Below are 72,089 nucleotides of genomic sequence, written 5' to 3'. Positions count from 1 at the left end.
TCATTTGATCCATGACATTAAGGTAAAGGAACCCTTAGGAGTCCATGATTACTCTGAATTTTAGAGAAGCTAAAGTCAGATGTATTGATATTACAGTGGAGGAAAGGGAAATTCAAAGGCATGAGAGAGGAGCTGGCCAACGTTGATTGGAAAACAGAGAAGCAGGAATGGCAGGAGAACAACAATGGCTGGAGATTCTGGGGCAATTTGGAAGGTGCAGAAAGGATACACCCCAAAGAAGAAATATTTTAAGGAGGATGAGACAACCATGGCTGACAAGGGAAGTCAAAGATAGCGTAAAAACAGAAGTGAGGGCATACAAAATGATAAAAATTAATGGGAAGCTAAAGGATTGGGAAGGTTTTAAAAACCAACAGAACACAAGTAAAAATGCCACAAGGAGAGAAAAAATGAAACGTGAAGGTAAGCTAACCAGGAATAAGCAAACATTTTTCAGATATATAAAGAATAAAAGAGAGGCACATTGCTGGAAAATATTTGGAAAGGTAGTAATGCAGGACAGACATTTTGTGTCAGTATTGTGTCAGTACAGTAGTGACCTTTCAAAAATCACTGAAAAGGGTTCTGAAGGATGGAAAATTGCAAATGTCACTCCACTCTAAAAGAAAGGAGAGGGAAGAGAAACAAAAGACAAAAAATTATAGGCCAGTTAGCCTGACTTCAGTGTTTGGTAAGATGCTGGAGTCCATTATTAAAGATAAGGTTTTGGAGTGCTTACTGGCACATGATAAAATAGACCAAAATAGGCGTGGTTTCCTTAAATGAAAATCTTACCTGATAGATTTGTTAGAATTCTTTCAGGAAATAACAGGCAGGATAGACAGATACTTGGATTTTCAGAAGGCTTGTTCTCTTTAACTGGACAGGAAAGTTCTGGGAGATTTAAAGGGGAAAGGCAGCATCCAGCTCTTGAACTCATCCTGGAAGGCCTATTGTGCATAGTCTTAAGAAATAATTTAGCTTCAAAAGAAAATGAGAGCTTATGCCCTTCCTCAATTTTTTGAGAAGAGTGAACTTAAGGCAGTATTCATCTGTTCTGCTGATATTGATGTTTTGCGAGAGATCATGTAGAGGCTGTGAACTGGAGTTTACCTTTTGTTTAAGGTTGAAATGGCTTGTGCAAGGGCTAAACAGTGAAGACCTCCCATTTTAACCATATAACCATATAACAATTATAGCACGGAAACAGGCCATCTCGTCCCTTCTTGTCCGTGCCGATGCTAACACTCACATAGTCCCACTGGCCCGCACTCAGCCCATAACCCTCCATTCCTGTCCATATACCTATCCAATTTTACTTTAAGTGACAATACCAAACCTGCCTTTACCACTTCTACTGGAAGCTCGTTCCACACTCCCTGAGTAAAGAAATTCCCCCTCGTGTTACCCTTAAACTTTTGCCTCCTAACTCTCAAATCATGTCCTCTTGTTTGAATCTCCCAATTCTCATTGGAAAAAGCCTATCCACATCAACTCGATATATCCCCATTATTTTAAATACCTCTATCAAGTCCCCCCTCAACCTTCTACGCTCCAAAGAATAAAGACCTAACTTGTTCAGCCTTTCCCTGTAACTTAGGTGCTGAAACCCAGATAACATTCTAGTAAAGCTTCTCTGTACTCTCTCTGTTTTGTTGATATCTTTCCTATAATTCAGTGACCAGAACTGTACACAATACTCCAAATTTGGCCTTACCAATGCCTTGTACAATTTTAACATTACATCCCAATTCCTATACTCAATGCTCTGATTTATAAAGGCCAGCATACCAAAAGCTTTCTTCACCACCCTATCCACATGAGATTCCACCTTCAGGGAACTATACACCATTATTCCTAGATCACTCTGTTCTGCTGCATTCTTCAATGCCCTACCATTTACTACTTATGTCCTATTTGGATTATTCCTACCAAAATGTAGCACCTTACACTTATCAGCATTAAACTCCATCAGCCATCATTCAGCCCACTCTTTTAACTGGCCTAAATCTCTCTGCAAGCTTTGAAAACCTACTTCATTATCCACAACGCCACCTACCTTAGTATCATCTGCATATTTACTAATCCAATTTACCACCCCATCATTTTCCAGAATGTTTGTTGTAAAGCTGTGAACAGTAGGCCTGTGTGCGTTCCCTGAACATATATCACCAACAAGGACCCATCCTTGGTTCAGCTTCTGTGCAAAGGGTGCTTTGCCATGACCACTGATATCCTTCCTGACCTTGTGTGCTGTGAGGATATCTCTACCAAGGCAAAGTGGGATTTGGCCTGTATCATCTACAGGTGGGATCTGTTTGGCACAACAATTAAGGTTCTAGAGAGCAGCCTCAGGCATTGGTATTTCTTTCTGACTGTCTGGAATGTCATTACACTCAATTAGTGTTGGAAGTGTAAGAGTAATGTCACCATTCAATGCTTCAATCTGATAATCTCTCTCTCTTCTAGCTGATCTCTCCATTAGGCTACTACAGGTGTTCAAGATGTAGGATGAAGAATCACAATGGATAGCAAACAGATCAGTGAACACTGACCAGGCTAAGGATCTGTTGCTCTGGTCTTTGAGCATAACATACACCTTGAAAGCATTCTCTTGTTGCCCTTTAGGATACTCTTGAACTAGGCGTATCTTCAAACAGGATTTAGTGGCTAGATTGCTGTTACAAACCTTGCGTCCCTCTTAAAAGGGCAAGCAAATCAATCACCTCCTGCTGTGTATGTCTGACCTTAATTTTGAACAGTAGCCAATCATATATACTGTCTCATGGATGTTGGGATATCCTTAGAGGAGGAGGAGCTTAGGAGAACGAAGGTGCCTAATGGTGACTCCTTTGCTGGCATTTTCAGAAACAGCTCTATTTCTATCTTTAATCTCTATTTTTCCCTTTCAGAGTACTTTTGAAGACCCTGAACTGGAGTTACACCCTGACTTTGGTTCTTTGCAGGAATTCAACCAGCTGTCAGTGTCACACAACTATATGATATGCCAAGAACAAGGCTTAGAAGACTACCATGTCTTCAGGGTTCCAGGATTTTGAGGCTCTGGAGGTGGATGGACAATTGTAAGGAACAATGCAATAGGCTGTAAAAAATAATTTTCCTGAACTGTATTGAAGAATCATGTAAAAATTGTAAAAAGTCTATATAGTTCTGTTCGCAGAGGGTAAGAAAAATGATTGCGTTCCAAAGGTGTCAGCTTGGCTTATCCTTGCCACTATGTTAGAGTCTCAATTGCCTCAGCAGACACTTAAGCAATCCTGACATTTCAGAGCGATACGGGGAGAATGCCATAATGCCAGAAGTGCTCTCTTTCAAAACTAAAACTATACTTGCTTTTTCAGGCAAATGTAACAAATGCCATAACCTTTTGTCTAGTGGGAAATCCTTCTCTCTTTCTAAACCAATCTCTGTTCCTCAACCAAAATCACTAACAGATTATCTGCCCTGGTTGTTTTCATTTCCTACGTTACAACTGACTACATTTCAACAGTACAGTGGATTCCAGTTAATCGGGATATATCAGGACCAGTAGATTTTGGCCCAGTTAATGGACTATCCTAATTAGCCAAAGTTTCATGGAAATAGTTAAAAAGGTATAAAGAATGACAAAATGAGTAACAACAGGTATTTAAATAAAATACATAACAGATTAGAACACCACCAATGCTACTACAGCACTATAAAACTGTGCATTAGTTCCTATAATAGTTATCAAAGGAGGAATTTGTTCAGTACACTGCCATGTATAGGGTGTCTAGAGAGGAAAAGCTCCTCTGATGGAGGGGTTTATTGTATCCATTCTGGCAGCTCATTCACCTTTGGTCTCCACCAGACATTTAGCTCTCACTTGGGGCCTCAAGTAGTGTTTGCATGCAACAGCGAGCACACCTAGGTACATTCCTTCGACAGGTGGGCTAAACCACCTAAACAGGTGGGAAGCTGGTGGGTCTAAGACCCTGATGAATTAGAGACATGCCTGCCCTAGCATGTGAAGTCAGCTCTGCTGGAGTGGAAGGATGAGTTCAACAGTGAGATCCAATAGCCAAGAAGGCAGTTCGACTGACGATAAGGCACAGAAGAAATCCTGGATATCCACGGCAACCAAGGAAGACAACTATTCTTATCACTGGAACCAGTCTTTTGAGGTCAGGAGAGTGGAACTGTTTCAGTGCAACAGCTTTTGAACTTTGACACGCTCCTGCACAGATTTCACTATCCTCATCAGATAAGAAGGACAACTAATACATTACAATGTTCTTTTGATTAACTGTAAATGAGGAAGGTTAGCACAGACACCTAGTGCAGATAATGGACAGCCTTCATACAATGCTTTCGACAATTCCATTCTCCAAATTTTCATTTTCATGATAACATTCAAGATGATTGTCGATACCTTCAAATTTTTCACATTTCCTAACTTGTTGAAGTAGTTAAATCATTTCATTTTCACTCCTGGCCATTTCTGGCATCTCCAAGCCTAGATGCTTGAAACCACAGTGATCAAAAAATTTTAAACTGTTTTACTGCTTATTTCTTGCCAACTATCAGTGACAAAAATCACTGCTTCTTGAACACAAGCACACAGAACTGATATTATTTAAAAACCGGTTGCTCTAAGCACAGTGTAGTGTCTAATTGCCACAAAAGTTCACATGACTGATGCTAGTTAAAAACTGTTCAGCAACAGTCTCCTGTTCCAATTAAGTGGCATAGTGTCCCAAAGAAATGAAGGGAATCCCAACTATTTTCTCTGTTACTTTTTGTTCTTTAAGAGTTGTCCCAAATAAGTGGCTGATCTGATTAACCAATAGACCAATTAACTGGCATCCACTGTATTTCATTATCTGTGAAGCATTTTGTGATATACTAAGTTGATGAAGGCCAAACTCTTCCCCCATTATGTATGCCTACAGCACAGCACCATCTATAGACTGTGGTAAACAGCATACTTTAGTTAATAATTGTGTTAATGCAAAACTGATTGCACTGAAGTTTTTTTGCAATGCAGCTTGGTATGTACGTGGGGCGGTGAGGCAAGGGAACTCATCCTTGTTCCCTTGTGCTAACACAATTTAGTGGCATATGCACTTTGTACACAGTTTCCAACACACAGCTCCACTGAAGTTAATGAAACAAAATTCAAGAAGCAAATCATAAGACACATACACTGCCACATGTGTGTTTAACAAATTCCTAACCCAGTGAGTCATAGACTATTATTATGTTTTTCATAATCATACCAGACATTGATATCCAAGAATCTCACAGTATGATCCCTTCTCCTCTTCCACTTTGTAAATTGAAATAAGAAGCTGAATAGAAACCTTTTATATAAAAAGATGATGTTATAATAAACTGGACAGTAAAGGCTTAGAGCGGGGGTTCCCAACCTTTTTTATGCCAACGGCCAATACCATTAAGCAAGGGGTCTTTGGACTCCAGGTTGGGAACCCCTGGTTAGAGGGATATGGGGTAAATGGGGCTAGGTCAAGTAGGCATCTTGGTCAGCATGGACAGGTTGGGCAAAAGGGCTTGTCTCTATGCTATATGACTCAATGATTAGTTTATAAAATCCACTTTTCACAATTTAACGTGCAAAAAGCGCAGGGTGCGCAGCCATCCTAGTAGAGCTCGCAGTGTTTGCCATCGCACTGATTCCTCCCAAACAGAGGGCAGCTTATGCCATGGCTCATCAGTAGTGAATGACAGAGTGTAGACCTGTGCATTTCAATGGGTCCACAGGGCTGGCTCAGCTGACCTCTTTTCTGATGATGCTTCTTGTGGGGACATTTTTCTTTAAAGAGCTGAGAGCTCCTGTGCTGTCCCAGCCACTTCCAGATGAGCTGCTCACGTATCTCTTTACTGGTGACAGACAAAAGGATTCTTGTCTTTGCTTGAATGTCAACAGTTCCTCCAGTCAATTAGTTGCATGTAAAGCATTCTACATACTGAACAGTACTACATCAAATCAAGTGAAATTTATTGTCATTTCACTATACTCATGTATATAATGTATATAACAATAATAACGTGTGCTTGATAAGGTAGATATTGCCTATTAAAAGAACAAGTTAAATTTGACTATTTACTGCCCTATCAATCTACAATCAAAACACATTTTTTGGCTTTATCGGCTCGCTTATATGTGGTTTGGTTTTCCTAGCACCTCTCAACTCCTCATTGCTTCTTGAAGCAAGGTGAGAGTGACTGCTGTTGAGAGCAAGATAACAGACAACCAAGTGTGGGATCAAAGCACCAGCAATTGATAGTTACAGATGTTATAGAGTCATTGAAAGCTGCAGCACAAAAACAGGCCCTTTGGCCCATCTAGTCCATGCCAAACCTTTAAACTGCCTAGTCCAATCAACTTGCACCTATGCATACCCCTCCCATCCATGTACTTATCCAAACTTCTCTTAACTGTCGAAATTGAGCTCTCACACATCACCTCCTCTGGCAGTTTGTTCCACACTCCCATCATCATCTAAGTGAAATGTAATAAATGTAAATAACCATATAATGTATATAGAAATGAGACATTTCTTTGAACCAGGGCGTAAAGCACATAACACAAAATAACATGATGGTAAGGATAAAATCTATAGTTGAATCACATATAAATAACAAATTAAAGTGTATTAATATTAAATATTGTAAGCTACAGAACAGATTAACCAGTGACACATTGATTACGATGCGGCTGGGAGATCAGAAACCTGATGGCCAGGGGGAAGACACTGTTTCTCATACTTACAGTTCTTGTTTTTAAGCATCATGATTTCCTGCCTATGGTAGAAAGTCAAAGAGGATGCTGGATGGATAACTGGGATCCTTAATAATACTAAGCACTTCTGATAAAAGTTCCCAATGACCCCTATATAGACCCCTATATTCCTCTCAGCTCTTCTCATAGTCCTTTGTAGAGACTTTTGGTCCAATGCTTGATTGCTCCCATATCAGATGGAGATGCAAATTGTCAGGGTGCTCTCTATTGTGCTCTTGTAGAACACAGTTACGATGGGAGTGGGAGCCTTGCTTGCCTCAATCTTCCTAGGAAGTGGAGTTGCTGCTGTGCCTTCTTGTTCAGGGAGGTGATATTAAGAGACCAGGTGAGGTCATCCATGTTGTGAACTCCCAGGAATTTGGTCCACTTAACTCTCTCTACGGTAGAGCCATGCATTCACGGAGAAAGATGCTTGTCTACACCTTCCTGAAGTCCACAATGAATCCCTTTGCCCTCACCACCTTCGGGTTTGGGTTGTTCATCACACACCAATCCACCAGCTGCTCCGTTTCCTCGCTACACTCCATCTTGTCATCGATCTTGATGAGGCCAGCCACCGTAATGTCATCCGCAAACTTGATGACGCGGTTTGAGCTGGATCTTGCCACACAGTCATTCGTCAGCAATGTGCTGAGAATACAGCCTTCGGGAGCGCCAGTGCTCAGCGTAGTGGGACAAGAGACATTGCTGCCCACATAGACTGTGGCCTTTCTGTTAAGAGGGAGGTGTTAAGACCCAGAAAGGACAGTTTCCTCATTAGAATGATGATGTTGAACAGCAAACTGAAGTCTATAAACAGCAATCTGGCATATAAGACCCCATTATGCAGGTGGAGGGACAGAGCCTATTGCATCAGCAGTGGATCAATCTGAGCGATACGTGAACTGGAAAGGGTCCAAGGTAGCTGGGAGAAAGGCTTTAATGTGCTCCATGACCAGCTGCTCAAAGTATTTCATAATGGTTGATGTTAGTATCACCAGACAATAGTCATTAGGCAGGTTACAGGCAGCTTATTGTCTTCTTTGGCACTGGAGTGATAGTTGCCACCTTGAAAAACTTGAAGACATAAACACAGTCTCGGCTGATCTGGTCACAGACTCATAGTGGTCATGTATTTTTAAGAAGAGGTTTTTGGAGAGGGATTAGATAGTCATCAGTTATATAACAGAGTCATACTGCTGTACAGCACAGACCTGAGCGAGGGATTAGATAGTCATCAGTTACATAATAGAGTCATACTGCTGTACAGCACAGACCTGAGCGAGGGATTAGATAGTCATCAGTTACATAATAGAGTCATACTGCTGTACAGCACAGACCTGATCGAGGGATTAGATAGTCATCAGTTACATAATAGAGTCATACTGTTGTACAGCACAGACCTGAGCGAGGGATTAGATAGTCATCAGTTACATAACAGAGTCATACTGCTGTACAGCACAGACCTGAGCGAGGGATTAGATAGTCATCAGTTATATAATAGAGTCATACTGCTGTACAGCACAGACCTGAGCGAGGGATTAGATAGTCATCAGTTACATAATAGAGTCATACTGCTGTACAGCACAGACCTGAGCGAGGGATTAGATAGTCATCAGTTACATAACAGAGTCATACTGCTGTACAGCACAGACCTGAGCGAGGGATTAGATAGTCATCAGTTATATAACAGAGTCATACTGCTGTACAGCACAGACCTGAGCGAGGGATTAGATAGTCATCAGTTACATAATAGAGTCATACTGCTGTACAGCACAGACCTGATCGAGGGATTAGATAGTCATCAGTTACATAATAGAGTCATACTGCTGTACAGCACAGACTGAGCTCCTTGGCACAGCCATCCCCGTCTACACTAATCTCATTTCCCCACATTAACACAATATTGTTCTAATATTGCCTCTTAAAGGCTCTCTCGAAACGCTTTTTGAATGTAATAATTGTATCTGATTCCACCACTTCTGTTATAGATATCAATAAGTGTATAAAAGAAATTACCTCCAAGATTCTCTTTAAGTCTCCTACTTTTCATCTGAATATTATGCCTTCTTCTGTTTGATTGAGTTGAATTGACTTTACTTCTTACATCCTTCACGTACATAAGGGAGTAAAAATCTTTATGTTACATCTCCATCTAAATGTGCCATGTGCAATCATAATAATTTATAATTATAATAAATAGAACAGTCAATGTAATATAGAGTACACTCAAGTCAGCGTGAGTTCATCAGTCTGACGGCCTGGTGGAAGAAGCTGTCCCGGATCCTGTTGGTCCTGGCTTTTATGCTGCGATACCGTTTCTCCAGATGATAGGAGCTGGAATAGATTGTGGTTGGGGTGACTAGGGTCCCCAAAGATCCTTCAGACCCTTTTTACACACCTGTCCTTGCAAATGTCCTGAATCATTAATGGAAGTTCACAACTGCAGATGTGCTGGACTGTCTGCACCACTCTCTGCAGAGTCCTGTGATTAAGGAAGGTACAGTTCCCATACCAGGTAGTGATGCAGCCAGTCAGGATGCTCTTAATTATGCCCCAGTAGAAAGTTCTTAGGATTTGGGGGCACCATGCCAAACTTCCTCGACCATCTGAGGTGAAAGAGGTGCTGTTCTGCCTTTTTCACTGCAGAGCTGGTGTGTGCAGGCCACGTGAGGTTGCACTCCACAAATAGTCAGTGAGTGGTTAAACTGACATCCAAATATGTCTGTCAGGTCTGGGACTACGATCAGAGAAGTTCCCTTTGATGTTCTGGCTGAATTAATTCCTGAATCAACACAAAAGACATAAGGGGAGAATGTTGCATTTGGTTTCAAAAACAGAATGGGTGAGGCCAGATGGCAACTCTCAAACACCTCCTTGTACCTACCCCTTGAAGAGGACCCCACTCTGGACCATCTCTGACCTCATCATCTCTGGAGAACTCCCATCATCTATCACCAAACTCATAGTTTCCTTACCCTGCTCTGTTCACTTCTATCTCCTACCCAAGATCTACAAATCTGACTGTTCAGGTAGGCTTATTGTCTCTGCCAGCCCCTGCCCCATTGAAGTCACGTTCTCATACCTCAACTCCAGTCTATTCCCCTTCCCACCTACATTCCTGACTCGTCTCATGCTCTTGATTCCTCAGTGACTTTCAATTCCTTGGCCTGACAGCCTCATCTTCACCATAGATGTCCAGTTCCTATCAACTTTGCTTCCCCATCAAGAACATCACAAAGCTCTCCACTTCTTTCTCAATGAAAGAAACAACCAGTTTCCTTCTGTCACCATCCTTCTCAAACCAGCAGAACTAGTCATCACCCTCAACAACTTTTCCTTCAGCTCCTCCCGTTTTCTCCAGACTCGAGGGGTAGCCACTGGCCCCAGCTATGCCTGCCTCTTTGTCCATGGTCCAAGCTTTCCTCAGTAATACTTCCCAACTCTTCCTCCCTTACAGTGATGACTATATTTGTACTACTTCATGCACCCATGCTGAACTTGTCATTGTCATCAATTTTCCCTTTAACTTCCACCTTACCCTTTATCCATTTGGTCCATTTCTAACACCTCCCTTCCCTTTCTGTCTCTCACTCTCCATCTCTAGAAACAAGCTGACAACCAACACTTGATATAAACCTACTGATTTCCATGATTATCTCGAGCATACATCTTCCCAACCTATCTCCTGTGAAAATGCCATTCATTTTCTCAGTTCCTTCAACTCCACCTCATCTGTTCACAGGATGCTTTCCTTTCCAGGAGATCAAAGATACCCTCCTTCTGCAACGCATCTCCTCTATTTCTCGATAATCCATGCTCACCCCATCTTCCCACTGACTCAACAGCGATAGAGTTCCTCTTGTCTTTACCTACCACCCCTTCAGCCTCAACATCTAGCACATCATCGTCCACAACTTCAGCCATCTCCAAAGGGATCCTATGACTAAACATATCTTTACCTACACTCACTCCCCACTTTGCTTTCTGTAGAGCTTGCTTTCTCCAGATTCTCTTGCCCATTAGTCCCTCCTCAGTAATATCGTTCCTGGAATTTATTCTTGAAATCTCCAAACAGTCCTTCCAGGTGAGGCAACACTTCACCTGTGAATCTGCTGGGATCGTCCATTGAGTCCAGTGCTCCCGATGAAGCCTTCTTTACAATGGTGAGACACATCATAAATAGTGGTTCATCAAGTTCCTCTGCACCATAGGCCAAAGCAGAACTTCCCAGTAGCCGCACATCATAATTCCAATTCCCATTCCCGTTCTGACATGTTGATCATCTTGTGCCAAGATAAGGGCATCCTCGGGATGGAGGAGCAACATGTTATATTCTGTATAGGTAGCCTCCAACCACATGGCATGAATATCAATTTCTCCTTCTGATAAAAATATTCCCTCCCCCTCTTCTTCTATTCCCCACTCTGGCCTTTTACCTCTTCTCACCTGCCTTTAACTTCCCCTGGGACCCCTTCTTCTTCCCTTTCTCCAATGGTCCATTCACCACTCCTATCAGATTCCTTCCTCTCCAGCTCTTTACCTTTTCTGCCCACCTAGCTACACCTATTACTTTCTAGGTAATCTCCTCCCTCCCCCACCTTTTTATTCTGGTATTTCCCCCTTCCTTTTCTCTCCTGAGAAAGGTTTCAGCCTGAAATATCAGCTAATTATTTATTTCCATAGATGCTGCCTGACCTGCAGAGTTCCTCCAGCATTTTGCTTGTGTTGCTGCGGGTGAAAAAAATCTGTGTTTCCTTACAGCATAAAAAGCAGTCATTCACACATTGAGTCCAGAATCTATGCCATTCATTCTTCTATCGTTATCACTAATTTCCATTAAATTTATTTTTTCTCACAAGTTACCAATTCTCCTCCAATTCCCCTGCCTCCTACTCATGCTGTGGGCAATTTACTCTGGTCAATTAACTTATCAATCAACATAACTTTGGGATGTGGGTGAGAACTGGTACACCTGTGGGAAACCAACATAACCAGAGCAAACTCCACATAGACACACCTGAGCTCAGGATTAAACCGAGTTGCTAGTGCAAAACTGGTGTACCACTATGCCACCGGAAGTGTGGTACATATACCCTGGCACTGTTCAATTGTATAGATACCAGGATACAGTGAAAAACTGTCTTACATGCCATCTACACAGGTCATTTCAAAACATGAGCACATTGAGATAGTACACAGGAAAAGGGAAGAATAGACACACTGAAACTAGGAGCTGAGTACAATGAGTGGTCATTCAGTGCTGGTGTCCATATTGGGATAGTATCTGATCAAGGAGTCATAGATGTGTGTAGCACAGAAACAGGTCTGTAGGTGCCATGTGTTCTGTGCTGGTGTTGATTACGTGTATTATATTCACTAGTCACTTTAGTTGGGGGGGGGGGTTAAAAAAGAGGATATAACATATATTCATGCTTATTTCATCTAGCTTGGGACCACAGAGGTCATATCTTTGCTGACCGCTGAGATAATGCTCGATAATCCTTAATTGTATGTTTGTCAATTGCTCAAAAAGAATTGAAACAGGCAATTCCACACTCTAGAGCAATTACTGGAGCTGTGCAGGTCACACATACATAACAACTCTGTGGGGTCATAGGCTGGTGGCAATAGCTTTGTTTTGATTATGGATCAAATCTGCTACAAGGTCCTTTGATCCATCAAATCCACACTATCAACCACCTGAAGGCTATTTTCAAAGTGACACTTGCAAGATAACTAAATTAGTGATGAGAGATACATCTGCATAGCCTGGGCACATCCAGAATTCTTAAGCCTGTCCCCATGACTGATGGGACAACATTATTAAGAAGGAAACAAGCAACAAAAAATAATGCACAATACAATATTCATGAGGAGGGTGTGGATGGAAAACTGACACTTTTTTTGCATGTTGCAAGTGGATTAACTGGTGTGAGCTGCGGAAGTATGAGAAGTTATAGTCATGACCAAGTTTGAACAAGTGGAACAGGAATTGTGTGCCTGTGTGACTAATGAAATACAACAAATTATTTGTTGTGATGATTGACCTAATCAGTGCTGCTGACTGACTGGGCTTTGAATTTAAAATTAAATAGATGTAATTTCCTGATGTGGTACAATTCATTGCAGATTTGCATTTTCGTTAGCATGCTATGCTGATAAACAATAGCTCAGCTAGATAATCAACTCATGTTCCAGGTCAGAATCAAGCCCAGAAACTTCTGGCTATAACTGGAGGTCTCCAAGCTCTTGGGAACACAGGAACCATTTCCTTTCCAGACTCCCTTGTCTTGCTTTTCACTCACACATTCTCTCCCAACTGCACCTCTGTTCAAAACCCCTCTCATTTTGCTCAAACGCCACCTTCAGGAAATTCAGTGAGTCCAGAATGACTTCGAATGTCCATAAAGGCTGCACCAAAGAAAGCATCTTATACAGATTCATCACACTTTTGTATGGCAACTGCTCTGCTCAGAACTACATGAAAGTGCCAAGGGTTGCAGAAACAGTCAAGTCGGCCACATAAATGAGCATCCCCTCCATTGACACACTCCAATATTTTTCTACTTTGGGGAAGTAGCCAGCATAATTCACAGACCCCTTCCAAACCGGGTTATCTCTGCACTCCTTTTTCCTGTTGGACAGAAAAGCCTGAGAGTACAACCACCAGACTCAAGGTCAGCCTCCATTCCATTGTTAACACACCTCTCATTCAATAAAGATGAACTCTCAGTATCCCAATCTACCTCATCATTGACATTGCATTTCACTTGTCTATTTGCACTTTATTCGTCTATTTGCATAGCATTTTCCATATTCTGCATTCTCTAATTTGTACTACCTCAATGTACTTATCCACTCAGTGGCCATTTTATTATGTACACATGTTAACTTGCTTGTTAAAATGCAAATATATGATCAGCCAATCATGCAGCAGCAATTCAATTGATAAAAGCATGCAGGCATGATCAAGAGGTCCAGTTATTGCTCAGACCAAACACCAGAATGGGAAAGAAATGTGATCTAAATGACTTTGACTGTGGAATGATTGTTAGTGCCAGACAGGGTGGTTTAAGTATCTCAGAATCTGCTGATCTCCTGGGATTTTCATGCATAACAGACTTTAGAGCTTGCAGAGAATGGTGCGAGAAACAAAAAAACTCCAATGAGTGGCAGTTCTAAGAGTGAAAATACCATGCTAATGAGAGAGGTTAGAGGAAAGTAGCCAGACTGGTTCAAGCTGACAGGAAAGCTAAAGTAATTTAAATAATTACAAATCACAATAGTTGTGTGTGAATGCACAGCACATTAAACTTTGAAGTGGGTGGGACACAGCAGCAGAAGACCACAAACATATACTCAGTACAGAAGATACCTAATAAATTGGCCAATGAGTGTATATGGTACCTTCTGCCTGGATAGCACACCGAAAGAAAGCTTTTCACTGCATCTTAGTACATGGGACAATAATAATCCAGTACCAATCATGTTTGCAGATCATCCTCGTCAGCAGCGCGTGATAACAATATCATGCCATTCTTTCCTGCAAGCATTGTCTCCTTGCCCAATTCATTATTTCTCATTCAAGTTCCAATTTGAATAATAATGTTCTTTGTGGCTGAGTTAAATAGTGAATTCTCTTCTCATCTAAATCCCATAATTACCTTGGGAAGATTCATTAAGTTAAGGGCACCCTCTAAATATAAATTGTTCTTGGCATTCTTTTTTAAAACTGGGCAAAACAATTAACTAACACTAGAGATAATTGTTATGACTCATCCACATGATAAGACCATGTAGGAGGTCCCGAGTTGAAATAATCCTTCAAAAACATCATCCACGCTCCTTTCAGTGACTTTAATAATTCCATAACCTTTGATTATTTTCTATCATGGAATCAATAAAATAAAAGTGGCAGCTCACCTCTAAGCATCTCAGAATGTTGTCGTCTTTGCCTGCTTCATTGCCAATTAAAGTTACCATGGATAATTAGGTTTTATGACTACTAGTGTAACATCCCTTTAATCATCAATAACTAGCAATCAGCTCTCCAGCCCAGAAAATGAATGATTATTTTAAGTGGGGTTTTATTTTAAAATTTTAGCATGTAAGTCATTCTTACACTCATTTTGTTGTTCTTTCTTTTCTTAATTTGGTAAGAAATTCACACAGTTTACTTCACTCCCATTTTCTGCCTTTCCATATAATTTGCTAAGGAAGTATGAATTTATAGCCTGACTCAGTAGACCACTAAGTAGCCTTTTCCCTTTCTCTTTCCATTATCAGCTCACAATTCCAGCAGGATTTAAACCATATAAACCATATAACAATCACAGCACGGAAACAGGCCATCTCGGCCCTCCTAGTCCGTGCCGAACTCTTAATCTCACCTAGTCCCACCTACCCGCACTCAGCCCATAACCCTCCACTCCTTTCCTGTCCATATACCTATCCAATTTTACCTTAAACGACACAACTGAACTGGCCTCTACTACTTCTATAGGAAGCTCATTCCACACAGCTATCACTCTCCGAGTAAAGAAATACCCTTCGTGTTTCCCTTAAACTTCTGCCCCTTAACTCTCAAATCATGTCCTCTCATTTGAATCTCCCCTACTCTCAATGGAAACAGCCTATTCAGTTCAACTCTATCTATCCCTCTCAAAATTTTAAATACCTCGATCAAATCCCCCCTCAACCTTCTACGCTCCAATGAATAGAGACCTAACTTGTTCAACCTTTCTCTGTAACTTAAGTGCTGAAACCCAGGTAACATCCTAGTAAATCGTCTCTGCACTCTCTCTAATTTATTGATATCTTTCCTATAACTCAATTAAGGATACAAGCGAAAATATGTTTGCACTTTAAACTGAGGAATACTAAGCTAATTATGCATGCCATGAGAAGTCCCATGGCCACTAAGTTCTGGACCTTTACACTTTGACACTATGTGATACTGATATTGTGCTGTGCACCTTGGTCCCTGAGGAACATTGTTTTGTTTAGCTATATAGATGTGTATTGTTGAATGACGATAAACTTGAACTTAAGCTTTCAAATGATGTTAACTCTTCTCTCTATAAATTTCCTTGAGAAGGAAACTAAAATAGGAATAATGTAGTAAAGGCCAGTGCAGTCTCGATGGGCTGAAAGGCCATCTGTGCTGTGTGACTCTACAGTTCTATGAAGTCACTAAGTTACATGTCAAAGCCTGAAACATAATTCAGAATAAAACTTGGAAATATGAAGCTAGGCATGTTGAGGTTCATCATGTGAAACCATATTACTTACTTTTTACTGGTCAAAGTTAAGGAATCGTTTTCAATGCATGTAGAATACAAACTCTGACACCAAAGTCATCATTGTGTCCATCTCCTGGGACTGGTCAATGCCTCACCCCTGAAGGATCTGAAATTCCCCTCACTGTCAAGGCACTACACACCTCTGAAATCCTTCCCCTGTGTTTCCCTTACCTCTGAGTTTCTTACTATTCTCTTCTGCTTCTCTCTGGGCAACACCTCCTCCTAAACTCCCTACAACTCCCTTCTCCTTCTCCACACCAACTTTCAGCAGAGTCCCTATCGAAAACTGCATCCCATGCCCAACGACCTTCCACCCCCCACACTCAGCTGCTCTTTCTAAGTCCCTCACTATATCACCCCATGAAATCGGCTTTACAAACAACTTTTATTTTCTGACTGTTGTTTTAACAACCTGTTTAAATAGTCACACTCTACTCAGCTCCTGCCCTTTCCCACACCTATAAAGACCCCGATCAAGCCCTTCTCCTGGATAAAAGTTCCTCACCAACGTAAGTTATTGTGGTTGGAGGACAGGAATTAATTATGCCATCTTGTGGTGTTTGCAACGAGTCATTGTGTATTCTATATTATTTTTTAAAATATCCAATTGCATTTTGCTGGGTTTCAACAGAAAGAATTAAACGAAATCACCCCCTGGAAATGAATGAGTATTGAGTTTCTTCTTTGAATGAGTAGAAAGGGTGCACTTTAAAGGATTTTTTACAGGCTGCAAGTTTAATCATCCCTGCCTGTCAGCCCAAGACTGTGGGTGGGGTCTTGCAGAGCGTCACCAGGAGGGGCAGAAGGAGGGAGTGCAGAATTATTCTTAAAAAAGTCAGCCTGACGACAGCTGGCAGGAGACGTCTCCACAACTCACAAGAACAAGACGTTTGAGGCCAGAAGGATGCAACTGTCCAACACCCTCACACCTGTGGCTGTTTTGTTTTGCTCCACTGTGCTGATCCCTGGTGGTGGCGAGCCAGTCTTCAACAAAAGGGATCACTCTGACGCAGAGAGGAATAACTGGCATGCTCCCCGCATCTTCACTATCGGAACAGCAGAGGTGAGAGAAGAGAGACCCCTCCCCACCCCCGTTTCATGGGAGATGACTCAACTCACAAAAACGCAATCTCTGACAATTTGTTTAAAATTGTTCTTGAAGCTGAGTTTGGTGTGAGTCTTCTTGACGTGTTTTGTTGTCTTTGCTCTTTGCTTGTTACCCTCGACTGAGTGGTGTTGGTCTGTAAATGCGTTCATCTATTTTGAGTTTGGTGACATCTACAGTGCCTTGAAAAAGTATTTGGTCTCCAGCTCTTTGTTCACATAAGTGAGTATTACTACCAGGGATTTTGATCAATTTAACTGAGAATTTTTATTTGTGGATCACATGAACCTTCTTTTTCACAGTAGAACCCAAAAAACAGAAAATTATAAAGCATGGAAAATTAAAAATTCAAAAACTGAAATGTCAACAGTTCAAAAGTATTCAGTAATGAGTTGAACCATCTCTCACAGCTGTAACAGCCAATAATCTTTTGGGATAAGTCTTTATTAGCTTTGCATAATATGATAGAGCAGGATTTGCCCATTCCGCCTTGCAAAATTGCTCAAGCTGTGTCAGGTTAGTTGGGAAGCACCAGTGGAGAGCAATCTTGAGGTATTGCCAAAGATGTTTGATCAGAATAAGGTCACAACTCTGAATGGGCCACTCAAGAACATTACCTTTCTTCATTTGAAGCCACTCCGTGGTGGTCCTGACTGTGTGCTTTGCGTCATTGTCCTGCTGAAAGGCGAACTTCCTCCCCAGTTTAAGCTTCCTGGCAGAGGCTAGCAGGTTTTTATCCAGGATTTCTCTATATTCAGCAGCTTTTATCTTCCCTTTAATCCTGATCAGATTTCTAGTCCCTACTGCTAAAAAGCATTCCTATAGCAGAATGCTACCTCCACCATACTTTACAGTAGGGATGGTGTTACCTGGCTGGTGTGCTATATTATATTTATGCCACACATACTGCTTAGTGTTGAAACTAGAAAGTTCCACTTTATTCTCATCTGACCACAAGACATTCTTCCACATCTTTACAGTATCTTCTAAGTGATGCTTTGTAAAATCTTTACAACAAGAATATGCTTTTCTCTTTGTAATACCAGATGTGGTTCAACTAAATATTGAGCAAAGGGGTTGAATACTGTTGAATTGCTGACATTTTGGTTTCTGAAATTTTAGGTTTTCTTGCTTTACAATTTACCCTGTGTTTTGGGCATGTGATTCATGAATAAAAATTCTCAGTTAAATTGTTCAGAATCCCTGGTTGTAATACAAGCTTATGAGAACAAAGGGTTGGGAGCTGAACACTTTTTCAAGGCACTGTAGATTCTGATCATACATGGGTGCTGGCCCTCCAGCCCACTGAATCCAGTCTAAACACCGAGCACCCATATTGAGGTCCGGAGGGTCAGGTACAGGGGCCTAGAGTTTTGCTGCGAGTGGTGTAAAATCCAATCATGGTGCCTCTCGGTGTCCATTTGCAATCAATTCATTTAAAATGACAAGTTTCAGGAAATCTCTGACACTTTGTGAACCTTACCTCACAACTTATCTTGATCCCATTCACACTTCTGATGTAAATTTTGGACAGTAATCCTATTTACATTAAAGGATTTTAACTGCAAGTTCCCCACCCACAGGGAGTCTGGAGCTCCTTTCCTTCAAAGCTCCAGGTTCACAGATGTATGTCAAGTTCATTGGCACAATAAACACTGGCAAAAAAAAGACATTTCTATCACCTCCTGTTGTCCAACTTCAGCAGGAGGTTACCAGAAGCCTTACAATTCCCTTTGTCCAAAGGCAGTACATGAAAACTATTTGGTCATGAACAACAAATTAATTAGAGACAGGCAACCTAATCTTCCTAGGATGTAATCACTGTGGGCACCTAGTTGCCCATTATACATCTAATGTTTGCTTGGTCTGCACTAAACAGCATAAGCCCCAACATCAGGAAAAAGCAGATACCCTGTCAAGCGTATCAAGCACCTCAAAGAGATTATCTCCATGTAATAATTGAGGGAATATGAGCCATTTAATGAAACATTATTGATGAGCTAATATGCCTCTTCTAAGGTAAATAAATCCTTCCTGAAATGTAGTGCCCCAAGCTAGGCAGAGTACTTGAGAGTACAGGCTTCTTAAAGCCTTGGCAATCTGGACTTGTATAGGTTAATACCTGCTCAGATGAAAAAATTAACCCAATATACTAGCAGTGCACCCTGAAATAATGATCCCTAAATATCCAGTGACATTGACTCTTAAAGATATTTAAAGGTAAAAGGACTTAGCATTGAAATATGGTTGAAACCAATGGTCTTGGCTCTAGCAATCTCTTCAGCCATATTTTAGTTTCTATATAAGGTAAGGTCACTCACCTCACTGGAGTGTGTCTTTTGTGATAAAGAGTACTCAAGGAGAATGGACATAGTGATTAGCACAACTCTTTACAGTGCATGTGACCTGGGTTCAATTCCTGCCACTGCCCGTGGGGAATTTGTACATTCTCCCCATAACTGCATGGGTTTTCTCCCACAGTCCAACGACCTTCCAGTTGGTAGGTTAATTGGTCATTGTAAATTGTCCCATGATTGGGCTAGGATTAAGTTGGGGATTCCTGGGCAGCACAGCTTGAAGTACTGAAATGACCTATTCCTCGCTGTATATCAATAAATAAATAAATACCAAGAGGAACAACAGTTGCGTCACTTTGATCTGTTTTTCACTTTACCATGTGGTGCTCCACTATCTTTGAGGATGGTGATGTTCATGGAACTGTTGTTTACCTAGCCACTACCTTTCCTGGTGGGACAGCTTGCCCGACTATTTCAGAGGACCATATTTCCATGTCAGAAATAAGCCAGACTGCATAGGAATTATAGAAAGACCAGATTAGATTATAAAGCAATTCTGTTGTTTCATGGTCAATATTGCTAATAGTGACTTTTATACCAGATTATCACACAAAAGTGGGATTTAAACTCAATACATTTGGAAAAATGCCGCTGTTATGCTGGTCTGGTAAAATAACAACTGTGCCACCTTATCCAGGCAGTTGAAATTTTCCAGACTAAAACCGATAGGACTCAATATGAAATTCTACAACTTCAGACTATTTATTCTTTCTCTCTATTTGTACAAGAACTAACAACTTTGCCCTGTCATTGTTTTATTTTAGTTTTTCTTTTATGTATACTGGCCTGCTGGGCATGGTCCATAACCTCACCATCAGCAACACATTACAGACAAGAAGCTTAATCTAACCTTATCTGTCCTTTACTGCTGCTTTAGGCCATCCTGTCTGACTTATTCCCGTCTTTGACTCACCCACACACTGCTTCACCTTCACTGCTAACTTGGTCCACTCTTCGCAAGAGTTAAAGCACTGGAAGAATTCAGCAAGTCAGTCAGCATTTATGGAGGGAAATAGATGCTGATTGACCTGGTGACTTCCTCCGGCTTATTGCTCCAGATTCGGGTATCTCTTGTATCTCCTCATTTCTTTCTTTCTCAGTTTTGATTAAGCTTTTCAGACTCGAAAAGTTGACTTTTTCTCTGTCTAGAGAAACTCTCTGAACTGCTGAGCATGTTCAAAGTTTTCTGACTTAATCTTGGATGGTTGTATGTTACCAAGAGCATGGAACATCGAACACTACCTCTCTTCCGTCACCACGATGTTGCACTGTCCTTTTAACGTACGCTAAGATCATTCTCACCCTTGCCTCCATTTTTATTTCATATCCATGTGCCTATCTAAGAGACTTTAAGAGATTTATGAAGAATGTGGAGCTGAAACAGGCAAATGAGGCTAGCCACAGTATTTAAATAACAGAGTAAATCCAAGGAACTAAATGCCCTTCTCTTGGGAACAAAAGAGATCAATAAATTATTTGGAATGTTATCAGATAACCATTGAAAATTAGGGTCATTACATAGCAATTTGTTCAGGAGACTGAAATAAAGAGACTAATACCACAGACTACTGTTCGTGCATTTATGTGAAAAGGGAGAAGTTTAAAGGAGAATTATACTGGAATATTGTTTTCAATTTTGGTCACCTCATTATAAGAAGGGTGTGGAAGATTTCAAGAAGGTGCAGAGGAGATTTTATGATTTTATTTATTGAGATTCAGCACGGAATAGGCCTGGCTGCTCCTTTGAGCCACACTGCCCAACAATCCCCCAATTTAATCCCAGCCTAATCACAGGGTAGCTTACAACGAGCAATTAACCCACCAGCTGGTCCGTCTTTGGACTGTGGGAAGAAACCGGAACATCCAGAGGAAACCCACGTGGTCACAGGGAGAATGTGCAAATTCCTTACAGACAGTGGCAGGAACTGAACCCGGGTCACCTGTACTGTAAAGTGTTGCACTATCGTGTTGCCATTGCTCTAAAGCTTGCTCCCAGCTCTAAAGACTGATACCACAACGCTGCCAGGACAAGAAAGCATGACTTATGAAGAGTTGCTGAGTGAGCCTTTAGAGTGAAGGAGGATGAGAGATGACTTGATGGAGGTGAACAAGATCCTAAGAGACATAGGTCAAATGGGTAGACAGATACCTTTTCCCAGGGCAGAAATGGCTATTACAAGGAGGCATAATTTGAATGTGATTGGAGGAAAGCATGGAGGGAGGAGGATATCTGAGGTATGTTCTTTACAAAGAGAGTGGCAGATGAATGAAAAGCCCTGCCAGTGGGGGTGGCAAAGGACGATACATTAGGGACATTTAAGAAAGGAATGCAGATGATAGAGAAGTGGAGGGTTTTGTAGGAGGGAAGGGTTAGATTGATATTAGAGTAGTTCAAAGGTTGGCACAACATTGTGAGACAAAAAGCCTGTACCTGTCTGTACTGTCCGGTTTTCTAGGCTCTATGTTCCATGAGAGGTGCAGGGCAAGTGTTTCTACACAGAGAGCGACTGGTGCCTGGAATAGGCTGCTGGAAGCAGATATGATACTGGTGAGGGGCGTAGACCAGAGACACAGGCCGAAAAGGTTGAGCTTAATTTGGCATTGCATCTGGCAAAGGCGTTGTGGCCTGCTCCTGTGTGTACTGAACTAAATTCTGTGTTCTATAGGATCAAGCTGAGAGAAGAGACATTTAGAGGTGATTTGTGAAGCAGGTGTTTTCTTTACAGAGTGGATGCCTGGAATGTGCTGCCAGGGAAAGCAGATAAGACAGTGGAGTTTAAGAAGCATTTAGATCATCACATGACCAGGCAAGGAAAGGAAGGATATGGGCCATGTGTAGAAAGATGAGATTAGTTAAAACTGAAATGGCTGCACAGACATAATGGGTGGAACATAATGTTGCTGTGCTGTGTAATTTGATGACATAGAGGCCAAGTATTGACTTGTAACTGAGTTGTCTAAGGAGAGAGTTTGATAGGATGCTTGATCCAATGTGTAACCTCCTCCAATTCCACCACCTAAACAGGAAAGAAACATTTGTCACTTCTGCCAAAAAGCCCCTTAATGATTACTCAAGTACTGAGTCTAAAGCTTCATGTCAACAGGAAACATGCCCTTAAGGCTCGGTTAACTTTATCTCTGCACAGTGTTCATCACCATTTTGTTTAATCTAACAACAGTCTGGAGAGCTAAGCATTAGTAATTGTAAAAACTTATCCTGCAGGAATATTTGAAAAAGTTTGGCTGGGGTCAACCTGTGGATTGGGAACACCAAGCGAATGGTAAAGACATGGCTCCAAAGGAAGACAACCCTCTTGCTGGAGAAGTGCCTCAAATCATGAGTGAAGGACTTTCTGGAGAGACAGCCACAAGGAGTGCTCCAAAAGCAGCCACAGACCACCCATCTTATCTTCAGAACCTCAAGGAATTCCAAGAAGCTAATGGGCTGAGTCCCACTGGAATCCTTGACAATGCCACACTTGAGATAATGAATCTGCCTCGTTGCGGTGTGCCTGATAAGATGCGCATGGAAAACAGCTCCGAGGTCAATGGAACGTCACACAACAAGTCCAACAACAGTTCCTCAGAGACCACACAGCCAGAAACAGAGCAGAGACCTGCCAGGAATAAGCGTTTCCTTGCCAGACTGGTGGAACATTCCAGAAAGAAGCGAGACAGCCTTGATGCCCTTGGAGGAGCATCCACCAGCATGGGCTTCTCAAAGAGAAAGCTGAAGTGGCGCCTTATGGATGAAGCCTTCACCATCCAAATGAGTGTCGAGCAGCAGAAAAATATCCTGCGATTGGCCTTCCGGATGTGGAGTGAGGTGACCCCACTGGAGTTTGAGGAGGATCTGGTTTCTCTTCCTGCTGAAATTAACATCAAATTGGGCTTTGGAACAGGTAAAGAGAAACTCCCATACAAGGGTGTGCACACTTGTAAACTCTAAACAGTGTCCCAAATTAAAGCGGTGTATGTTTGAGTCTGAACATCCATATGTGAACTGGACAAAGGGTCAGAGTACCTGGGCTAGAAAAAATGAGTGCCAATTACAATCATCCTCCATTATAAAGCTGTGTAGGCCAATTGTCCATACAGTGGTTTCAATGGATTGCAAAAGCGTTGATAAACTCCAACCATACCATTGACTTCTGAGGATGATGGAGGTGGGAGGTCATGAATCGCTTATGCTCCACTTGGGAGCTAAATGCCCAAATAAGGACGCAAGTCCCTCAACAAATGATCATAAATGGACACTTGTTAGAATAGCCTCCGTCTACCAACTGCACACTGGTCCTTAATATGTCACTACTCACCTAGATGCTGAAAGGCCTGGATACAGTGGACATGTAAAGGATATTTCCATTACTAGGAGCATCTAGGGCTGAGGGCACAGCTCCACAAACAAGTTCACTACTTTAAAATAGAGATTCTTTGACAAGAGGGTGGTGAATATTTGGAATTCATTGCTGCACTCCAGTGGAGGTTAAGTCAATGGGTGTATTTCAGACAAAGATTGACAGGTTATTGATAGGTATGTGAATTATGGGTTACAACAAGAAGCTGGGACAATGGTGTTGAAAACATGAGCCTTGATTCAATGGTGGATCAGATTTGATGGTCCCAAATGACCTAATTCTGCTCCTATATCTTGATGTCTGAAGGAATTTGGGCTTCGATGAGAATGTTCAGTGGGCCTGGTGGAGGGGACCGTCACACTTTGTCATGTAATATTTTGATTCCTTCTTGAATTGGGGTCATTAGAGGTGTTTCAGATTACAATAAGATGGAATCCTTGCTATATAATTATTGTAGTCATGAAGTCGCTAATGTGCAACAAATTAATTAAATGGATGTCCTCAGGACTGTGGTAGGAAATTTACAAAAATGGAAGTCCAGTTTTATTCTTGAACTTTATGCATAAAATTCTTCAATACCATCTTCTTTTCTAAGAAAACTGAAATTCTGTGATTTTTTTTTCCCCATGAATGAATGTGGCTGTCTAATGTGAAGGAAAGTCAGGGAGAGTCTGTCAGCTAAATGCAAAAGTACTCCTTTAAGGAAGTAAGATGACAGGAACAAGGACCTGCAGGGTACTTACAGAACAAAGGGAAGTCATTCTCCCCTCTCTGCTCACCTCGTTCATCCTTTTTTGTCATATCCTTCTTCTCTGTTCTCTCTTGAGTGACGTACCAACTAAAGTGTAATTGCACAATTTACTTCAACCTCTCTAGTAGGAGTGAGTTCTATATTCTAGCCACTGTTGGGGTGGCATGGTAGCATAGAGGTTAGCGCAACTCTTTACAGTACTGGTGACCAGGGTTCAATTCCACCGCTGCCTGTAAGGAGTTTGTACTTTCTCTCCATGACCGCATGGGTTTTCTTCGAGTTCTTCAGTTTCCTCCCACCCAAAGACCTACTGGTTGGTAGTTTGAAATTGTCCCATGATTAGGCTAGGATTAAATCAGGGATTGTTCGGAGGTGTGAATTGAAGGGCCTGAAAGGCCTATCTGCACTGTATCTTAATAAACAAATAAATAAATAAAATCGGATTTATTTGAGACTGCCTTATACAGGTCTTTTACTTTGGTCCCACTAACAAATAGAGCCATTATGTTTGTCTACCTTATCTAAGTATTTCTTAATTTTGAAAATCTTTATCTGTAAAGACCAGCAATGAAAGCCCTGATTAAATGAGGGCATATTATTAAAAAGTTATTGAGTATGGAATTTCCTACTGTCTCCCTGCTGCTTTCATTTCATCATGAATACAGCTAGATTGTTTTAATGTTCAGAGACAAGGCAAAGCTCCGTAATTTTTGCTGTAGAGGGTTATGGATAACCCTAGGTGATTTCCAAACTAAGTACATGTTCGGCACAGCATTGTGGGCTGAAAGGCCTGTATTGTGCTGTAGGTTTTCTATGTTTCTACCCACAGAACAGCATTACTGACAGAGACTTCAACACTTCCTGCACCAACTATTCTGTGTCCTTCCTGAAAACTGATGTCCAAGTAAGGCCAACTGCAAAGTTTTCCTGTACTGCTGAACACTGTCTTACTGTGGACTGCTTTTGAAGCTGACTTAAACTATCTTGACCCTTCCCCAATGAAAAAAGAGTGACAACCCATTTGTTTGGGCTTGATTCCAATTTAGTTTTTCAAGGTGTAAAACCAGAGTCTAATCCACTGCCACACCCATTACCTATAATTTGGCACACAATGTGTACTTGTTCTCTGGCAACATCCCAAAATGTAATGGCGGTGTTAAGGTGCTTTGGATGATAGTCAAATAAAGATATAAATAGCTATTGAAACAACCCTTTAATGATGCATAATAATAATTGTGCTTAGATAATAGTCTTGCGACTAACATTTGCCCATCAGACACCAGATATCACATTTGTTACAATCTTTACTAAAAAGAGATACCAAGCCATTTAGCTTGGATTCACCTGACCTGCAGTCTGAAATTTACCAGCTGATTACTGCTCTGAAATAGATCTCAGCTATTTGCTATCGGCTACAATTGGCTGGATTCCCATGGGGAGTATTCAGATGGTGACTTTAAAGTGTCAGTCTTGATTAGCAGTTAAACATGTTTCTTCTGCAACATTACAGGCAATTAACTCTTGCCTCATATTGTGTCTTTTGTGTTAAGCACTAAGATCTACCTAGCAATGAAAGAATAACAACTCTTGTGAAAGGCATGCCTAACATCAGAGGAGCATTGTTATATTTTGTCCCATTGCATGTCACGAAGAATACCTAATAAATGTTTTCCTCTGAAAGAAAACCATTAGGTGACATCAGATTCTTTTAGATTTCCAGTCCACAAGGTTATTTACATGCAAGTTTGATATTTCTATTGACATTACAGAGAGGCACAGTATAGGAGTAGGATTTTCAGCATGTTCACCATCAAGTACCATTTTTACATCAACCCCATCCAAATCCACACTATTGTCTTCACTTTCCCATCAGCTTCCCCCAGATTCTTTTACACATCAGGGGAAAATTACAATGAAGCAACTAGCCCACATGCCTTTGAGACATTGGAGGAAACTGGAGTGCTGGGAGGAAGCCCACAGGGAAAACATGCAAACTCTGCACAGACAGCAACTGAGGTCAGGATGATAGAGAGTGAGCCCTCATCTCTACTATATGTGCCACTGTTAGTTGTAATGTCACACAAATGGCATATTTAAATCAGTATTCCTCACACACATCTTAAAAATGGTTCAAAAATCTGTTATTGTACTGAATTGTATGCAAGAAAGCAAAATTATATAGAGGGGTTACAAAGGAATACCACCTCAGGATGTCCCAAACAGTTCACAGTCAATGAAGTACTTCATTAATGTACCACTGTAGACAGCACTCACAAATGGAACAGAGATAAATGATAGATAATCAGGTTTTAAGCAACACACAAAGCACTGAAGGAACTCTGCAAGTCCGGTGACATCTCTGAAGGGAAATGGACATTTGATGTTTGGGTTGAGACCCTTCATGTGGAAGGCTCTTAACCCAAAACATCAGTCCTCCATTTCCCTCCAGTGCACTGTGTGTTGCTCCAGATTTCCAGCAAGTGCAGTCTCCAATCTAATTTTAAAATTGCTGATGGAGAGGTAAATAAAGCAAGGACACTGGGCTTTCACCTTCTTCAAAGAATGCCTCGAGAATCATAATATCCAGCCCAGAGAAAAGATGGTGCCTGGGATTCATGCAGTGTTTCGGGAAGTGCAGCTCCCTCAGACAGCAGTAGATCGGGCCTAGGTTTCACTGCTGTCGTGCAGCGGGCTCACACTGAAGACAAGGTGGCTTCTTTCACTTGTGCCTGCATCTGAAGATCAGTCTACAGTTTAAGCAACTGGTAGTGATGGAAAAAGGTAAAAGGCAAAAGAAAGTAATAATGAGCAGGGAAATTTGAGAGAGAGAGAGAGAGAGACAGAGAGAGAGAATACATTTAGAATGAGTTGACTCCAACCTCAAATCTTCTGAGGCTTAGAGTTCTCAAAGCATTGCTTATTACATGTCTGATAGCCCCTGACAATCCTTGTAAGCCTATATTATTGAAGAATATGGGGCATGTTAATTCTTTCAATGCCACAGCCTCATTTGCAATGCCTCTTTTATGGTGCTAACACTTCTTAATTTGCATAGCCTCTGAAGTTCACCACTTGCATGCATTTAAGATTTAAACTGCGTCAATGAAAGGCTGAAAATCAGCAGACGGTCTTCAGCAGTGGACTGTTTCTCAGTCAGTCACAGAAGGTCAGCTTATTCTTAAAGGAGAATCTTTAAACTGGCTATTGATTTCTGGGATGAGGAGGGTCTAGTATCCTCCACCTTTGGTGCACTGACTGCCACAACAAGAGAAATGAATGGTTCATTGTTGGATCCTGGCCAACCTGGGGTGGATGCCAGATAAATGTTTGTCAAGTGGCTGCTGGCCAGCAAAGGAGAACAAAAAAATCACCAGAGTGGGTTTTGTTCAAATGGAAAAGTTTCAGGACTACTTCTGAGTGTGTTGAGATAGCTCCAGCTGGACAAGTTATGCTTACAACTGGACTTCAATCAGTCCATAATCTGAGGGGCAGTTCCTAATGGCTACCTTGCTAATTTATTATATAATAGTTAATGTCTACCTTCTTATAACTGGAAGCAGATAATCCTGGGGCATTGTAAACTGACACAACACATATAAAAATCAATCTCAGAAGAGATTTCAATTATCTTATGAACTTACTTTCTTGGCAGTAAAATTATTTTACTTTTGACAGGCAATTTGACCTCTCCCTGTCTAATGTTCCCCAAGCACATTCAGGCACAACAGAGAGGACAATCAATAAGAAGGCACAGAACATTTATCACAACACTTCCATTTTTACAGATGAACATGCTCTCACACACCTAAACTGACTGAGAGATCCTTACTCCTAAGATTTTTACTTAAGGCAGAGTTTGATAGATTCTTGTTTAGTCAGGACATGAAGGGATATGGGGAGAAGTCATGACATCGGGGCTGAGAGAGAAAATGGATCAGCCATGATTAAATAACCGAGCAGACTCGATGGGCCAAAGGCCTAATTCTGCTCCTATATCTTTTGGTCTTATTATGATTATGTGGCCGAGACTTAACAAAAGTTTGGCATTCACAGCGAAACAGGACAAAATTCAAAACACATAACCTTATTCTTCAACTAGTCAGGGAAAGCCTTGAGGGAATCAGTCTTTTCCACAAAAGAGCCATCACCAAAACTTCTATTACTATCACAAGATTTTTAGTTTGATCCATTACAGACAAATGACTGAATGAGGATTGGTTGGTTCTTTAAAAAAAAGATTGGGTATGGACAACTGAGTTTTAATGGAACTGAACTTTACAGATTTAGCAGGATATTCACATCTATGTCCTAGACTGAGCATATTATGAGCTGATGGTTCCTTGGAAAACCATAGGCTCTCTGTAGTCTATTGGTCAGCTCACTTTGGACTCCCATGCACAAGTCCAAGACAAGCTGAAGGCAAGATGCCAGCCGACCGACGTGCTGTGCCCAAGATGAAACTTACATCTTAGTCCCATTATCTCACCAATATATACATGTGGAGAAGGAGAGGTTGAAATAAACAGGATAGTTGAAGAATAGACAAGCTGAGACAAAGAGGGGGTCATTTTGGTTGAATTATATTTTCATTCTATTTTCTATCTGACATTCTCAATCTTCCTGCAGCTCAGGAACTGTAATTTTCTGGAAAATGTCCAAAGTATTTCACATTAATCTTATAATCATTAATCATTTTCCAACTCATCTCCAAGTAACTCTTTCCTTATACATTAAATAGTTTTATCCCCTTCCTCATCATTCTTAACCTGGCCTTATAATATATCAAGTCCCACTTCTGTTGCAATTAAAAGTTTTCTGCAATATTTCAATTATTTCTCTTTGACATTCAGAACCAAGGCTGGAGATTTCTGAGCAATGTGTGAATATTATTTAGAAGAATGAAATATTCATCATGTAAATATTTTAAAACTATTTTTATGCTTGTGTTCTAGGGCAACACTTTGGCTGTTCTCAGGACTTTGATGGAACAGGACAAATCTTTGCCCATGCTTGGTATTTAGCAGATATCCACTTCGATGATGCTGAACATTTTGTTGTCACCAACAACGGCCAAGGCATTAGCCTCCTCATGGTATTTCCTATTTATATGTTTACAATGTGACGATGAACACATGAATCTCTCTCGCTCTCTCTCAATCGATCTCTATCTGTGTATTTCCCTCCTCTCTGTTAGGGAAAATGGCACCTCTTTGAATAATGTCTGTCACAGTTAATCCACAAAGATTTACATCTTTGTAAAATTAGTGCAGCCGCTGACTTTATGATGAGTGGAATCACCAGATTAAGTATCACCTGATCCAAATATAAAGATGGCATTAAAATGGAGAGGGTACAAAAAAAAAGATTTACAAGGATTTTATCAGGGCTAAAGTGATTGAGCTTTAAGGAAAGGCTGAATAGGCAGGGAAGGTTTTTCTTCCTTGGAATGTAAGAGGCTGAGGCTGAGGCTGAGGGTGACCTTGTTAGATGCTTTGAATATTGTATGGTGCATAGATAAAGTGAATAAACAAAGCCCACCGAGGAGGGGCTGGTTTGCATAGTGGACTGAGCAGCGTTGACAACTCTTGTGGATTTAGGCACAGAAGCTGCCATACCAAACTGTGATACATTCGGATAGGATGTTTTCCATGTTAAAGGTAGGGGTGTCCAGAACTAGAGTCCAATTGTTTATGGTGAGAGAAAATATATAATTGGGTCCAAAGGGCAACTGGGTGGTGAGTAGGTAGAAAGAGCTGTCACCGGAAGTGGTAGATCTGGGCACAATGATAACCTTTGAAAAGCATTTGGATAGCAACATGGATAAATTATTTCCCTGCTGCATCAAATAAACAAATATTATCAAATGGTTTTAAAAGACAGATAATTTTTTATCAAAGTCTAAATAACCTGCAGTAGGCTGCATAGTAATCCTTATTTTTTACAGATGTACCAAGTCCATTACAATTTGTTATGGCAATTGTGCCTGAGCCTGCATGAAAATGCACAGAGTTGTCAACACAGCTCAGTCCATCACACAAACCAGCCTCTCCTCCATGTAGTCTTGTCTGTACTTCTCGCTGACTTAGTAAAAGAGACAGCATAATCCAGGACACCTCCCACCCTAGTCATTCCATCATCTACCCGTCTTCCATTAGGCAGAAGATAAAAAGCTGGTGAATAAGCAACATCAAGCTTAAGGAATGTTTCTATCCTCCTGTTATAAGACTCTTGCACAATAAAGGTAAACACTTGATCTCTCAGTCTACTTTGTCATGGTTCTTAAACTTTATTTTTCACCCACACTTCATTTTAGTTGTTTCTCTAACTGCTAGACTATATTCTACATTCTATTATTGCCATTCCCTTTGTCTACTTCAAAAATGCTATGGAATGATCCATGTAGATGGCCTGCACAGCGAAGTTTTTCAGTGTACTCAACACGTGACAAGAATAAACTGATTACTAGTTACCAATTCCACTGATGTTCAAAACTCTGATGGAAGGCCAGTGAAGTGACACAGTGCTTTGCTGGTGATCTCCAACTTAGAGAAATTGGTTCTGGAGTGGCCCAAGCTCGGTTCTTACTTTATTCTCGTGAAGTCACCTCAGGCAGCTTAACGTGTTGTTAGCCAGCAGTTACCTCCCTGGGTCGGGGAGAGACAGAGAAAGAGGGGGTATCAGCCACTTCTCCTGAATGTCATCCACTCAGTTCTGATATCATTTGGGAATGAATAGACTTCTGATTAGTCAGTACGTTCAGCTGGAGTTAGAGGGGAGAAAACTGCAAAACAATAAAAATAACATAGTTTGGTAGAGACAAAATGATCTTTGAAGCTGTAATGGGGTTAGATGACAGCTATAAATAACTTCCACTTTGCTGCCATCACGCTTACTACCTGGACCTACCAATTTTGTGTAATCGCAGTAGTTATTCACATGAATATGATCATCAGTGCTTGTTCAAAACGTGCAGATAGAAATAACAACTTTACTGGAATATTCAGGAGATTAGTTTATTCAACAAATTACAACCAAACAGCTGGTCTGAGATCCATGAAATACAGCATAAACTACGTGCCTTCTCATTGTTAAACATCTTAATGAATCTTCAAAAAAGCCAAAAGAAAAGGGATCTTGCATGTTTAAGTAAACCCCACTGAGTTACCCAATTCATTTTAAGTTACCTAAACACAATGTAACCAAGAAAGTGATCTTGTTCAACTTTGTGCTTATAGACTGCTTCCTTGCACTCTTCCCTATAGGTTGCTGTCCATGAAATTGGCCATGCACTTGGCTTGCCCCATCTCCTTCGAACAGGCTCTGTTATGCACCCAAATTACAACACGCATGGTGAAAACTTTGAACTAGACTGGTTAGACAGGAAGGCTCTACAACGTTTATATGGTAAGTACAGGCTCTGGAAGCAGAGATCCTGTTACAGTGAGAGTGAACTATTCCATTCAACATGAGGGGGAAATGAAAAGGTATCTTTCTTAATAAGATTGTCTACATCCTTTATCAATTAAACTGAGAAACAAATTCTAGACAGATCTGTGTAGTGGATCTTCTTCAGTTTTAGTATAGTACAGAATAGTACTTTTTTACTTCACTCAGATTAGTGGCACTGAAGTCTAAGAGAGACTGATGCAGAGCTGGCCAATTGCTGAAAATCATCTCACCCAAAGCTTTTGGAAAGTGGTCCTCACAATTTAACATACACCTTGAAAATCTCATCTTGGGAGTAGATTTGAAGAAGGAAGTATCTTTGTTGGTAACTAAAGCTATTTGCTTTAGAATTGAAGACTAGACCCAGTTGATCCTTACAAATTAAAATTCTCTATGCAGTCCTCTATCCTGGAGTAATCTTGGAATGAAGGTGAAGTTATTAATTTCTGATTCTTCATCTTGCTTGTCTCCACATCCACAGGCTAGTTAATTTAATTCATTTGTTGCTATAAGCTAAGCCTGCAGATGAGGTGCCCTATCACATTGATAAAGGGAGTTCATTGTCTTTCACCCAGTTGGCATTTGACAATTTAGGTAAGTGCTATTTCCATATTCAGCAAGAACCACACATAACCTCCATTGATAAAATACTTTAATGAAATACTGTAAAAATAATTAATAATGTCAGAATGCCATTCAAAGATGCTTCTCAGGATCAGAATAGCTACTTATAGAAGGAGTTGTTCACTATGACAAAAAGCTTAAATTGTGCCAGGTTTTAGGAAGGGGGAAGGAGATGAACTAACTAAAGGCTCAGCTGTGATTAGTGGGGATGAGGGAGCAAGGGAGGGGAGGGAGCTAGAGGTGACTAAGGCAGTGGTGTTTGGAGATGACTCAAAAGATGATAAAGGAAGATTTAACAATATAACAATCACAGCATGGAAACAGGCCATCTCGGCCCTCCTAGTCCGTGCCGAACTCTTAATCTCACCTAGTCCCACCTACCCGCACTCAGCCCATAACCCTCCACTCCTTTCCTGTCCATATACCTATCCAATTTTACCTTAAATGACACAACTGAACTGGCCTCTACTACTTCTACAGGAAGCTCATTCCACACAGCTATCACTCTCTGAGTAAAGAAATACCCCCTCGTGTTTCCCTTAAACTTCTGCCCCCTAACTCTCAAATCATGTCCTCTCATTTGAATCTCCCCTACTCTCAATGGAAACAGCCTATTCACATCAACTCTATCTATCCCTCTCAAAATTTTAAATACCTCGATCAAGTCCCCCCTCAACCTTCTACGCTCCAATGAATAGAGACCTAACTTGTTCAACCTTTCTCTGTAACTTAAGTGCTGAAACCCAGGTAACATCCTAATAAATCGTCTCTGCACTCTCTCTAATTTATTGATATCTTTCCTATAATTCGGTGACCAGAACTGTACACAATATTCCAAATTTGGCCTTACCAATGCCTTGTACAATTTTAACTTTACATCCCAACTCAATGCTCTGATTTATAACGGCCAGCATTCCAAAAGCCTTCTTCATCACCCTATCTACATGAGACTCCACCTTCAGGGAACTATGCACTGTTATTCCTAGACCTCTCTGTTCCACTGCATTCCTCAATGCCCTACCATTTACCCTGTATGTTCTATTTGGATTATTTCTGTCAAAATGTAGAACCTCACACTTCTCAGCATTAAACTCTATCTGCCAACGTTCAGCCCATTCTTCTAACTGGCATAAATCTCCCTGCAAGCTTTGAAAACCCACCTCATTATCCACAACACCTCCTACCTTAGTATCATCGGCATACTTACTAATCCAATTTACCACCCCATCATCCAGATCATTTATGTATATTACAAACAACATTGGGCCCAAAACATATCCCTGAGGTACCCCGCTAGTCACTGGCCTCCATCCTGATAAACAACTATCCACCACTACTCTCTGGCATCTCCCATCTAGCCACTGTTGAATCCATTTTATTACTCCAGCATTAATACCTAACGACTGAACCTTCTTAACTAACCTTCCATGTGGAACTTTGTCAAAGGCCTTGCTGAAGTCCATATAGACTACATCCACTGCCTTACCCTCGTCAACATTCCTCGTAACTTCTTCAAAAAATTCAATAAGGTTTGTCAAACATGACCTTCCAGGCACAAATCCATGCTGGCTACTCCTAATCAGATCCTGTCTATCCAGATAATTATTAATACTATCTCTAAGAATACTTTCCATTAATTTACCCACTACTGATGTCAAACTGACAGGTCTATAATTGCTAGGCTTACTTCTAGAACCTTTTTAAACAATGGAACCACATGAGCAATACGCCAATCCTCCGGCACAATCCCCGTTTCTAATGACATCTTAAAGATCTCCGTCAGAGCTCCTGCTATTTCTACACAAACTTCCCTCAAGGTCCTGGGGAATATCCTGTCAGGGCCTGGAGATTTATCCACTTTTAAATTCCTTAAAAGCGCCAGTACTTCCACCTCTTTAATTGTCATAGGTTCCATGACTTCCTTACTTGTTTCCCACACCTTACAAAATTCAATATCCTTCTCCTTAGTGAATACCAAAGAGAAGATATCGTTCAAAATCTCTTCCATCTCGCTTGGCTCCACACATAGCTGACCACTCTGATTCTCTAAGGGGCCAATTTTATCCCTCACTGTCCTCTTGCTTTTAATATAACTGTAGAAACCTTTCGGATTTACTTTCACCTTATTTGCCAAACCAACCTCGTATCTTCTTTTAGCTTTTCTAATCTCTTTCTTAAGGTTCCTTTTACATTCTTTATATTCCTCGAGCAATTCCTTTACTCCATGCTGCCTATATCTATTTCTCTATTTCTCCATTCCTCCATTTCTCTATTACATCCTTCCCATAAAACAACTTGACCCAATCCACTCTCTCTAAATCCCTTCTCATCTCCTCAAAGTTAGCCGTTCTCCAATCAAAAATCTCAACTCTAGGTCCTGTCCTGTCCTTCACCATAATTATATTGAAGCTAATGCTATTGTGATCACTGGACCCAAAGTGCTCCCCAACACATACATCTGTCAGCTGACCTATCGCATTCCCTAACTCTGTAATTCCAACACTGCTCCATCTCTAGTCGGTACTTCTATGTATTGGTGCAAAAAACTATCCTGCACACATTTCACAAACTCTAAACCATCTAGCCCTTTTACAGAATGAGCTTCCCAGTCTACGTGTGGAAAATTAAAATCTCCCACAATCATCACCTTGTGTTTACTACAAATATCTGCTATCTCCTTACACATTTGCTCTTCCAACTCACGCTCACCATTAGGTGGCCTATAATACACTCCTATCAGTGTTACTACACCTCTCCCATTCCTCAATTCCACCCAAATAGCCTCCCTAGAGGAGCTCTCTAATCTATCCTTCCAAAGCACCGCCATAAGATTTACTCGGACAAGCAATGCAACACCTCCTCCTCTGGCCCCTCCTACTCTATCACACCTGAAGCAACTAAATCCAGGAATATTTAGTTGCCAATCACACCCTTCCTGCAACCATGTTTCACTAATAGCTACAACATCATAATTCCAGGTCTCAATCCACGCTTTAAGCTCATCCACCTTTCTTACAATGCTCCTAACATTAAAATAGATACATTTAAGATACTCTCCACCTCCTCCTCTCTTTTCATCCCTAACAATGCATTCAAATTTATTAACCTTTTCTTTCTTCTCCCCTACATCTTCGGGCTGAGTGCATCCCTTCTCCATCACCTGCCTTTCCTCCCTCACACACTGTCTATTTACTTGCTCTACTGGTGAACTAACCTCCTCTCCCATAGTTTCCTCAAATTGATTCCCGCCCCCCCATCTTACTAGTTTAAAGTCTGCCCCGTAGCCCTAGCAAACCTCCCCGCGAGGATATTGGTCCCCACAGGATTCAAGTGTAACCCGTCCTTCTTGAACAGGTCACGCCTGCCCCAGAAGAGGTCCCAATGATCCAGAAACTTGAATCCCTGCCCCCTGTTCCAATCCCACAGCCACGCATTCATCCTCCACCTAATTCCATTTCTACTCTCACTGTTGCGTGGCACAGGCAGTAATCCCGAGATTACTACCTTGGCGGTCCTTCTTCTTAACTGCCTTCCTAACTCCCTACACTCTCATTTTAGGACCTCTTCCCCTTTCCTACCTACGTCATTGGTACCTACATGTACCACGACCTCTGGCTCCTCATCCTCCCACTTCAGGATATCTTGGAAGCAATCAGAAACGTCCCGAACCCTGGCACCAGGGAGGCAAATTACCATCCGGGACTCCCGATCACCTCCACAGAACCGCCTGTCTGAACCCCTGACTATCGAGTCCCCTATTACTATGGTCCTCTTTCTTCTATCGCTACCCTTCTGAGCTACAGGGCCGTCCTCTGTGCCGGAGGCCCGGCCACTGTCACTTCCACCAGGTAGGCTGTCCCCCCCAACAGTACTCAAACGTGAGTAGTTATTGTCAAGGGGTACAGCCACTGAGGTACTCTCTAGTACCTGCCTCTTCCCCTTCCTGACCGTGACCCACCTATCTGCCTCCCGTGGCCCAGGAGTGACCACTTGCCTATAACTCCTCTCTATCACCTCCTCACTCTCCCTGACCAGGCGAAGGTCATCGAGCTGCAGCTCCAGTTCCCTAACTCGGTCCCTCAGGATCTGCAGTTCGGTGCACCTGGCGCAGATGTGGATGTCCGGGAGGCTCGGAGACTCCAGGACCTCCCACATCCAACACCGAGAACAAGCTGCCCTCACAATCATACTTCCCAAATAGCTGAAAATAACAAGAACTAAAAGATAAGTCTACTGTGCCCTCTTCCGCCTAAGCCCCCTGAGCACTACACTCTGCTCCCAGCTCACTCCGCTGCCCGCAAACGAAGCTGCCTGCTTCTTAAGGCTGCGTTCTTTTTATATCTTCCCTCCTTCCCAGGCCTCCTTCACGCGCCTGCGCAGTCCCGCCTCTTGGAACTCCGATCTGAGAAGCAATTGGACAATTTGAAAATGGCCACCGCCGCACTTCCTCTCAAAGCCTCGCTGTCCTCTTCCAAAAGAGAACTACCTCACTCTGTCTCTCCTTTTTATATCTTCCCTCCTTCCCAGGCCTCCTTCACACGCCCTATGTCTTATTTATTTAAATAAGGAAGATTATGTTTCCAGTGGGCTACTGTAAGCATGAAAACTGAACAGGACTTGGAAGATTGAAAACTGGCTCCAGGGACTTCATTGTGCTGAAAATTAGGAAAGAGATTGAAGGGGCTTCAGGATCTTACAGGACTAGGGCAGCTAAATCCTGAGCTCCATGGATAGAGACAAATTAATGATTAATATGTATTTTTGTGACTTGAAAGCTATTTCTCATGACATTCCATGAGGTCATTACTCAGCCCCTTTTTTTATATATTGATGATCTGGATTAAATGCTGCAGCACAACAGAGACAATCTAAAACTTAGCCATAAGAAGAAAAGCTTTAAGCTGCAAGAAGATATAGAGGGGCTTGTAATAAATGGAATTTAATGTGAATTGTGAGGTAATGCATTTTGGAACATGAAGCAGACAAGAGAATATACATTAAACTTGAAGGTATTGACCAGAGTGAAGAAGTGTTTCCACAGATCTTTAAATATAGCAGGATAGATTAAGACAGTCACAAACGCGAACACAAGAACACCCCAAACCTTTCCTCTCCTCAAACACAACCAACCCTCTTCCCATCTCTGATCCCAGCTCTCATCAGTGTCAGGTCTTCACAATTCTCTCTGACCTACTCTTCTCTGAGGTAGTGAGTTCCTCACCCGCCATGACACCGATCTTTTCTTCGGCTGCCTCCATCTCCAAGCCTATTTCTTTGACAAGGACTTCCCAGCCCACAATGATGACCCCTACTGTCGTCTTCAACCCTCCTCCTTCTCCTAGACATGCCACTCTAGTCTTGTGCCTGCTAACTGAATCTTCTCTCTCCAATTCTAATCTCACTGCTCCCAAATTTGCTGCTCTCCAATCCCACCACACTAATCCAAAGTTCACCACCAAACCTATAGATAATGGGGGCATTGTAGTAGTCTGGTGGACTGACCTCCCTGAGAACAGGCAGCAACTCTCAGACATGTTCTCTTACTTACCCCTCAAACAGGACGCCACCAAGGAGCAGCAGGCCATCTCTGACCTTATTAACTCTGGGGATCTTCCATCCATTTCCCCAACCTTATAGCTCCCTTACCCCACAATACCTATTTCTACCTCCTACTCAAGATCCATAAACCTGCCTGTTCGGGTAGACCCATTGCTTAGCCTGTTCTTGCCCCACTGAACTTATATCTACATAACTCAGCTTTGTTTTATACCCCTGGTTCAGTCCCTTTCTACCTACATCCACGACACTTCACGTGTTCTGAATCTTTTCAATGACTTCAGGTTCCCTGGCCCTGGTTATCTAATTTTCACTATGAATGTCTAGTGCCTATACACACCCATCCACCTTAAAACTCTCCATTTCTTTCTGGACAACAAACCCAACCAGTTCTTCACTATCACTCTCTATCACTCTCTTCCATCTGGCAGAACTGGTCCTCACCCTCAATAAGTTCTCCTTCTGCTCCTCCCACTTCCATCAAACCAAAGATGTGGCCTTGGGCACTTGCACAGGTCCCTGCAATGCTTGCCTTTTTGTTGGCTATACTAAAGTGTCCTCCTTCTTCAAAGAAGGGGTCTTTCTCTGCCCTCACCCACATCTCTTCCATTTTGCATATGTCTGACCTCACCTTGTCCTCCCACCACCACACCAGTGATAGGGGTTCTATTGTCTTCACCTACCACCCCATGTCCAGCACACAATTCTCTGTACTTCCACCGTCTCTAGCAGGATTCCAGCACTAAGCACATTTTTCCCTCACCCCTACTTTCTACTTTTGGCAGAGATCTTTCCCTTGTTCACTCATCCCTCCCCACTGATCTCTCTCCCAGCATTTATCCTTGCAAGTGGAACAAGTGCCACATCTGCCCCTACACTTCTTGCTTCACTACCATTCAGGGCCCCAAACAGAGCTTCCAGGTGAGGCGACGTTTCACCTGTGAGTCTGTTGATAATACAATAAGCTCAGTGGATAGAAGGGTACAGATTGACGTTATTTACTTGGATTTCCAGAAGGCGTTCGATAAGGTGTCACATGAAAGACTTATCCATAAGTTAAGGATGCATAGAGTTGAGGGTGATGTATTAGCATGTATAGACAGCTGGCTAACTAATTGAAAGCAGAGAGTCGGGATACATGGCTAACACTCTGGTTGGCACAGGGGTTGGTGCTGGGCCCACAGCTCTTCACGATATACAGTAACAATCTGGAAGAGTGGACCAAGTGTAGTATATCTAAGTTTGCTGATGATACGAAATTGAGTGAAAAAGCAAATTTTGCAGAAGGTGCAGAGAGATATAGATAGGTTAAGTAAGTAGGTAAGGGTCTGACAGATGGAGTACAGTGTTGGTAAATGTGAGGTCATCCGCTTTGGAAGGAAAAATGGAAGAGCAAATTATTATTTAAGTGGTAAAAAAATTGCAGTATGCTGCTGTGCAGAGGGACTTGGGAGTGCTTGTGTATGAGTCACATAAGGTTGGTTTGCCTGTACAGCAGGCTATCAGGAAGGCAAATGGAATGTTGGCCTTCATTGCCAGAGGGATTGAATTCAAGAGCAGGGATGTTATGATGCAACTGTACAGGGTACTGTTGAGGCCGCACCTGGAGTACTGTGTGCAGTTCTGGTCTCCTTATTTGAGGAAGGATACTCTGTCTTTGGAGGCAGTGCAGAGTAAGTCCACCGGGTTGATTCCAGAGATGAGAGGGTTAGACTATGAGGACAGACTGAGTCAACTGGGACTGTACTTGCTGGAATTCAGAAGAATGAGAGAAGATCTTATAGAAACATATAAAATTATGAAAGGAATAGATAAGATTGAGGCAGGAAAGTTGTTTCCACTGGTAGGATATACTAGAGCTAGAAGACATAGCCTCAAGATTTAGGACAAAGATGAGGAGGAAATATTTTTCCCAGAGGGCACTGAATCTGTGGAATTCTCTGCCCAATGAAGCAGTGGATTCTACCTCAGTAACTACAGTCGGCCCTCCTTATCCGCAGATTCCGCATGCGCGAATTCAACCAACTGCAAATGGTGAAAACCCAGAAGTGCTCTTCCAGCACTTGTTGTTTGAGCATGTACAGACATTTTTTCTTGTCATTATTCCCTAAACAATGCAGTATAGCAACCATTTTACATAGCATTTACATTGTATTAGGTATTATAAGTAATCTAGAGATGATTTAAAGTATACGGGAGGATGTGCGTGGGTTATCGTGGATCGGAATCGAAAAAAATCAGAAGTTCTCTTACTAAGTAAGTTGGAACGGGTACATCCGGTATTTTTTAGTGTCAGTTAGTCAAACGTTTGTCTTAGTATATAGTATACATTTTACCCTTCTATGCATATAAAACACTTAAGAACGAAAGTTTCAGCACCAGGCTCGGGAACGGAAGTTCTCGGGACTTGGGACAGATCACTCCCTAGTGCGCTCTCCACCGTGCCAGGTTGATGTGGAGGATCAAAAACTCAAAACCCCAAAACCTAATCACTAAACCACTGTGTTGCTTAGTAATAATTGTAGCTTTCATTGGGGCAGAGCCTTTCTCACTTTATCCTTTAAAACTGCTGTGATCGTTGACCAACCTAGCCTAACACTTTTCCAATGACCGATGGTGTTTCACCGCTTTATTATTTCCACTTCATTTTCAATTGTGATCGTGATTATTTTCATGAAAAGAAGCACTGCGCATTCAGAGTTCTGACGCCGGGTCCTAATGTCTACCGGAAAGGTGGATGAGTCCATGGCCAGATCAACTATGATCTTATTGAACGGCAGGGCAGGCTCGATGGAATAGGTGGCTTACTCCTGCTCCTATTTCTTATGTTCTTATATCATCTACTGTATTTGGTGCTCCTGCTGTATACCAGTAGATTGAGAGATCGCTTCACTGAGCACATATGCTCCATCCACCAGATATAGTGGCATCTCCCTGTAGTGACGTTTTTCAATTCTACTGCCCATTCCCATTCTGACATGTCAGTCCATGGCCTCCTGTACTGCTGTGATTTGGCCACACTCCGGTTGGAGCTGCAACACCTTATATTCTGTCTGGGTAGCCTGCAACCTGTTGGCATGAACATCAATTTCTCAAACTTCCAGTAATTGCCACCATTCCCTATTCCTCTAGCATTTCTGTGTGTTTCCCAATCCACTAGCTTTCCATTATATTTTACTTTATATTATGTCTTCTCTTTTGCTTTAATGATGTCCTTGACTTCCCTTGTCACCCACAGTTGCCTCATCCTTCCTTTAAAATACTTCTTTGGGTTGTATCTATCCTGTCCCTTCTGAATTTCTTCCAGAAACTCCGGCCATTGTTATTCTGCTGTCATCCTTGCTAGGGTTCCCTTTCAATCAACTGTGACTAGCTCTTCCCTCATGCCTTTGTAGTTTCCTTTATCTGCAGGTTGAATTCTATTATGTAATGATTTCAGGTCAGACAACATATGCAGAAAGTGGGAGAGTTAAGATTTCAAGTCAAAGACCACTATTCAGAACCGGGAAGGAGGGACAAAAATTTAATTTTTAAGTTACAAAGCTGAGATGGACAGGACAAAAGGAATTCTTCTGATGATGTGAGGCCAAAGTTGACATGGAGATATACTTGGTTAAATTAGTTTCTATTTCTCAGATGCTGCTTGTCCTATAAACTACACAGTTTTGAACCCCTGAAAAAGGGATTCACAGGACTGACTCTGAGGATGAAAGAGGTTTTCAAAAATGAGGTGGTGAAGGTCAGCAAATGGGAGAGGAACAAAAAATATGTTGTTGCGATCCTCTGGGAAGTGAGAGTGAGAGTGAGAGAAGTCTTCATGTCAGATTGTCTAGGTTGGAAAGCCTGAGAGGTAACATTATTTTTGACAGAAATTACGGACGCTACAGTCTGATTGCATGTTTCTTCCATCACTTCACTACTTAATAATTAAGTAATGATAGATCCAGACTAGGTAGTGAGTCCATGAGCGAGAAGTTGCAAAATTATCTTGCACTTTTGCAAATCTGGTTCACTTCCTCTATTATTGGTGCTTTAATAGGAGCATTAGATTAATGGTCCCAAGTTATTGAGCAACAAAAGGAATGATGAAAAGGAATAAAATCACAGAAAGAAGTGCTGAAAATACTAGAACGCTGTAAAAAGATATGATTTGGAGTCTTGATTCAACTCTCTAGAGTCATGTTAAAATCGGGTGCTGTAGTCAGAAACAGGCTCTTTAGCCTACTGCATCCACAACAACTGTTACACCCATCAGTACCTATCACGTTCATTACTTTAGGAAGTTATGATGGAACTTTACACCCAATTTGATCACTCTTGGAGTATTGTGTCCCGTTCTTTGGATATACTTTAGGAAAGGCATAAAAACCTCAGAGAATCTGCAGAAGAGACTTCTTATAAGGATCCCGGGGATGAAGGAATTTATTGACGTGAATCACACAAGAAGCCAGGGTTCCCATTGGTACTTTGAATCTGCATTGTTCACTTTTTTCCCTTTCGTTAGTTAGTTTCCCTCGATGTGTAATTAAGTTCCAGTGGTTTCTGGGATCATGGAAGCACAGCTAGATCACTTTGGATGGATGACTCCTCTCTGGCATTAGCTTTGTGAATCAGCTTCAGTACTTGTCTAGAGAAGAATAGCACTTCCTTCATTTTCTTAGGTCGCACTAGCTGACTTGTAATCAAAACGTTGTTGGCTGAAGAAGCCGAATGTAAAATTTAATCACTAGAAGTTTCCGGAAAGAGGATTAGGAAGAAAAGTTCTCAGCACTTCAGATGGAATCATGTAGCATCACTAAATATAGTGGATATATTTATACACCATATAAATATATACAGTAATGTATGTTGTTTATTTGGATTTTCAGAAAGCCTTTGACAAGGTGCCAAACATTAGGCTGCTTAAGAGCCAACGGTATTACAGGAATGATACCAGCATGGATAGAAGATTGGCTGACTGACAGGAGGAAAAGAGTGGGAATAAAGTTAACCTTTTCTAATTGGCTGCCGGTGACTAGTGTGCCACAGGGCTTGGCATTAGGACTGCTTCTTTTCATGTCATATGCCAATGAAATTAATTAAGATCTTGATGGCTTTGTGGCCAAGTCTGCAAATACAGGTGGAGGGGCCGGTGGTGTTGAGGATGCAGGATGTCTGAAGAAGGACCTAGACAGATTGGGGGAATGGGCAAAGAAGTGGCAGATAGAATACAGTGTAGAGAAGTTGTAACACCTGTGTAGTGCTTGATCTCGTGTGTCTGGACATCACACTCATAAGAAAATCTGTTCACATAATACTACACTGGGCGCTAGTGGGCCATCAGAAGCTCTAGGTATTGTAAGAAGGCAGTGAGTAGAAAACACACACTTCTGAAGGTAATTTTGTTTATAAAAAATAGCAAGATATACAAAATATTTACCAGGATAAGCACAATTCAAAAGTCTGTTTTAGGTTCCAAATCTCAGATATCAAATGAAAACCAAATTCCTTTATAGTTAGAATCAGTGAGTTTCATTAGAATAACCTTTATTGCTCCAATTTCTCTAACTAATTAGATCTAGTACTCTTTTTAAAGGTTTACAGACTGACGTTTCCTAATATATTTATCCCTAGTTAGTCGGAAAACTAATTGAATTCCTATTCTGAAGTAGAATAGGTAACTTTAGTTTTTGTTCATGTCAGTATGTCTACAAATTCAAATTCAACACCTCCAAAATTATATGCTGTATATACAGCTTAACTCCCTTCATGACAAATCTCCAACTCTTAAACAAAGTAAATCCCGTTCAGTCACTTATCAAAGTTCTTGCAAAATAATCAGTTCTTCCAAAAATTTAAATTCAGATCCTTCAACTGAGAATGAAACTTATTCACCCAACCCTATTAAATCCTCTACGTCTTGAAACATTTCATTCCTTGCTGATTCTTCGATCTCGGGTGGTCCGCCATCTTGTTTCTTGGCCTTTTAGAGGAAATAGTGAGTCATCCATGAAAAGTCGATTCACAAAACTTACACAAAATAAAAACCTGACCTGTGTACAGCAAGACTACAATCCACAATTTCTTATACGCATTTTATTCTCTATTTCAAAATAACTCAATGTCACATTGTCATTTCAAAACATTTCTCAGTTACAACACTACTGAACATATTTCACACACAAATTATACACTCAGAACAGTAAAAGTGTTTTAACTCATCAATCCCTTGGTGTGATTTAACAGATCTAATTCCCGTTACAGATTTTTATCTTTAGTTAGTTTCTATAGTTTGCTGTGTTTCTATCGCTCATCCACGCCTCATCAGCCACGTCTTGTTCTGGCGTAGATTTTTTTTAAAGTTTTTTTTTAAATTCAGTAAGCCTCGTTTTCATCCCTTCACAGGTAGAGCTTTCCAACAGTACATCTTTGGGTTTAATTAACCTGGGTTACAAAGTGTATGGTCATGCGCTTAGGCGGAAGGAATAAAGGCATGGAGTCATTTCAAAATGGAGAGAAAATTTAAAAAATCAGAGGTGCAAAGACCTTGGGAGTCCTTGTGCAAGATTCCCTAAAGGTCAACTTGCAGGATGAGTTGGTGTGAGGGAGGCAAATGCAATGTTAGCATTAATTTCGAGAAGTCTAGAATACAAAAGCAAGGTTAGGATGCTGAGTCTTTGACACTGGTGAGGCCTCACCTGGAGTATTGTGAATAGGTTTGGGCCCCTTATCAAAGAAAGGATATGCGGGCATTGGAGAGGGTCCAGAGGAGAAATGAAAGAGTTAACACATGAGGAGTGTTTATGGCTGAGACTGTACTCCCTGAAGTTTAGAAGAACATAGGGGTATCTCACTGAAATATATTAAACACTGAAAGGCCTAGATAGAGTGGATGTGGAGAAGATATTTCCTAGATGGGGGAGTCTAGGACCAGAAAGCACAGATTCAGAATTAAGGGACATCCATTTAGAACAGAGATGAGGTAAAATATTTTACCAGAGAGTGGTGAATCTTTGAAATTCATTGCCACAGGCAGCTGTGCAGGCCAAGTTATTTATTTAAGGCTGAGGTTGATAGGTTCTTGATTGATCAGAGTGTCAAAAGTTATGGGGAGATGGTAGGAAAGTGGGGTTGAGAGGGATAATAAATCAGCCATGATGGAATGTTAGAGCAGGTTCAATGGGCCAAGTGGCCTAATTCTACTCCTAGGGCGTCGTCTTATGGACTTATGACATATTGTCAAATTTATAATCCAAGGGTTGCTAAGTAGAAATCCATCACAACATTTTTAGAAATTAAATTCAATTGAAGATAAAAAATGTCTTGTCCATACAATAAAACTGATCATAAAACAAGAGCGCTGTTGAAAAAAGGACCTGGTTTATAAATGTCATGAGTTGTCCACAACAAGTCTGGTCCTTTTGTGATCAATACAATTCATAATGATAAAATCAATCAGTGTTGGAAACACACGTCAATATGCATCCATGGAGGGAGAATCAAGAGTCCTTGTTACAGGCTGGTGGACTTTAATTCAAATCAGATAATTTCAGAAAACCAAGTTTTAATCTGCATTAGTTCAAAAAGAAAGTCATCACTGGGACTGAAATGGCTAGCACAAGAGGGCACAGTTTTAAGGTGCTTGGAAGTAGGTACAGTGGAGATGTCAGGGTAAGTTTTTTACTCAGAGAGTGGTGAGTGCGTGGAATGGGCTGCCGGCGACAGTGGTGGAGGCGGATATGATAGGGTCCTTTAAGAGACTCCTGGATAGGTACATGGAGCTCAGAAAAATAGAGGGCTATGGCTAATCCTAGGTACCAGTAATTTCTAAGATAGGGACACGTTCAGCACAGCTTTGTGGACCGAAGGGCCTGTACTGTGCTGTAGGTTTTCTATGTTTCTACTTTCAGGTGAGTGGAGATGAAAAAACCTTGCAGACACCTCTTACAATGCTAAACTGTCAGTTCACAATCTCAGACAAGGACAGAATGTTGCGGTTTTACTGGAATTGCACTTAAATTGCATCACATTCCTAGATCTGATACCCATGAACTCTGCTCCTCATAAGGCATTAGCATATACAGCATTCAATGACAAATAATTTATCCCAGCTATGTCCAAATTGGTAACGTGTGGTTCCTGCCTCAATTCTTAGGTGTTTGTGAAGGTGCTTTCAGTACGGTGTTTGACTGGGTCTACCAGCGTAAGAATTCTGATGGCACTGTGACTTACCACTTCAACACATACTTCTTCAGAAAGAGCTGGTACTGGCTGTACGAAAACAGGAGCAACAGGACTCGCTATGGAGACCCAATTCCCATCTCCACTGGATGGCGAAATCTTCCGGAATCAGATATAGATGCCTTTGTTCATATCTGGGCCTGGAGTAACCATTTTGAGGAGAAAAGAGATGTACAGTACTTCTTCAAAGGTAAAATATAAGGAAGTTTATGACAGGGTAAATTATAATTTTCCCAGTTGTCTCAAAGATAAATGAGATAGCACAGCCATCAACCCTGACCTCAGAAGCCATCTGTGTAGAATTCACACATTCTCCCTGTCACTACATTGTTTCCTCGAGGTGCTCTTGCATCTCAAAGGTACGTTGAGTGGTTAATTGGTTACAATGAGTTACCATTTAGTACAGGTAAATGTGAAGACAATTAAATGGGATTTGATGAGTATGTGAGAGATATGGAGAGATGGAAGTTGTATCCAACTGAGAGGGAGAGTTAGACTGATGGGAGCTAGCAATGATCTGATGCACTGATTTACCCTCCTGCGTTACAAGTAAGTTTACCAAGAGTGAAATCTGAGCAAGAAAGATCCAATGTTCAATTTTATACTGCACTAAAAAAACCCATCATTTCCATGCCTGCTTCCAAGGGGACAATCTCATGAGTTCCATTCAAATAATTTTCCCTTTACACGTGTCCATCAGCTTCACTGTGATTCCATCTGCTTTTAATATACATCAAGAAATATTTTACAGGTGGTTAATTAAGCTACCTATCCAAATATCTTTGGGATATAAAAGGAGAGTGAAACAGTCAGCAGAAATCAACACGGTCATGGGGAAAAAGTACAAACTCCATGCAAGTAGCACGAGGTCAGGATCAAATCCTGGTTCCTGGACTTCTACGGCAGTGAGGCTCCCCACCTCCCCACTTACCATATAAGGTAAGATGGTGATGTGGCCTCACTACTCCAGGACTTGAGCTGCTGGTGCAAAGTGCGTATGGTTGAATTTTCAAGGTGGGGTGGAGTTCGCTGAATTCACAGAAGCACTGGGTATTGGGGTAAAATGAAGAGTTTCAATTTCTGCATCTGATCAATGTTATAACTGGACTCCCTTAAGTGGACTCTAGCCTAGATTATACGGTGAAATCCTCAAACTGCTCCCTTCAGGCAAGAGTTCTACCACTGGGCTACATCTGGAACTGAAATCAAATTGAATTGCCCTTGCTGGGAGTTTGCAATTGCACTCAACAGATGATGCCATTGTCATCATCTTTTGTGACATTCTCCAAACTGGCTATTTCACTATCATACATTATAATAAATGCACAGTAGATTCTGGAAATATGAAGTAAATTTGCTAGAAACACTTTGCAAGTTAGAGGGCATCTGTTAGTTTTCTTTTCTACTGAACTAATTTAATATTCCCTTTCCCAGCTCTGGTGAAGACTTTCTGACGTGAAATATTGTCACTTTCCACAGGTGCTGCCTGACCCGCTAAGTGTTTCCAGCATTTTCTGTTTTCAAACCTTTCCCAGAATTCCTGTTAGTGAGTCCAGAATCAGAATCAGGTTTAATATTATTGGCTTATGTCACAAAATTTTTTTTGTGGCAGCAGTAGAATGCAACACATATTAATAAAAAAGCTTATAAATAACAATATATATATATAAATGTAATTAAATAAGTAGTGCAAAAAGAGAACAAAGAACGGTGAGGTAGTATTCGTGGGTTCACTGTCCATTCAGAAGTCTGATAGTGAAGGGGAAAAAGCTGTTCCTAAAACGTTGAGTCTCCAGTACCTCCTCCTTGATGGTAGCCATAAGAAGAGGGCATGCCCTGGGTGATGGTGGTCTTGAATGACGAATGCAGTCTTTTTGAAGCATTACATTTTGAAGGTATCCTTGATGCTGAGTGGCTAGTGCCCATGATGGAGCTGATTAAGTTTACAACTTGCTGTAGTTTTTTCGATCCTGTGCAGTGACCCCTCCATACTGGGTGGCAATGCTCTCCAGAGTAAATATGTAGAAATCTGTATTATTGGTGACAAACAAAATCTCCTCAAACCCCTAATGAATAATAGCTGACAAATTACATCAATATGTTGGACTCAGGATAAATCTTCTGAGATGTTGACTCCCAGGAACTTGAAACCGCTCTCCCTTTCCACTTCTGATTCTTAGATGAGGACTGGTGTTTCTTCCCTCAATTTCCACACTCAATTCCTTGGTCTTATGACGTTGAGTGCAAGGTTGTTGTTTCAGTGCCCCTCAACCAGCTGATCCATCTCGCTCCTGTACACCTCCTTGTCACCATCTCAAATTCTACCAACAACAGTTGTGTCATTGGCAGATTTATAGAAGATGTTTGAGCTGTGCCTACCCACACAGTCATAGGTATAGAGAGAGTAGATCTAAATACATAGACTTGAGGTGAAGATGTTTTCTTCGATCTGCACAGATTGCAGTCTTCCAGTGAGAAAGTCAAGGATTTAGTTGCAGGGTGAGGTACAGAGGCCTAGGATTTGGAGCTTGTTAATTAGAACAGTATGATTGTGTTGAACACTGAGTTGTAACCAATAAACAACAGCCTGATGTTGTCCAGGTGATTACTATTGTCCAGGTGATCCAAGGCCAGTGAGATTGCATCCACTGTAGACCTATTGTGGTAATAGGCAAATTGTAGTGAGTTCAGGTCCTTAAACAGACAAGAGTTGATTCTAGCCACAACTACCGTCTCAAAGCATTTCATCACAGTAAATGTGAATGCCACTGAGTGATAATCAGTGCAGCAGCTCACCCTGGCCTGCATGGGCACTGGTATGATTGTCACCCTTTTGAAGCAGCTGGGAACTTCCAACTACAGCAGCAAGGTGTCCTTGAAGATGTCCTTGAACACTCCTGCCAGTTGGTTGGCACAGGTTCTCAGAGCCCTACCAAGTACAGCATTAGGGCTTGACAACTTGTGAGGGCTTATACTCTTGAAAGATATTCTGATATCTGCTTCTGAGACAGAGATCTTAGGATCATGAAGTACTGCAAGGATATGCACAAGTTTAATTTTATTCTCCCTTTCAAGGAATGCATAGGGGGCATTGAGCTCATCTGGGAGCGAAGCATAATGGCCATTCATCATGTTAATTTTCTCTTTGTAGGAAGAGACGGCCTGCAAACCCTACAAGAGTGGACATGCATTAAATTCCATCTCGAGCCTCAATCAGAATTGGGTTTTTCTTGCTCTTTAAATAGCTTTCCATAGGTTCTACATGAACACCAGTCTTGAATGCCACAGATCTAGCCCTCAATAGGTTATGAATCTAGTGGCTCATCCATGGCTTTTGGTTTGGGTATATCGAATATGTCCTTGAAGACACACACTCATCCAAATAGATCTGGATGGTCCACCATCATTTATGATGACAGGTTACATAAATGGTTTTATTTCCTTGTGGATGGCTATCTGAGGTGATTTCAAAGACTCTTACAAAAGATCCTGTGCTTTATTGGGTAAGGAAGTTGCAAGAATGAGGGCACATAACCTTAAAACCAAGTTGAAACCCTCTAGAATCAAAACTGGGAGCATCTATTCACAGGGAATATTAGAAATCCAGAGCAGTTCCCCCTCACCCACCCAAGCCCCCCCCCCCCCCCGCCCCCAGTAGTCTGGTGAGAGTCAACAGGCGTCTCCAAGACAAAAATTGAAAATCATTGGTGGGTTATAATTTAATGGATGTGGACCAAATACAAGAAAATGGAGCTGAAACACAAATAAGTCATGATTTGACTGAAAGACGGGATAAGCTGAAGAAATTAATGGAGCCTCCATATGTCTGAACGATTTTTGATTTCACCTTCTTCACTGGAATTGGCATATCTCACTCCTGTACACCCTCTTGTCACCACCTGAGATTCTACCAACAATGGTTGTATCATCAGCAAATTTATAGATGATATTTGAGCTACGCCTAGCCACACAGTCAAGGGTATAGAGAGAGTAGAGCAGTGGGTTAAGCACATCCCTCTGAGGTGCACCAGTGTTGATCATCAGTGAGGAGGTGTTATTACCAATCCACACTGATTGTGGTCTTCTGGTTAGGGAGTCGAGGATCCAATTGCAGAGGGAGGTACAGAGGCCCAAGTTCTGTTTCAGAATTGTGGGAATGATGGTATTAAATGCTGAGCTATAGTTGATGAACAGCATCCTGACGTGTTTGTGCTGTCCATTGCGAAGAGTCATTGAAATTGCATTTACTGTTGACCTATTGACAGAAATATTTCAAATGTCATTAGAAACGGGGATGGTGCCAGAGGATTGGTGTATTGCTTATGTGGTTCCATTTTTTAAAAAGGGTTCTAAGAGTAAACCTAGCAATTATAGGCCTGTCAGTTTGACGTCAGTGGTGGGTAAATTAATGGAAAGTATTCTTAGAGATAGTATATATAATTATCTGGATAGACAGGGTCTGATTAGGAACAGTCAACATGGATTTGTGCGTGGAAGATCATGTTTGACAAATCTTATTGAATTTTTTGAAGAGGTTACGAGGAAAGTTGACGAGGGTAAGGCAGTGGATGTTGTTCATATGGACTTCAGTAAGGCCTTTGACAAGGTTCCGCACGGAAGGTTAGTTAGTTAGTTAGGTATTAATATTGAAGTAGTAAAATGGATTCAACGGTGGCTAGTTGGGAGATGCCAGAGTAGTGGTGGATAACCGTTTGTCAGGTTGGAGGCCGTTGAGAAGTGGTGTGCCTCAGGGATCTGTATTGGGTCCAATGTTGTTTGTCATATACATTAATGATCTGGATGATGAGGTGGTAAATTGGATTAGTAAGTATGCAGATGATACTAAGGTAGGTGGCGTTGTGGATAATGAAGTAGGTTTTCAAAGCTTGCAGAGAGATTTAGGCCAGTTAGAAGAGTGGGCTGAACAATGGCAGATGGAGTTTAATGCTGATAAGTGTGAGGTGCTACATTTTGGTAGGAATAATCCAAATAGGACATACATGGTAAATGGTAGGGCATTGAAGAATGCAGTAGAACAGGGTGATCTAGAGATATTGGTGCATAGTTCCCTGAAAGTGGAATCTCAGTGGATAGGGTGGTGAAGAAAGCTTTTGGTATGCTGGCCTTTATAAATCAGAGCATTGAGTGTAGGAGTTTGGATGTAATGTTAAAATTGTACAAGGCATTGGTAAGGCCGAATTTGGAGTATTGTGTACAGTTTTGGTCACCGAATTATAAGAAAGATGTCAACAAAATAGAGAGAGTACAGAGAAAATTTACTAGTATGTTACCTGGGTTTCAGCACCTAAGTTACAGGGAAAGATTGAACAAGTTAGGTCCTTATTCTTTGGAGCATAGAAGGTTGAGGGGGGACTTGATAGAGGTATTTAAAATTATGACGGGGTAGATAGAGTTGACGTGGATAGGCTTTTTCCATTGAGAGTAGAGGAGATTCAAACAAGAGGACATGAGTTGAGACTTAGGGGGTAAAAGTTTAAGGGTAACACGAGGGGGAATTTCTTTACTCAGTGGTAGCTGTGTGGAACGAGCTTCCAGAAGAAGTGATAAAGGCAGGTTTGCTATTGTCATTTAAAGTAAAATTGGATAGGTATATGGGCAGGAAAGGAATGGAGGGTTATGGGCTGAGTGGGGGTCAGTGGGACTAGGTGAGAGTAAGCGTTCAGCACAGACTAAAAGGACAGAGATGGCCTGTTTCGGTGCTGTAATTGTTATATGGTTATATGATTATATTGTGGCCATAGGCAAATTGCAATGGGTCCAGATCCTTGCTAACGCAGGAGTTCAGTCTGGTCATGACCAACCTTTCAGAGCATTTCATCACTGTAGATGTGGTTACCATCGGACAATAGTCATTAAGACAGCTCACATTACCCTGACCCTGATTGGATAGGGTCAAAGGATATGGTGAGAAGACTGGTGTATGGGGTTCAGTGGGATTCAGAATCAGCCATGATGGAATGGTGGAGCAGACTTGATGGGCTGAATAATCTAATTCTGCGCCTATGTCTTATCGTCTTATGGAATTGACAAAACTGTTAAGGGATAGCTAGTGCAGCTGGTAGAACCACTAGCTCACAGCTCGAGTGGCCCGGTTCGACCTTGAATTCGGGTCCCTCTGTATGGCGTTTTCACATTCTCCAGTGATTGTGCGGGTTTCCCTAAGTGCTTCAGTTTCCTGCAACATCCTAAATGTTCCCTAGTGTGTAGGTGAGTGGTAGAATCTTGGGTCCACAGAAGATTTTAGAAAAAGGTGATGAGAGTAAATGAGTCAGAATCAGTAGGCCAACGGGCCTGTTTCTGTGTTGCATGACTTTGTGCATGGCCATTCACCAGTGCAACTGGGTGATGAGGAATCATAAAGTGCTTGGGCATCAGACATCTTTAACTCCTCCATTTTATTTACAGGGACACAGTACTGGCACTACGACCCCATTAATGATATGGCTTTTACTCAAGACGCACATGGAAATACCTACCCCAAGCCCATCAGTGAAGGGTTCCCCGATGTCCCCAACCCAATAGACACAGCTTATTTCAACAGAAATGACAGGAACATTTATTTCTTCAAAGGCGATGAGGTAAGTTGTCACATTTACAGCACCTACTGTAGATATTACAATTCCTACATATCAATGTTCCCATTTACTTAAAAACTCATCATCATATCAAGAACATAGTAAAGGATCCTCAGTAGCCATTGCACTAAATGGTACTGAAACCCAAATTAGAGAGCTCTAAAATACTCCTGGACAGGTAGTGATGCAAACTCTCAGCTATTGTGCATTGTTTTGAGTTTTTGTCTTCTTTTTCCTAAACTCAGTTATCTCCCCTACCCTTTAGTATTAGGAGCCACGGGAAGATGGCCAGGTTTTCCCTTTCCCCATTCTCAGACTCTTACTCCCCAACTCTTAGATGCTCTATCCTATTTCCCGGCCTCCCTTTTCAGGTCTCAGCCCTACCCCACAGGCTAACCCACTACCTAATAGATTATCCATTCCCCTCTCTATTTATCTGCTCACAAGAAATAGTGACATGGGGTCTTTTACATTCCAGCTGAGCTAGAACATAGGTAAATTTAAAGGTGCATGCTTCCTCAGTAAGGCACAGGGGTGTTAGCTGAGATCATTTGGCAGCACAGTAGGTGCTGCTGGTAATGATGCTTCCTCACAACACTGTTCGATCCTGACTTTGGGTTAATGAATGTGGACCAAAGGGGTGAAAGCAGAATTGAGGCACAAGTCAGCTGTTTTGGATGGTGGAGAATATTGGTAGCTTGGGTTGAGGTGTTTGATGTTGCAGAATGGAGTTAAGAGATTCAGTAGGGCCTCCGTACATCCAAACTGTTCTTGCATTAACAAGGCCTCTCTCTCCACACTGAGATGCTTGAAGTTGTTATGGGATAGAAACTCACGACTCCACTGACCCAGGTATCTGGGGTTTGTGTGGAGTTTGCACCGCATTGTTTGCCCCTGGTGCTCTGGTATCCCCGAACAGCCCAAAGGTCTGTGGGTTGGAAGGCTAAGTGAGCAAGTGGAGAGATGATCAAATTGGAAGTTTAGTGTAAATGGGTGCTTGATGGTCAGTGCCTCCCCAGTGTAATGACTCTTTTACTCCAAACACACCATCTGTAAAGACTCACTATGTTTTTCTATAAATCTAGTTGCTCATCTCCATCAATAAATCACCCCCTGCTGGCTATATGGAATTTCGGAATGAAGGGTTAATGGAAAGGCGGGGAACATGGTAAGCTCATGTTCAGTGTAAAATCGTCTGCCTGATTCACGGTGCCCTTTCATTTCAGGTGACTGCCTTCAGCATCGATGTTAACCAGAAGGTGAACGGCTTTCCCAAAAAGATAGTGGACTTCTTTCCATCAACGGTGGCCGGTGACCACCCCGTGGCCAACCTAGATGCGGCCTTTTACTCGTACACTCACCGTGCTCTCTTCCTCATAAAGGACCACTACTCCTGGAAGGTGGTGACTGAAGAGGAGCGCCAAGCCAACCCCGCCCTGCCAGCCAGGAGCTTGCGTGGCCGCATCAGAGTGTCCGAGCAGTGGTTCGATATCTGCGATGTCCACTCGTCAATGCTCAAACTGTCATCTGGTTAAACCCTTGTTGTCCCTGTATAGGAGTCTGGAGGGGTGAGGAATGTGGCACAGGGCACATGGGTGGGCAAATGAATGGATTGCACCTGCATTTTATGAATGAATTCCAGCATTAGCACTAAATACCCCTTTTTAAATGCATTTTAGTTAAACAGGCAGGTAAGAGTATTTTAACAAGTACCGTTTCCTGTTCTTCTTTGAATTTAACAATGGTGTCTGAAGCTTGAAAAGACCACCCCAAAAGGAGAAATAATTATGCTGAACATCGGTGGCACAGTGGCACAGGTAGGACAATAGTCTTAACAGCGTAACATTGCTTCCTCTTATCACATGGAGGTACTTTCCAATGAGCATCAGTTCACAACAGGAATAAATCTCAAGTCTGCAATAAACTGTCTGGAAAAGAAAAAGTAAACTTCCCTTTTTAAAATAAATTTTATTTTTGTACGGAAATTTGTAAGGTTCTTCAAGCACCAGGGTTTATTGAAAACAGCCCCACTCTTTAAGGGCTGATCTCAACCACTCTTGTGGTCAGTCTAGGGATGAGACCATTGCCAGGTCTTTCTTTATTTTTGCTTTTCAGGATAAGGCAGTGTTGCTTAAAACTGAGGCCCAGGCACTTCTGTGTCACAAAGAAACATGAGGAAATTAGTATTTCCGTTCCCTCGTCTATCCGTCCCTCCCCACTAATCTCCCTCCTGATACTTACCCCTACAAGTGGAGGAAGTGCCAAACTTGCCCATTCACCTTCTCCCTCTCCTCTGTTCCATGCCCCAAAAACTTCCTCCCAGGTGAAGCAACACTTCACCTATGAATCTGTTGGTGTCGATTACTTTATTTGCTGCTCCCAATATACCCCCCCACCCCACATAGGTGAGAGCTGACATAGATTGAAGATGCTTTGATGAGCAGCTTCACTCTATCTGCTGAAAGCAGGATTTCCCAGTGGCTGAACATTTTAATTCGAATTCTCACTCTCATCCAACATGTTGCTGCATGACCTCCTCTTCTAGCCTGATAAGGCCACTATCATATTTCATCTAGATACACTCCAACTTGATGTCACAAACATTGATTTCCACAAATTCAGGTAATTCTCCTGTTCCCCTTCCCTCTTCTTCAATTCCCACTCTTCCAACCCCCTCCCCTTACCTTCCTATCACCTCCCCGGGTATCTCTCCCTCTCTTTCTACCGTAGCTTTCTCTCCACCTATTAGATACCTTTTTCTCCTGGCCTTTACCTTTTCCACCTATCACCTCTCAGTTTCTTACTTCATTTCCCCTCTATCACCTCCATAATATCACCTTCCAGTTTGTACCCCTTCCTCTCTCCCCGCCTTCTTTGTCTGGCATCTTCCACCTTCCTTTCCATACTTAAAGAAGGGTCTCAGCCTGAAATGTCAACTGTTTATTCATCTCCATAGACTTGCTGAGTTCCTCCAGCATTTCGTGTGTGTAGCTTAGGAAATAAGTTCCCCCCCCCCAATCAGAATCAGGTTTATTATCATTGGCATATGCCGTAACATTTGTTATTTTTGTGGCAACAGTACAATGCAATACATACAAAATGCTATAAGTTACAAAAATAGAGTAAAAGACAAATAACAAGGCAATGTTCATGGGTTCATTCACTTCAGGAATCTGATGGCAGAGGAGATGATGTTGTTCCTAACTTTCAAATCCTGTACCTCTTTGCTGATGCATGCGCGAAGAGGGCATTTCCCTTTTTGTGAGACTGAGGCACTTGAGCCATTGCCTCTTGAAGATGTCTCTGATGGCAGGGAGGGTTGAACCCATGATGGAACTGGCTGATTCTACAACCCTCTGCAGTCTCTGTGTTCCTAAGCACTGGAGGGTCCATTCAAAGCCGTGATGCAACGTCAGAAAGCATCACGTCTGTAGAAGCCATACATCTGTAGAAATTTGCAAATACCTATGGAAACATATAAAATCTCCTCAAACTCCTAACCCTAAGTAACAGTGCCATTATAGGGGACGGTTTCTTCAGCAGGATCAATTAATAACTTACAGAGGCTGCTGCACTTTGTATTGGAGAGAAAAGCAAAACAGCCAAGAAAAGCAAGTTTGAATTGCAGCCGGTTTCTGAATGGCATTTCTCCTGTAGCCTAAAAAGAGGATAGACTCTTTTCTTGCAGCTCTAGGAACAAGGTGCTCTAAGGTCACAGGTGGCAAACCTCGATATCAACTCCCTCCTTACTCCCAAATAGACGTGAACAGTCTGTAGAGAAAGTGTTGGCCACTACAATGCATCCCAGAATTCAGATTCCATTTCTTCTGCATTTCCTAATCTATCAAGTTAACTATTACCCATGGTCCTCCAAAGATTAAATGTGGTCCTCCAAACGCCTTGCATACTTGTCCTACTGCCTCAGCATATGTCTGGTTTGCAGCTCTAGTTTAATGGACCTTATTCCCATGTCTTCCCATTTCTAAGTGTCCAACACAGTCAAATAGTCACTTTCAAGGTTGTATAATTAATAATCAAAAGGCTCAAAGTGGGAAAGGAATGCCATATTAAAAAAAAGATACTCAGATTTTTCATTGCAGAAGTGTTTGCAATTGTAATATTTAATTATTACAAGCATTGGGACCATTCTGAGAGTTAGTGATTAATGTTCAATCAGGGTAGATTGCTGCTGGGGTCTTTCTCTACTGGTAGACCATCCACAACTTTGTTTCTGACCCTGAGGTGCTGGTCCACTTAGTTATTTTTAATTTAAATCTGATCCCTTTCATTCTCTCTGCCTGAGCATTCACACTTCTCCAAATATTTCTTCAACTATATATTTCTATTCTTGTGTTTTACCAGGTAACATTTAACATCCCTCCTGATTTCCATTCACATGTATCAAACTATTCATATATAGTGAAACTGGCTGTTTTACAAGACTTCAATTATTGGAAAGTACCTCAAAACATCTTCAGTTGATGGAAATCGTAGCTTAAATATTGCTTTTTTCCCCTCTGATGACATAGAGGAAAGGAGAAATACCTCCTGTATCATTAGGATAATATGTATCTCTTATCCCCTTATGGGTGGCACTTCCACATTTTGTGCTGCTGCAGCAGTTTAATTACAAGCCTAGCCAGTTGCCGAGACAAAGGAAAGGAAAGTTCCTTGAAAAGGTTAGCCTCACTCCTGAAACAAGTTCCGGACAGTTTTCAGATTCTGAGTCAGTGTACAGCCAATACTTTATGAAAATGTTGGGTTTATGGAACGAAAATACCAAAAGGTGAAGCAAATGGAACCTCTGCGGGACTCATTGACTTAGATCCAGGGATATGAGGGTGGGAGATTAGCCAGCTTACTGAGTGGTTCGGGCATTAAAGAGTGTGGGTGTCAGTCACATCTTGGCAAGTTCAGCTCTCTCATTTCAGGAGTCACTCACCATCAAAATCTTGGGGGTCCCAAAATGGATTGGCATATGAATATCTTGCAAATGAGGATGGATCAGAGACTGATTATCTTGCAATAGAGGATCATCTCCTGACATCCCGGTGCTTTATCACCATTTACAAGGCATATCAGGATGGCAGACTCTCCACTTGCCTGAATGAGAACAGCTCCAACAATCACCCAGAACAAAACTCCAGTGAACAGAGACTGCAGTGAACACCATCTACAAAATGCTAACCATTCTAACAGCATTTCCCAAACCCACCACTTCGAAAGACAAGTGTAGGACAGCACCACCACCTGCAGCTTTCCCTCTAAGCTGAACATCATCCTGACCTGAAAATACGTTACTACAGTTTCACTCTTTAATCATTGCTGTGTCCATTTCTTGGAATTCCACCATTCCCTCCCCTCCCCTCCCACCCAATAACAGAGTGGTTATACCTTGCAGGGTTGAAGCAGTTCAGGAAAGATGCTCACCTCCATCTTCTCAACAGGCCAGTGGGGATGAGTATAAATTCTAGTTTCGCCAGAGACCCCAAAAGCCTAGAAAAAATAAGTATTAAAAAAGTGACAGCAATGCTGGAGGGGCAAATGTTTTGCAAGAATGAATAGTCCTTCAGAAGGATATCCAGTAATTCCTTTTTACTTCTTCTAAGAAAGTGTAAAGTTTAACACAGGTTTGATTTCTTATTCATGGGAACTATTTCAATGATTTTTGCTGATACTTGGCTGGGTCATTAGGTTTGCTAGTTCCTTCAATGACTTCTGTCAAATATTATTTATAATTGCTGAGAAGAGTACTGTAGATATTTATTTTTAAATCATTGGTTGTCTTGTTCAATGTTCCTTTCTTAATTTTGCTTACTCGTTTGGATTGCACAGTTTAGGGATTTGAGGGCATGTAATATCTGACAAGATAGTTTTACTTTAATTATATTCTGACTTGCTGGTTAATCATTCCAGTTAAAATTTAATATATTTATATCATAAACATGCCTTTCCCAAAAGCTAAGGTGTATAAGACAGTGAGAAAACAGTACATATGGTCCCAGGGAATTTGGCAATCTTTTCCTTTCAACAAATTCTCTTGGTCTCAAGGATGATTTGATACTTCAGAGGTGGCTGAGGAAGCCAATGGGTGAATCCCACAGACTATTCTACACATAGGACAGGAAGTTGCTGATGCAATAGATGGTAAAGTGTGCTCCTTCTGCTAATTACACAGGGCTTCTGTGTGCTCACACTATATGAACTTGATATTTTCAATGTCGCCCTGAAATATCCTGCACCAATTTAGGCCAGAGGTTCTTCATGGGTTGATAGAGATGCTGCATTTCTACAAGGAGACTTTGGATATTTTCCTCACTCCAATTGCTAATCTGATCTTCTGACAGAGCTCAGAATAAGGGGTCTCGGTCTGAAACTTCGACTGTTTACTCTTTTCCATAAATGCTGCCTGGCCTTCTGGGTTTCTCCAGCATTCTGTGTGTGTCTGTTTCAGGAGAATGTTGTCACACAGGTGGCCGACACACCTGCCTATTGTACCTTGGGTTTCTGTTCTGGGGAGGTGGAGGGCAAGATTACAATGAGGATGATTTTCTTATCTTCTCAGTGAACCTGGATGATTTTGTAGAGACAGAGTTGATAATATGGTGCCCAGAGATGCCTGCTGTAAGTAGTCCAGGTCTCAGAAGCATATAAGGGGGCAGGGATCATTACTGCCTGGTAAATCATGAGTTTAGAGCCAAGTATTAATCTCCAACTACTCTTTTCTTCAATCAACCTAAGACTGTGCTACATAGTGGTGAACTCATTGTAGCCTGCAGTTGGGTTCACTTCACATGGGAGAGGGAGGGTTAAATCAAACAGCCTCTTATCACTTTTCAGGGACCAGAAAAATAATGAAAGAAGCCACCTGTGAAGAGGGCATCATTTATGGCACTTTGTTTCTCCTGGGTGAAGCGGTGGCTGAGGAAATATTAATCATAGGACTGTATGCCACTGATGGACTCCTGTGCTAAAGAGAACTGGAAAAGGGTTTATGAAAACCAATCCAGATACTAACCTGCAAGTTGACTTTGAATTCAGAAACTTGGTAAGCTAGATGGTCAATGTAGTTCTATCTCTGACAAGTGACATATCAGTCATGCTCACTGAAGTTTTTGTACAATAGAATTCTATAAAGATTTTCTCTGGAAACGGTGACATGTGTGCTCTCTGATTATTTTTTAATTTAACACCGAACTTTTTAGATGCCAACATGAATATTGCATCCATTTCAAGTTCCTTGCTTAGAAAAGCTGTCAAAGCCTTGGCAAGAAGTCAAGGAGATTTTCTAAGATGATATGGCAGATCAATCCTTGAGCTATATTGAGAAACTGGTGCCAGAGGCAGAGTCAAAGCTAGTTTTCAAAAAGGGAATGTGTAAATATGGGACAAGAATTGATCAAAGCTTAAGATAATTGGCTATTTCCATCAAACAGTGATCACAGGTGAAGTCTACGTGCTGCAGCATCATTGTTCTTAAGATGCACGCTTCCAGTTGCTGTTTTATATTTAAGCTAGACAAGGTGGGTGAATATTAATATGAGATACATCCACCTCCTCCCCGTAGCACCAAAATTTGTGTGTCAAAGCACATGGCTGCAGAGGTTGATAGTTTTCCAACCTTTCCATTCTTGATATGAAGTGGAGAGTAAGCAATTTTCTCCAAGTTCTAACTTCCCATTCACCCCAATCATCTTTGCTAGGCTAAGGTACCTTACTGTTGCTCAGATCCTCAGCAAACAGTTTCTATACAGGACAGGAACAACAGAGGTAACTAGAGTCACCAGTGCATAGAAGTTATGGACCAACAGCTCATAAATGAGATTAGTATAATTAAGTACTTGATAGTACACAAGGACATGATGGGCTGAAGGGCCTGCTTCTGCACTGGATTACCCTATGAAAATGATTGAGTTATCCCTGCTCAGTATTATAATGGTTGGGTTTATCTTAAACAAATTTTCCTATGTGTCCTACACCTACACCTCCTCCCATGCACTCCTTCAACAAAACCTCTCATTCCCTTCTCACCCAAACCTGCAGATCCATAATCTCTTGGACATACAAAGAAACAGAGAAGCCTACATGGGAAAAATATCCAGGGTAATTTCTCTCCAACTTCTTTAGGCAGTTGAAATCAATCTTGGTGATCACATTACTTTCTATAACATTGCCTCTGTCCAAGTTAAGAAATAGTTCCGTTCATTCTAGAAGGCGAGCAAAGGTAATGCACAAACACACCAATCAGAAGTACATTCCAAAGATTCAATGCTCTCTGGCAAAAGAACAACCAACTATTTTCCAACTTTTGTTACTCTTGCAAAATTTTAAAGTTACAGTTTACCAATGATAGTCAGTCACACCAGAACTGTTAATGCAACTAAAAAGTGAGCTCCCACCACACCATGAAGCACCATTGAGTGGAAAATAAATCTAGACCTTTGATGTATTGGTGCTTGATTATTATGTGTAGTTACATGTAAAATCTGGGTGAGATAATACCTCACATGAAAATAGCAAACATCTGCCATGTTACTGCAAATAGTGCTTAGAACAAATTTGAAAAGGCCTACCCATGTAAAATAAATGAAAGCAGGCACCAGCTCACCCAGATTAAGCCACTTTCATTTACTACGGGGCTTCATATTTTACCACAGGATGGGGGAACTAGAGGGGGACTATCTAGCAATGAGTTCTGCCCAATAAATTAACTCAAGTTGCTCACCCAAATTTGTGGTTCCAATTCTGTACCCAAGCTGGGCCTAATTGTCAACCCTTGGTCTCTGTCTATCATAAAACCTCCGAAATGCAGCTAAGCTTAGTTTCCTTATGACACTGAGATATCAGGTTTCACTAGGATCAGAGAGTAGACCTCTAGTGAGTGAGTACTGGGTACTAACCTCCGTGGAAATGTTCATATAAAGTACAGCAAGCTCACCCATACAAACACTTCACTGGGAGAATGACAGAGGGAGATCGCTAATACAGAACCAGAAGAACTTGTACGCAAAAGAAGCACATCAGCCTATCACATTGCACCCAATTCATAGGTGTCCCACTATCCAATTTCTTTATCCAGGCTAGTGCTAACAGATGTAAACTTGGACTGAACACATATGGTGTCAGGCACATATCAAATAACATTATCATTTACTGCACACAGGTCCTGCCCATATGGGCATACAGTGGAGTAAAAAGCTCAGTACAGTAGGACGAGGAGCATGTGATGCTCGGTAATTTCTCTGACATTTAAAGGGATACTCTGTTGACTGTGACCATGAGCTGAGCACCGTCAGAGTCCACAAGGTTTGCTAAAAGTAACAGAAGTACCTTTCGGGTCGTTCAGCTGCTGAAGTACTGATACAATGGATATCACAGTGGTAGCTGTCTGAAACTGTAGGCATTATTGTGCCATGATGCCAATTTCTGGCCTCTTAGGATGGTTTGAAGTCCTAGGGAAGGACCTGTCTGTCATGGAGAAGGTATTCCTCAGAGACTTGGCACCCTGCCTGCATTTTCTTCACCAGCTTAAGTTTTCCTCAACAGCCTCTGTGACGGTCCTGATATCTCTTTTCTTTGCAGCCCTCACAATGCCAAGGAGAGAGGAGGCTCTGCACAATAAGCAGCCAGCAAAGCCTCTACACCCCACCTCTACGGGCTCACATCATGCCTTTAAGTATCAACAGATGAGATGCTAGAGGATCTCAACAGTCAAGCAGCATCTATGGTGGGCTAATGGACCCAGTCTCAACCTGAAACATAGATTTTCTATCCCAGCATCTGCTGTCTCTTATACCTGCTTTCACTGGGTTGACACGGACTAGTATGTGGGATGCATTGAGTGAGGTCACATTGTGTATGGAGTACTTGTCATATGAAGAGCTATTGGCCTGTATTCACTAGATTTCAGAAGAATGAGGGGTGACCTCATTGGAACCTATAGAATGGTGAAAGGTCTTGAAAGAGTGGATATGGAGAGGATGTTTCCTATGGTGTGGGAGTCTAAGACCAGAATAGAGGAGTGTCCTTTCAGAACAGAAATGAGAAGGAATTACATCAGCCAGACAGTGATAAATCTGTGGAATTCGTTGCCAAAGGCAGCTGTGGTGGCCAAGGCTTTATGTATATTTAAGGCAAAGGTTGATAGATTCTTGATTAATCAGAGCATGAAGGGATATGGGGAAAAGGTAGGAGATTGGGGCTGAGAGGAAAATTGGATCAACCATGATGAAATGACAGAGCAGACTCAATGGGTCAAATGGCCTAATTCAGCTCTTATATCTTATGGTCTTACATGGATTCATTTAGTGTTTCAGAGTAAATGGCCCTAATGCCATTTCAACCTGGACTCTATCAAATTTGGGAAACGTTTTCTCAAGGGTATTATTTGGCATTAAATACAGCTGTAATTTAGCCTGTCAGAAGTGGGCACAGTCTTGTTCACTGCATATACAATGAAAATTCTCCCTGTAAAGACAGGTAATCCTCGCTCCTCATGATTATTCCTAAATTCTCCCTCGATAATGATTCACTATAAATATTTTAATTCCTTCATAAAACAAATAGTTATGGATTTCGCTCATAGGGGAACTATATCATATGATTCTGAGATTTACTTTGAGACCATAAACTAATATAACAAGTTAATTTATGTTCAAAGTTCAAGCCAAATTTATCATTAAGGTATATAAACAATATCTCTCTACATACAATTAAGAATTAGGAATACAGGAAATGACAAAAAAAGAGATCCAGAAGCACAGTAAATGTGTAAATGTTAGAAACTGGGAATATGTTTGAATTTAAGCATTAATACTTCCTACTCTTCACACCTAGTGTGCTGAATATGCCCAGTGTTTACTGTTTCATTTTTCTTAAAACATAAAATGATCAAGTTAGTGTTGTCCCATGTTGCTGGTTACACAACACAATGATGATGAACTTGCTCACCCCAATAAAAAAAATCAAAGTTGCTTTGGGCCCAGGGAGACATTGATAAATCAGTCCAGATTTAACACTCTAGCAATCAGCAAGTGAGTGAGTAAAGACTTAATGTCTTTATAGTCTGCTCATGAACCCAGTCACTCTGAGATCAAAGAGTCATAAAGCATAGAAACAGTCCAGTCCATTCAACCAGGGGACACCTGTCCATATAAATCCTATCTTCCAGCACTCGACCTTCTTTGCTAACAAGGAAGAAAGAAAAGAAAGAGGAAGGAAGGAAGGAAGGAAGGAAAGAAGAAAGGAAACAGATAAAGGACAGAAGGAACAAATCGCCATAGGGAGGAAAAGAAGACAACATTTATGGTAGGGAGAGGGAAGAAAGGGGATAAAAGGGAAAGAGGGAGAGGAAGAAAGGAAGAAAGACTTGTTTTGCTATGGCACCTTTCACAATCTGTCGTCAATGACTTTAACGTTGAAGAGACAGTTTCTAAAGCATCTGTGGCTGTTGTAGTAGAGGTGCAGAAGTAGTGAGGCAGTCTATAACTATATATTCTCAACTTAATCTTTGTAATTCCATTAAAATAATAGTCTGAACTGATGGTTTGGTCACATATACTGAGCCAAAGTCAGCTGTGTCCCTAAAGCTTGTATGATTATAAAATTAACTTTGAGAACATGGACTAATATATCAAGTTGATTTATGTTCCAAGTTCAAAGTAATTTTATTATCGAAGTACATTTATGTCGCTATCTACAACACTGAGATGTTATTCTTGCAGGCATACTCAGCATATCCAAGAAACATAGAATCAATGAAAGACCACATTCAGCAGGATGGACAAACAACCAATGTCCAAATACAAGAAACTGCGCAAATTCAGAAGAAAAAAATAATAGTATCAAATAAATTAGAAATAAATATCAAGAACATGAGATTAAGAATCCTTGAAAGTGAATCAATAGATTGTGGAATAGTTCAATGATGGGGCAAGTGAAGTTGAGTGAAGTTATCCTTACTGGTTCAAGAACCTGTTGGTTGAGGAGTTATGGTTTCTGAACTTAGTAGTGTGGGTCCTGAGGTTCCTATACTTTCTTCCTGATGACAGGAGCGGGAACAGAGCACGGCCTAGGTGGTAAGAGCCTTTGATGGTGGATGCTGCTTTCTTGTGACAGTGCCAAATGGTGGTGAGGACAGGGCTGTATCCATTACTGCTTGTTGGACTTTCTGTTGAAGGGTTTTGGTGCTTCCATGCCAGGCTGTGATACAACCAATCAATATACTATCTGTCACACTGCTACAGAAGTATCTGCTTATCTCTTCACTGGCTCTATAGGCCAGTCCATGTTCCAAGCCTTCCCTGGTAATGCTTTCCAACTCTTCCTCTGCTACATCGATAACTGCATTGGTGATGCTTCATACGTCCACGCTGAGCTCATCAATTTCATCAACTTTGCCTCTAACTTCCACTCTGGCCTTAAATTCAGTCGGTCCATTTCTGACACCTCTCTTCCATTTCTCAATCCCTCTGTCTTCATCTCTGCAAATTATTGACCATCTTTTATAAACCTCCCAATTCCCATGGTTATCTCAACTGTACCTCTCCCCACACTCTCACCTGCAAAAATGTCACTCCTTTTTCACGGTTCTTTTGTCACCATTGTGCACCTGTTCCTTGGATTCAGCTTTCCTTTCCAGGACATCAAAGATACCCTCCTTCAAAGAACAGAGTTACCCTCCTCCAGAGTTGATGCTGCCTTCACCCGCAAGCATCCATTCTCACCCCATCTTCCCACTGACTTGACAGTGATAGAGTTCTACTTGTCCTTATCTACCTCCCTGTGAGCCTTTGCATCCAAAACATCATCTCCACAATTTCCTCCATCACCAAAGGGGTGTTACCACCAAATATGTCCTTACCTCCCCACTCCTCCACACTCCAGCAGGGTCGCTCCCTCTGTGATTCCCTTGTCTATCCCTCCGCATTATTCTCCCTCCTGGCACTTACCCTGCAAGTGGCCAATGTTCTACACTTCTGTTCAGGGCCCCAAACAGTCCTCCAGGTGAGGCAGCATTTCACCTGTTGTGCCCAGTGCTCCTGATGCGGCCATAGGTGAGAACCGTTGTCTAATGGGGGACCACTTCACCAAGCACTGTCGCTCCATGTGCCAAAAGTAGAACTTCCCGGAGGCCAAACGTTTTAATTTCCCATTCCCATTCTGACATATTGGTCTCTGCCTCCTCTTGTGCCAAGATAAGGGTGGAGGAGCAACACCTTATATTGCATCTGGATAGTCTCCAACCTGATGGCATGAATATCAATTTCTCTTTACACTAATTTTTTACCACCCCTCACCTCTTCTTCTATTCCCATTCTAGCCTCTTACTTCTTTTCATGTGCCTGTCACCTCCCCTATGTCTCTTCCTTCTTTCCTTTCTCCCATGGTCCACTTTCGTCTCTAATCTCAGATTCCTTCCTCTCCAACCCTTTATCTTTTCTGTCCACCTGGCTTCTTCCATCACCTTCTAGCTATCCTCCTTCCCCTCCCCCCACCTTTTTATTCTGGCATCTTCCCCCTTCCTTACTCGTCCTGAAGAAGGCTCTTGGCCCAAAACATCAACTGTTTACTCATTTCCATAGATGCTGCCTCACTTGCTGAGTTCCTCTAGTATTTTGTATGTCTTGCTTTGGATTTCCAGCATCTGCGGACTTCCTCATGTCTGTAAAATTTATCAAAGTTCCAGATGTCATGCCGAATGGGGAAAAGGCTGGAAATTGGAACTAGATAGGAGAATAGTTTAGCTCATGGTGGAGTGGCAGAGCAGACTTGATGGGGTGAATGGCCTACTTCTGCTCCTTTGTCTTGTGATCTTGTGATCTTGTGAATCTTTGCAAACTCCTAAGGATGTAGAAATGCTGCCACAATGGCACTTAAGTGCTGGGCCCAGATCAGATCCTCTGAAATGATAACTCTGAGGAATTGCACAATTAATATGATATGCACCATGATGTGAAGGTCCCGTGTATTTTGAATTTGTTTAATGCATATATGATACAGTTGTTTTATTTTCATTTACCTTTAGATCAGTTTCTTTCCTTGCTTCACTTATTGGATGTTCCCTTGGAGGCAATCCCACAGCAGCAACCAATAAGATTCAGCTGCTTGATTACATGACCATTATTCAATACGCTGAGAAACCTACAGATTATTTGGTCATGAAGGTAGCCGGGTAGGCAATACCTAACATGTGAGTGTGGTCATCCCCAAGAAAGCCCCCACATATAAAGAGCTAAGATGCCTAGTGGTGTGGCAGGTAGTGATGCGATTTCAAAACTACGGCCACCTTTTCAAACCTGACCTCCCTGCTGTAAGATTGGAGTTCACTCACTCTCTGTGACCATGAACGTTTTCCTGGGATGCTCCAGATTCCCTCACACAAAAACATACATTAGTGGCTGTAAATGACCTCTTCTGCAGGTAGCTGGTGGAACAACAGTAGGACATTAATCGACATGTGAAGGGGAATGGGTTATAGCAAACTAGAGGGAAAATGGGATTGATCATCTGGTCTGAAAGCTGGTATAGATTAAACAGGTAAAATGTTTTTCACGTACATTGAACCTCATCAAATCAAATTCAAGTTTAATTGTCATACCTGAATGCAACCTAAAGAAACAGTGTTCCTCTGGGCCAAGGTGTAAAAGATAAACAGCACATCCAAGATAGTGAGCACTCATACAGTTATGCAAAAGATATATACAGCCCAAGTCCTGAGTGACAAACTGCACAAATTGATGGTGCAGCTCCCGGTAGTCCATAGGCAAACACAAGCACATAATCCGGCTTGTCATTCCAAGAATCAAACACACCAACAGGAGAGGCCAACCCCAACCGAGCATGGACACCACACTACACCACCTCTGGCGTCTCCTCCCCTGGACTGCAGCTTGAGGCCTAGTCCTCGCTATGCAGCTCCCCTGTCATTTGTTGCAGCACCACACAAGGAAAACAGGCCTGCAGCATCTTATGTTATCAATAGTATGGGTACCTGGCATGGACCAGGAGTATACTTGCATCTATTCCACTGACACCCAGACTGACTAGCTCATCTGTACTCGTCAGACATGGGAGAGGGATTTTGGGATAGACATGTTTTTTTGAATATTAAATCATTAATATTCCGAAGTAGACTTTAGCCTTACCCAGGGATGGTTTCACATTCTTCTTAAACCATTACATTAGTGACACATTATGATGTTTAGCCAATTTAACCATGTTCTACCAGACTGTTCAAACTGCTCCAGTTCATTTTGTTCACTGCCTTCAAGGACTTTCGTTGACAGCTCCTACAGTTGTGTGTTCTTAGCTCTGCACACAAGACTGATTCCGCTACCAGTGGCAGAGGCATGAAAACTGAAGCACAACACATCATCTCAGCCAAGTGAATGGGATCCAAATGCCAGCTGGGAGTGCAGCAGCCTTGTTCTCAAGAGCACGTGTCTAAGATGCCCACCCGCACACTTCAAATATTCTTCAAATTTCATCATGCAGACTAGATTCCCCACCATTGACTCCATCTACATTTCCCACTGCCTCAGGAAAGCAGCCAAGCTAATCCCCTCCCTCCCTGGTCATTCTCTCTTCTCTCCCCTTCCGTTAGGAAGAAGATACAAAAGCTTGAGCACATCATAAGACTCAAGAACGGCCTCAATCCTTCTGTTATAAGACACTTTTGGGATAAAGTTGAACTCTTGATCTCTTTTTTACCTTACCATTTTATTTGTCCACCAGCACTGTGCTCTCTATAACTATATTGTGCATTCTGTTTTCCTTTTATATTACTTCAAAATATTTACGTATGGAATGATCTGTATGGATAATATGCAAGCAAAAGCTTTTCCTGTATTTTCCATACATGTGTCAATAACAAACCAGTTACTAGCTGCTAAAGAAAAAGAGTGAAGGAGCTCAATGGGTCAGGCAGCATCAATGGAGGGAAACAGACAATTAACTGAATGGATGAAGGATTGAGATTGGAATTGCCGGCTGTTCATTTCCCTCTATATATACTTCCTGACACATTGAGTTTCAACAGTGTTTTGTGTGTTAGTCCAGATTCAAGCATTTGCAGTCTCGGTTACTACTCTGCTCAGAAGTATTGTTGGTCCCAGAAGGAGAGATCCAAAACATGTTAGATCAGAGAAATCAAGCTGTTTCCCAACACAGATCAATAATCTGCAGTGTGAGCACCTAATGATGAGCTGGATGGATGAAGTACATCCAACAGGGGAACATCAGCCCTCTACTCTTTCCTAAGATATAGCCAGTCCTAGGGGGCCTGTGGTGGTGGGCTATTTTATAAAAGGTGGTTAAATCGATCAGATTTGTTAAGTCAGAGGCAATGACTTCCATCTCAGTGTGGACTGGAGTCAGACACTGAGTGAAGAGTGGAGAGGGCTAATTTCTTGCCTCTCCACACATCTGGTGAACCCAGAGGAACAGCAGACACCTATACAATTTGGTACCAGCAGCAGCATGGGAGCTGCCAGCCAGCGCTGAACTCGCGGGAGCCGCCAGCCAGCGCTGAACTCTCGGGAGCCGCCAGCCAGCGCTGAACTCGCGGGAGCCGCCAGTCAGAACAGGACTGCCTTAGGAACTCCAGCTCTGGATTTTTCCCTCAGGGTGTACTCCTGAAGCCTTCCCCATGAGTGGGTATAGCCACAATGAAGCGGAGGTCTGAGATCAGCATTTTCCTTCTCCTGGATGAACTGCCAACCACGGCTGACGTGGCCCATCTGCCCAAGGTGCCTGGTTTTAAGGCACCAGTAATCTGCCTTTGCTCCTTCTCCTGTCAGTAGAAACCATTCCACTGGGCTTAGTAGCTAAACCACACGTGAAGGCTAAAAGCTGGACTTGGTTGTCAGAGGCTATTTGATGCGCACACCACTGGGAGCATTTAATAGGTAGTGGGAGCGTGTCCCCATTACCACCACCAGCTATAACAACCTTAAGGAACCATTACATTGGCAAATTAGTTTATTATTATCAAATGTACCAAGGTACAGTGATGTTCAGGTCTGGCAGACTATCAGTACAGATCAATTCATTACAATGGTGCTTTGAGGTTTTATGAGGCCAAACAGTAAGGGTGCAGGATAAAGTATTCAGTTGCAGAAAAAATACAACACAGGGGTAAACAGTGAGGGGAAAAGTCAAAATTCCATCTTATCGTGCCACGGAAATATACAACAGCCTTATAACAGCAGAATTGAAGCTGTCCTTGAGCCTAGTAGAATGTGCTTGCAGGCTTTTGCATCTTCTACCCAATGAAAGTGCAGAGAAGAGAGAATGTCCGGGTGGGTATGATCTCTGATTATGCAGCTGCTTTACTGAGGGAGCAGGAAGTCCGTGGAGAAGAGGCTGGCTTTCATGATGCACTGACCAAGCTTTCTTGGCCGTGGCATCAACACAGTAGGACCAGGACAGGCGACTGGTGATATTCACTTTGAGGATCCTGAAACTCGGAACCCTCTCAACCTTAGCACTGCTGCTGTAAGCAGGAACATGTTCACTGTATGTTGACTGCCAATATTAGCAGGAACATGTTCTCTGCCTTGCTTCCTGAAGTTAGTGACCTGCTCTTTGGTTTTGCTGACATTGAGGAAAAGGTTCTGACGTTAGCCATTGTTGTCTGCTTCAGCGCAGCATCCTCTTACAATATACAAAAGTTTTAACTGTCAGGACAGCAGGAAAGGTCATTAGCTGAAATCTACCATCACTGCAGGACAAAGAAGCGAACAGCAAACATCATTGAAGACATGACTCACTCTGCAAACTGCCTTTTCCAAAAACTCTCTCCTGAAAAATGCCATAGGGCTACAAAAACAAAAAAAAATGCTTCACGTCATGTTAATAGTTTCTTCCTCCAGACAGTTATCTGATCAACCATTGTAGTTATTCCTCCACAACCACTCTATCAAGTCTGTCACTACACTTTAAACTCTTTAAACCACATTTTATAATTTTTTAATATTATAAATGCATGCTGGTGTTTATGTTTTTGTGTACATTTATTCCATATCCATTTTCTAACTATCTTTATATCATTCTTTATTCTTTATTTGTCAAGTGTCATGTTTTTGTTGCATGTCATGCCAACAATCTACATCAAATTCTGAATATATAATAAAATACAGCATATGGCAAATAAAGTTGATATTTGTTCCTTGAAATTATTGCAATGCCACCACGTACTAAGCTCCCTAGCTCCTTCCTGTACTCTGACTAATCATTATTTGACAATCAGCCCACTAACAAGATGGCAAAGTGCTTTGTTGCTGCAGTTTCAAGCTCCCCAAATCAAGCAAATATTCTGTGATATAGCCAACAACAACTTCTGAATATCAATATCAAGTGATTTAAGAGTATTAAGAGCTCTCAGCTCACTCTCACAAGCCATTGATGATAGAATGGTGATGCAACATAACAGGAATGGAGAAGTGAGCTCTGTTCCAACACTATCCCTATGAATAGATAGCTTAGCCTTCAGTGCAGAGTCAATAAGTAATGCTGTGGTTTACAGTTTGAAGACAATATACGTAAAGATTTCTTGTATTGTCTCTCGAGTCCTCTTTAAATTTTTTCCTGCAAAAATTAAATCTATTTTCTCTTGTTTTGGACTCCTCTACCATGGGAAAAAGGTTGTCCATTCACCTTATTTATGCATCTCAGCATTTAATATACATCTGAAAGGTCACCCCTTGGCCTGATCTAGAGCACAGAAATACACCCTCTCCATGAACTGTTTGTTCTTCTGCCATCAGGCAAACGTTACAGGAGCATCAAAACTAAAACCACAAGGCTACTAAACAGCTTCCTCCCACAGGCAGTCAGACTGCTAAATAGCTGCTCTACCTGACTCTGCTTTGGACACTTTGAACTTGCACTGGACACTTATAACTTGTTTTTAACTGACATGTGGCTGTTGTGTTTTACTATTTATTGTTATGTTTATTATTTAGTGTTGCATTTGTTACGTTATGA

The 72,089-nt window shown here is 41.7% G+C and overlaps 1 protein-coding gene across 1 annotated transcript; it reads left to right on the top strand.

Annotated features, from left to right (window-relative positions):
• Nucleotides 1-16,993: 16,993 nt before the first annotated feature.
• LOC132405123 (matrix metalloproteinase-21-like) lies at nucleotides 16,994-54,684 on the top strand. Its single transcript, XM_059989825.1, has 7 exons — nucleotides 16,994-17,152; nucleotides 22,775-23,453; nucleotides 29,613-29,752; nucleotides 31,923-32,064; nucleotides 46,421-46,696; nucleotides 52,933-53,105; nucleotides 54,329-54,684. Exons 1-7 carry the CDS (start codon nucleotides 16,994-16,996, stop codon nucleotides 54,635-54,637), a joined length of 1,878 nt encoding a protein of 625 aa, XP_059845808.1. The 3' UTR covers nucleotides 54,638-54,684.
• Nucleotides 54,685-72,089: the final 17,405 nt, after the last annotated feature.

The sequence above is a fragment of the Hypanus sabinus genome, chromosome 15, assembly GCF_030144855.1.
Source record: "Hypanus sabinus isolate sHypSab1 chromosome 15, sHypSab1.hap1, whole genome shotgun sequence".
Classification (NCBI taxonomy): domain Eukaryota; kingdom Metazoa; phylum Chordata; class Chondrichthyes; order Myliobatiformes; family Dasyatidae; genus Hypanus; species Hypanus sabinus.
The sequence above is the reverse complement of the archived record's forward strand: the minus strand, read 5'-3'. Positions and strand labels throughout refer to the sequence as shown.

What these genes read in the sequence shown, in the direction of transcription:
- LOC132405123 (XM_059989825.1), top strand. Translation starts at nt 16,994, where the DNA reads ATGCAACTGTCCAACACCCTCACACCTGTGGCTGTTTTGTTTTGCTCC. An exon ending in CAAATTGGGCTTTGGAACAG is followed by an intron (nt 23,454 to 29,612) that starts GTAAAGAGAAAC and finishes CTTGTGTTCTAG; the next exon opens with GGCAACACTTTGGCTGTTCT. An exon ending in AAGGCATTAGCCTCCTCATG is followed by an intron (nt 29,753 to 31,922) that starts GTATTTCCTATT and finishes TCTTCCCTATAG; the next exon opens with GTTGCTGTCCATGAAATTGG.